We start from the raw sequence: 72089 nt of genomic DNA on the forward strand, positions 1-72089 counted from the left end.
CTCTTGATCAGTAGATGTGGACCTTATTATTCTGTCATAGTCCTCATTATAATTTCCATCAGACTGAGCAAGGTTCTCAACCAATTCCCATCCTTCTTCCACATTCTTGTTGAGGAAGTTGCCATTTGAAGCTGTATCAAGAAGCATTCTTATTTTGGGAAGCACTCCTCTATACAAAGTGCTGAGCAAAGACTCATTGCTGAATCCATGGTGGGGACACTGAGTTTGGAATCCTTTAAATCTCTCTCATGCCTCACAAAAACTTTCATTATTTCTCTGTGCAAAACCTGAGATTCATTCCTCAACCTAGCAGTCCTTGCATTTGAGAAGAACTTGGCCAGAAAAGCTTTCTTGCATGCATCCCATGTGGTTATTGCTCCAAGGGAAAATGGGAATAACCTTAACTTGAAGTCATCTTCACTCACTCCATTGATTTTTGTGAGTCCACATATCCTGTCAAACTCATAGAGGTGATCTAGAGGATCCTCCATTGGCAACCCATGAAATTTGTTGGCTTGTATCATGGAAATCAATCCACTCTTGATTTCATAATTATTATTGGCAACTGTAGGAGGCACAATACCAGCTCTTTGGTTGTGTGTGTTAGGTGCATCCCCAACACCAATGTTCCTTGCCCTTGGAGCTTGTTGATCTGGTTGCTCCATTAGCACTTGGTGTTCTTGTTCCTGATTGATTCTTGTTCTCTGCTATCTTAGGTCCCTTGGTGGTCGGTTGATGTGATCAAGGAGTCTCTGAAGATTGTGATGACCCTTGAATCTTGTTTGCATCAACAGACTCGAGTACAAACTTGGACAGGCACTCGGTCGAGCGCAGGCTCGAGTGGATGGTCGAGTCAACTGGGAGGTGATGTCTATTTGTATCCGGCTTCTGACTCGATCACGAACTCGAGCACTCACTCGGTCGAGTGGCGGTCGAGTTGAAGGTCGAGTTGGTACCTGAAACTCAATCACAAACAAGCAGTAGAAGAATCGAGATCAGTAGCGAACAAGGGGATAAAGGAACTTAATCTTAGACTAATATAGACCCTAATTGTCACAAATAAACACTCAAATGGGCAACAGCGCCAAATTGAAACTAGTATTTTTCTTGGTGTGTGAAATGGAATGTGAATGAATGATATGATGATGAACAATGGTGAAAGCAAGGTGTTTCAATTCCCCTTATGCAATTGTAGTATAAGAGGTGTCAATCCAATCTGAGAGTTTGCAAGCAATCAAGATATGCATAAATGTCTAAGTCAAGCCAAATGTAAAGGATGTTTGTCACTAACAATCCTATTGCAGAATGTAAAATGCAGAAAGTAAAAACTACTAAGATAGATGCTAAATGTAAAAAGAACAGACTAATCAAAGCTATGATGAACCAAGAACAGAAATAGAACTATGATAATGCAAGTAATGAACTAATGCAAGACAAGTAATGAACAGGACACTAAGTGAATGCAGCAGAAATGCAACTAAAATGAAACAGGAAACAAGACAGGACAACTACAAAGCATAAACAAGAATTCTGGGGATGAACTCGAGCAAGCACGTGATCAAGAGTAGATCGAGTGCAGGGTCGAGCTGGACAAATCCGGAAAACAGAGCAATGCAAGAAAAACAGAGCAATACAAAAGCAAATCAAACAACGAACAAACAACAGGATTTAAGCTAGGAAATCAATAAACAAGGAAGGTCTTGAGGAGGGATTCATGGGATGGACTAATGATTGAGGTCTTCTAACTTGGCCAACAAATCTCAAACAACTTGAGCTAATCTCTAGACAATAATTTCTAAGAACATGTTTAATCCACTCTCATGGCAAAAAACAATCAAACTCATATATTTCTAGACTTGTTCTCACAAAGTAAAGAACCTATACAAGCAAGGATTAAGCAATATGTCAAAAATCAAACAAGACTTCTAATCTCTTAGCAAGCCTAATGATAGTCTCTAGATCTAGCCTTATCTATGCTCCTTAGACATTGGCGTGATGCTAAGATGCTTGAGATCAGATCCTACCCTCTCGGTTATAGGACCAGCATTAAGAACATCTAGCCTAGAAGAGATCTACAACAATTAAGCTTGACCAAATCAAACAAACCTCAAACACAACCCAACCTAACCCATCCTCAAGATCCTAAGCAACTACTCACAAGAACACATAATGAACAACAAAGTAATAAACCCAGAAAATACCGAAACTTGCATCAATAGAAAGATAAAGGAAAGATCTACAATATTGAAGAAGGAATCAAACACGAATTCTTAATATCTTGAAAGTTATGGAACCAACAAAATTCAAGAATCTTATGTTTTTCTCCTTCAAGGAGGTACAAGATCTAAAAATAAAAGTGCAGAAGGAATAATTCCCAAAAGGATAAAAACTAGGTTTTTGACAATCTAAAAAGCTAGACTCTGGGTGGCTGCAGGGTACAAGGCCTTTAAATAGAAAAAGTAGTGGAAGCCCTAAAAATGCTAAAAGACAAAACAGCCAGGCGGCTCGGCCAACTCGAACCGGTGCTCGGTCGAGTGACCGGTCGAGTTGGGTTTTCTTGTGCTCCTTCCACTCGGTCGAGTCACTCTCAGCACACGGTCGAGTGCCTAGTCGAGTGGGCAGTCGAGTTGGACTCCGGACCTTGGTTCTCCAGCCTTAACTCCTTTGCTTTCTCCTCATTATTGCTTCACTTCTCCTCAGCATTGCTTCCATGCTCCTTAGGCTCCAAAATCACCTGTTTATGCAAGAAAAGATGCAAATGCAATGAAACTACACTCTAATGTAAGAACAATCCTAAAACTATGCAATAATGCTCAAAAAGGATAGCAAAGGATGCAAAAGATGTGAATATATTAATGGAAAACAGGGTAAAATATGTGAACATCAAAATTCATGATTTTGAGGATATTCACATGCCATGCATTGAAGAGGTGACTTCTAGTTTGGATACTCCATTGCTCATTGATGAATGCTATGATTTGATATGTGAGTCTCAATGTCTAGACATTTTAAGAGCAGAAAAACTTGCTAGGGATTATCATGAAATATGTTTTGATATTGAATATCATTGTGCTTTGAATGTTCATGATCTCGAGTTTGAGTTTTCAATGCCTGATGTATCTAGCTCTCTTCTTGAAGAATCTTACCTAGAGTGTTTTCTTGATATTGATACAATTTTGCATGAAACAAAAGACCCTGAGGTTTATTATATGAATGAGGATATTGTGTTTTATGAAATTAATGGTGATGAAGTTGATTATTTTGTGAAAACTTCGTTGAACCTGAAATTGACTTTATTTTCCCATGAAATGCATTTGATCCTCATGAGCATCCAACCATCAAGGAATATTTCAAAGTATATGCTACATTTGTAGTAAACTTCCTTGATATGGATTTTATCGTTTTGCAATGGATAATTGTGTGTTACTTGACACATATTGTTTATTTCATAAACAAGAGAAAGACTAAAGGTCCATTGGCTCAGCCTTTTGATACTCATGATTAACATTTTGTGTTGAGTGGTCAAGCTATAGACCTTAAACAAGCGCTTATGGGAGGCAACCCATGGGGTTTGTGCTGGCTTATCCTTTGTTTTTTATTTGTCTTAGGATTTTGGTTTTGTTTTTAGGATTTATTACTGTGAAATCACGTTTGGTGTTAAGTATTTTCAGGAACAGGTTACAAACGCAGAAGATGCAAAATTTTCTTTTTGTTATAGGAGCTTCAGATCGATCGATCCTCCTTACAGATCGGTCAATCCCGTTGGTTTGCTGTGGGTATCTCCATTCTGAGACCGATCGATCCCCACCATTGCCAACACAACTCACACAACAGCTGAAAATCACCGGTTTTTGTTTCTTTTCCTTTCTTTTTCTTTTTCATGTTTTCTTATTTTCTTTGTTAGAGATGCTTTTTCCTTGGTATTGCTTTCACACCGGGACAGTGTGAAGTAAGTCCGGGGGAGGGATGTCTCCAAGTTACTAATGTCGTTTTCTTTGGATTTTTCTTTTGCTTTGAGTCTTTTTATTTTCTAAAAAAAAATAACAAAACAATTTGGGAAACTATGATCATTTCTACGAGTCTTTGCCTTGAACTAACACTCTTATGATTGATTTAGTACTTTTGATTTGAGAATGAAGCTTGGAAAGAACATGAGCATAATCAATCACGCCCCAAAAGACCCTCACTAGCGAGAACTAGAAGTTGATCCTGCGTTGTCTCTAGCTTTGAAAGGACTTAACCGGATTTAACTTCTTGCCTTGGAACTTGGTATACATCGAACAAGACTCCTCCCTTAAGCAATACAAGACATGCATCTCCTCACAAAGTATGCTTCCCCTCTCTCTTTTCTTCAATACTCAATAAAAAAACAGAAAAAGAGAAAAGGATAGAAGAAGAAGAGGATTTAGGTAATAAAGAAGTGAACCGAGGGTTGTGCGTAAACCCGTGCATCCTTCGGAATTCATGGAAACCTGTCCAAAGAAAAGAGCAAAGGATCGATAAAAAAAATACAATGATACCCTAGAAAATTAGGGAAAAATCGATCATTTGGAAGTGAGAAAAGAGAGAGGGAAGGAAGCATATGTAGGAAGTCTTGGGCATTAAAAGGTTGAAGGAGTCATAAGTTTGGTTATCGATATTCCCTCGGTGAGACCACACATTTTTCACTAATCTGATTTAGAGAGGCAACAATGGGGATGCTGAAGGTTCTTTAAGGTTGTGGAGTTTGGAGTAGGGAGTGTTGATCCTAATCATGGGAAGAGTACAAAAAGTAGTTCTTAATTTAATTTGATGAAGAGTGCAAAGAAGAGGTTTCCAAGAATATGTGAGTTTCCACTTTCAAACCTTTTCTCTGATCCTGAGTTTTTGTCTGTTCTTGCATGAGGACAAGCAAAGACTCAAGTCCGGGGGAATTGATATGTCTGTATTTTATAGATTTTAACCATATTTTTTAGGTTTGTTTTGAGTCTTTTATTAGTCAAAGTGTGCTTTTAGAGTCTTTTTGGTCTTTTATGAGTTTGTACAGGTTCTAGGTTGCTTTTGAAGGAAATTGAGTGTTTTGGGGAGGAAAATCGGTATTTTCATACCCCAGCAAAGGGGGTATGTTGAATTCATACACCAGTTATAACACTGAGTAAATCCATACACAAAGTTTAATAAAATTCAAATTGGCTGCACCAACTCGACAAACGGTGTAAGAACATGCACAAGCCGTGACGGTGTTATCTGACCGTTAACAGCTGCTTAAGTGGATGCCACGTAATAAACAAAGTCGTATTGAGATACGAAAGAAAGAGCTTCTTTTGTCCAAAAAGACGTCGTTTCCATTGTCTTCTTCCTTTTTTCTTCTTTCACGAGTCGAGAGAAAGTATGTTCAATTGATTTGGGGATTTTTAAAACATTTAGGCTTTTTGGGCGAAATCGATTAAGATGTCTTCATCATCAGCTTCTTCAGGTGAGTAATTGAGAACATAATGTGTTTAGAAGAGAATCATTCTTGCCGGAGAAGAGAATCATTTCGACGGTACTACACCGGCCACTGGACGAGATAGTCGGAGAAGAGAATCATTCTTGCCGGAGAAGAGAATCAAAGTTTCAAAAGGTGGACGAGATAGTCGTTGTGGCCGGTGTAGTACCGTCGGTCATAATACTAGAAGTTGTCCGGCTCTGGGAGTTGTTGGTAGAAGGTGGAAGAAGAAGAAAACTAGTGAAGAACCAAGCCAAGGACAAAGCCAAGAACCAAGCCAAGAACCAAGCCAAGGACAAAGCCAAGGACTTAGTCAAGCACCAACCCAAGGACCAAGCCATGGAATGGAATGAATGAACTGAATAGAAGGAAGAGACGAATGGAAGTTAGTTTTTTGTTTTTGTCCGATGAGATTAAAAGTTTTTGTGGTAATCTCATGGTAGTTTATGGTTGTAGTTCGGTGAATTTCAAGTTTTTGTTGTACTCAAAACATGGCTTCTATTTTTCATCTAATCAAAACTTATTGAAGTTTTATGTTAATCTTAACATAGTTAACAACAAAAACACTTAACAACTCCATGATTACATGCTTAATCACAACAAAAACACTTAACAACACATTACACAAATATTACATAGTAGACAAAAGCCACAACTAAACAACCACAAACAATCATGTTCTTGAAGCTTCTTAGCTCTTGAATCTCTTTCTCACAAGAACCTTTGAGCTCTACAATATCTTTTTCACATCTTTCTGCGATTTCTTTGATAGCTTCTACCTCATCTAATCCCTTTGCTAAGCTTCCCACTTCTCTTTCTATTTTGTCAACTACACTTTCAACCTCTTCCATCTCCTCAACCATGCTTATGTCGGTCCACTTAAACAAATGATTCAGATTCTAATACAAAAATACACATTATGAGAAGGTTATGAGAACAATTTTCATATGACCAACTATATTGATTACCTCGTCGGATCCATTAGGATAACAATGAAAGAGTCTTCCAGGATTTTTCATTGTGTTTGAAGTTCTCATTACAGAGAATCGACCACATCTACATTTTCGTGGGATTCCTCTTCCAATGACATTGACTCTATCGCTCAGTCCTTCACCAAATAACGGATTCACCAATTCACAATCAAATAATATTTCTATCAAAATACACAAAGACAAGGAAACTAAACACATTATGTTCTCAATTACTAACCTGAAGAAGCTGATGATGAAGACATCTGAATCGATTTTGCCCAAAAAGCCTAATTGTTTTAAAAATCCCCAAATCAATTGAACAAACTTTCTCTCGACTCGTGAAAGAAGAAAAAAGGAAGAAGACAATGGAAACGACGTCGTTTTGGACAAAAGAAGCTCTTTCTTTCGTATCTCAATACGACGTCGTTTATTACGTGGCATCCACGTAAGCAGCTGTTAACGGTCAGATAACACCGTCACGGCTTGTGCATGTTCTTACACCGTTTGTCGAGTTGGTGCAGCCAATTTGAATTTTACTAAACTTTGTGTATGGATTTACTCAGTGTTATAGCTGGTGTATGAAAATACCGATTTTTCGTTTTGGGGATGAAATCAAGCATTTGGAGCCATTTTGGTGAAGACTGATCGGACTAGCAAACAGATGAAGCAAACAAAGAAAAAAAACATACTGGATCGGCTGATCCATCGACCGATCCCGTACGCGAAGCAACTTTTACTTTTTCGTTTTAAACCGAGTTTTAGGGTTTTATTTTAGTATTTAAGCAAGAGGCACGACCTCTAAAAAGAAAAACTTTTATTCTACGCAGCTTTTGAGCAATTGTAACTTTGGGAGAAGATCTCTAATCCTCTTTAACACTCTGGAGAAGATTTCTAAACCCTATTTTCTATTCTTTTGCAATTCAATTATGCTTTCTTCATCTTTGATTTTGCTGTTTCTTTTTCTTCATGTTTGAGTAGTTTCTCTATTGGGTTTCGGTTTTCAAAGGGGTTTATGATTCTCTAACAATGGTGTCTTAGATTGGGGATTAATTTATTTTGTTCTTCATCTATTGTTGTTCTTAAAACCTAAACTAGTTTAGCTACCTAGTTTATGATCTTAGGTTTAATTCATCGTGGCACCAAAAGTGTTGTTGAGTTGCTCAAAAAGAACTTAGGTGAGCAAGGTGGACCTTAGCCAACGAAAGTTGAAGTTGAGGCATCTTGTGAACTAATCAAACCTGAACTTATTAATGCTTGCTTGATTTGCTGGATTCAAACGGAAGTTTAGGATTTAGTAAATTCATTGCTTAGATAGTTATCGCTGCGGAAGTAGGATAGCTTTACAAACGTGATTTGAGGTCAAGAATTGTGTTTAATGCATCCCTATCTAATCATCTAAAATCGTGATCATAATCCCTAATGATTCCCTGCACCCAATGCTTTTATTTATTGATTTTAAACACTCTTTTATTTACTGCTTTGTTAGTGACTTTCAAACACAAACTTCTTTTGTCTTAGCTATATTTGATCTTGATAATTTCATAGTGCAATAGATTGGTCTCTGTGGATTCGATCCTGAAGTGTTACAACGATACCACTAAATCGTGGTGGAGTACACATTGGGTTTTAATTGACCTTTTGGTCAAAGTGCGAGGACGACGCAGATTGACCTAAGAGCATCGGTCGATGCCATGTGGAGGCGTTGGTCGATGCAATTAGGGTTTTCACGTGATATCGAGTATGCGTCGGTCGATGAAATGGGAGCATCGGTCGATGCAAGTGTCTTGCATCGGTCGATGCATATCATACGTAGGTCGATGCAGTCCCCCGGTGATGTCGGTTGATGGAAGCCTTGTGTCAGTCGATGCAGAGTCTGGTTTGTTTGTTGCATGTGGTTTGATGGTTAGAGTGTCTCTATTGCTTGTGTGTATAGCCCAGTAGATGGGAGGATTGCCTTACTGAGTGTTTATAAAATACTCATGCATTGCAATTTGTGTTTGTGGTGCAGGTAAAGGCAAAGTGTGATCGTGGAATCAAGGCAATGAATAGGAGGATGTTCTAGGGACTCGATTGGTTGTTGTCTGGCATTGCTAGGTTGCTAGATTTGGGTCATTAGAAACATTGCTACGTTGCTGGTTCTATGTTTCTTGTTGGTTGAATATTGGTTATTGTTTATGTTATAATATTGGTTTATTATTGGATATTTATTGGATATTGGTATTTGTTATTCCGCTGTTGGTTGTGATTGTCGTTAGGTGGCTAGTGGATATGGGACCACTAGTTGTAGTTTATTTATCATATATTATTTTTTTAAAAATGGGTCAGGTCGTTTCAGTTTGGTATCAGAGCCCTTACGATTTTAGGTTTGGGATTGCATGTCTGATTGATTATGTGAGTTAGTCAATTGTGTGTGGCATGGAGTCCTAGAACATCTTCTTCGAGCCTACAGTGTGATTCCACGGTGAGTTTATGATTTTTGTGTTATGTTACTTGCGTGCTTAGCCTTCTGTTCATGGTAGTGCAGATGGTTAGAGAGGGTGTTGTTGCTGGTCTTATTCGTGGACGCGGACGTGGTTGTGGACGTGGTCGTGGTCGTGGTAGGGGTAGAGTACCAGCAATTAGTGAGACTGCGGACCAGAGTATGACAGCAGAGGGTGTCGGCGAGTCGCAGGGTGTCAGGGGGATTCCATGAGTGTGGCCGGAGGGGGCGGTGTTGATGCTCCAGTAGCCGCTGATGTTAGGGCCCCAGGTGTGGGAGTCCCAGTGGGTGGAGTCCCAGGTGTCGACCTTGCGGGTTTGCTGACACAGTTGTAGCGCGGTTACAAGCTGTGGTGCCGGCTCAGGCACCAGTAGTACCACCAATGGCAGCGGAGGTGCAGCAGCCAGTGGCTGCGGATGTAGGGGTTCATGCTGAGGGAGATGAGCCATATTGGTACTGAGCGATTATCGGGAGGTACTGATCCTACTGTTGCTGATGCGTGGAGGACGAGTGTGGAACGTAACTTCCATACTCTGAGATGTCCAGAGGAGTTTTGGGTAGATATTGGGGTCCACCATTTGACTAGTGATGCACAGTTGTGGTGGAGTGGTGTGGCTGCCAGGAGAGTGCAGAGGGAGATGACTTGGGCTGACTTCGTCTTGGAGTTTAACCGCAAGTATTTCCCTAGAGAGGCACTAGATAGGTTGGTGGTGCAGTTCCTTCAGCTAGCTCAGGGGACTCGGTCAGTGCGGGAGCTTGACTTGGAGTTCAGTCGACTTCTGAGGTATAGGGGTGGGGATATGGAGTCTGAGCAGGCTCATATCCGGAGGTTTTTGAGGGCCCTACGTAATGATTTGAGGGTTCACTGTAGAGGGCGGAGTTATGCTACACGTGCAGAGCTGGTTGAGACTACAATGTTTAAACCAACTATCTACCTGATATTTGATTTTCGGGTTCAAAGCCCGGCAGCAGAAATCACTTGTATTTCAAAAAAAATTCTTATATTGTTTCTTTTAATATTAAATATTATTATTTTCATATTCTTTTGTATTTGTGTTTTACTACACCATATATACAAGTCTAACACAAGATCTATTGTAGCGCAATAATTAAACCAACTATCTTATTGGTATTTGATTTCCAGGTTCAAAGCCTGACTGCAGTAATTATTGTTTCTTTTAATATTAAATATTAATATTTTCATATTCTTATGTATTTGAATTTTAAACATCCAGTGAATAAATATCTCTATTAGAGAGATAAGTAAAAAAAAGTCTCTACCTTGAAAAAAATAATCATAGTGATGTGTTCAAAGTTTTCTGCGAAACCTCTTTGATGAATATAACATTGTTTTCAATACAGAGTAGGATGATACTGTAGGTTCGCACCGAGAAAAACGTAGTGAATATATAAAACTAGAAATCGAAACATTTTCCAAAGTAAATTTTTCTTAGGTTATTTACAGGAATAAAAAATAAAAAATAAGATAAAATGTTAGCAATGAGACTATACAAAGCAAGATCCCCAAGTCCAAAATCTGTTCTTCTACACCATATATACAAGACTAACAAACGATCTGTTGTAGCGCAATTGTTAAACCAACTATCTGATTGATATTTGATTTCCTGGTTAAAAGCCCGGCAGCAGATTTTTTTTTTACTTCAAATTCTTTTCTAGTTTTTTTCTTTTAATATTAAATATTATTATTTGAAAATTGTTTGTGTTTTTTTTTTATGTTATTAAATAATTCTATTTGAGAGATAAGAAGAAGAAAGTCTCTACCTAGAAGAAAATAATCATTGTGATGTGTTCATAGTTTTCAGCGAAACCTCTTTGATGAATATAACATTGTTTCCAATACAGAGTAGGATGATACTGTAGGTTCGCAACGAGAAAAACGTAGTGAATATGTAAACCTTGAAACCGTAAAATTTTTCAAAGTAAATTTTTCTTAGGTTATTTACAGGAATAATAAATATAAAATAAGATAAAATGTTAGCACTGTGACTATACAACACAAGATCCCCAAGTCCAAAATATGTTCTTCTACACCATATATACAAGTCTAACAAAAGATCTGCTGTATCGCAATGTTTAAACCAACTATCTACCTGATATTTGATTTTTGGGTTCAAAGCCCGGCAGCAGAAATTATTTTAACTTCAAATTCTTTTCTAATTTTGTTTATTTTAATATTAAATATTATTATTTGAAAATTCTTTTGTATTTGTGTTTTATATTGATAAATATCTCTATTAGAGAGATAAGAAGAAAAAAAGTCTCTACCTAGCAGAAAATAATCATTTTGATTTGTTCAAAGTTTTATGCGAAACCTCTTTGATGAATATAACATTGTTTCCAATACAGAGTAGGATGATACTGTAGGTTCGCACCGAGAAAAACGTAGTGAATATGTAAACCTTGAAACCGTAAAATTTTCCAAAGTAATTTTTTCTTAGGTTATTAACAGGAATAGGAAATAAAACTAAGATAAACTGTTAGCAGTGTGACTATACAACACAAGATCCCCAAGTCCAAAATATGTTCTTCTACACCATATATACAAGTATAACAAAAGATCTGCTGTATCGCAATGTTTAATCCAACTATCTACCTGATATTTGATTTTTGGGTTCAAAGCCCGACAGCAGAAATTATTTTTACTTCAAATTCTTTAATATTAAATATTATTATTTGAAAATTCTTTTGTATTTGTGTTTTATGTTAATAAATATCTCTATTAGAGAGATAAGTAAAAAAAATGTCTCTACCTAGAAGAAAATAATCATTGTGATGTGTTCAAAGTTTTCTGCGAAACCTCCTTGATGAATATAACATTGTTTCCACTATAGAGTAGGATGATACTGTAGGTTCCCACCGAGAAAAACGTAGTGAATATGTAAACTTGAAACCATAAAATGTTCCAAAATAAATTTTTCTTTCGTTATTTACAGGAATAGTAAGTAAAAAATAAGATAAAATGTAAGCAGTGTGACTATACAACGCAAGATCCCCAAATCCAAAATCTGTTCTTCTACACCATATGTACAAGTTTAACAAAAGGTCTGCTGTAGCGCAATGGTTAAACCAACTATCTTATTGATATTTGATTTTCGGGTTCAAAACCCAGCAGCAGAAATTATTTTTACTTCAAATTCTTTTCTAGTTTTCTTTATTTTAATATTAAATATTATTATTTGAAAATTCTTTTGTATTTGTGTTTTATGTTAATAAATATCTCTATTAGAGAGATAAGTAAAAAAAAAAAATCTCTACCTAGAAGAAAATAATCATTGTGATGTGTTCAAAGTTTTCTGCGAAACCTCCTTGATGAATATAACATTGTTTACACGACAGAATAGGATGATGCTGTAGTTTCGCACCGAGAAAAACGTAGGGAATATGTAAAACTTGAAACCGTAAAATTTTCCAAAGTAAATTTTTCTAATGTTATTTACAGGAATAGAAAATAAAAATAAGATAAAATGTTAGCAGTGTGACTATACAACACAAGATCCCCAGGTCCAAAATATGTTCTTCTACACCATATATACAAGTCTAACAAAAGATCTGCTGTATCGCAATGTTTAATCCAACTATCTACCTGATATTTGATTTTTGGGTTCAAAGCCCGGCAGCAGAAATTATTTTTACTTCAAATTCTTTTCTAGTTTTGTTTATTTTAATATTAAATATTATTATTTGAAAATTCTTTTGTATTTGTGTTTTATGTTAATAAATATCTCTATTAGAGAGATAAGTAAAAAAAAAAATCTCTACCTAGAAGAAAATAATCATTGTGATGTGTTCAAAGTTTTCTGCGAAACCTCCTTGATGAATATAACATTGTTTACACGACAGAATAGGATGATGCTGTAGTTTCGCACCGAGAAAAACGTAGGGAATATGTAAAACTTGAAACCGTAAAATTTTCCAAAGTAAATTTTTCTAATGTTATTTACAGGAATAGAAAATAAAAATAAGATAAAATGTTAGCAGTGTGACTATACAACACAAGATCCCCAGGTCCAAAATATGTTCTTCTACACCATATATACAAGTCTAACAAAAGATCTGCTGTATCGCAATGTTTAATCCAACTATCTACCTGATATTTGATTTTTGGGTTCAAAGCCCGGCAGCAGAAATTATTTTTACTTCAAATTCTTTTCTAGTTTTGTTTATTTTAATATTAAATATTATTATTTGAAAATTCTTTTGTATTTTTGTTTTATGTTAATAAATATCTCTATTAGAGAGATAAGTAAAAAAAATGTCTCTACCTAGAAGAAAATAATCATTGTGATGTGTTCAAAGTTTTCTGCGAAACCTCCGTGATGAATATAACATTGTTTCCACGACAGAGTAGGATGATGCTGTAGGTTCGCACCGAGATAAACGTAGTGAATATGTAAAACTTGAAACCGTATAATTTTCCAAAATAATTTTTGCTTAGGTTATTAACAGGAATAGTAAATAAAAAATAAGATAAACTGTTAGCAGTGTGACTATACAACACAAGATCCCCAAGTCCAAAATATGTTCTTCTACACCATATATACAAGTCTAACAAAAGATCTGCTGTATCGCAATGTTTAATCCAACTATCTACCTGATATTTGATTTTTGGGTTCAAAGCCCGGCAGCAGAAATTATTTTTACTTCAAATTCTTTTTTAGTTTTGTTTATTTTAATATTAAATATTATTATTTGAAAATTCTTTTGTATTTGTGTTTTATGTTAATAAATATCTCTATTAGAGAGATAAGTAAAAAAAAATGTTTCTACCTAGAAGAAAATAATCATTGTGATTTGTTCAAAGTTTTATGCGAAACCTCCTTGATGAATATAACATTGTTTCCACGACAGAGTAGGATGATGCTGTAGGTTCGCACCGAGATAAACGTAGTGAATATGTAAAACTTGAAACCGTAAAATTTTCCAAAGTAAATTTTTCTTAGGTTATTTGCAGGAATAGGAAATAAAACTAAGATAAACTGTTAGCAGTGTGACTATACAACACAAGATCCCCAAGTCCAAAATATGTTCTTCTACACCATATATACAAGTATAACAAAAGATCTGCTGTATCGCAATGTTTAATCCAACTATCTACCTGATATTTGATTTTTGGGTTCAAAGCCCGACAGCAGAAATTATTTTTACTTCAAATTCTTTAATATTAAATATTATTATTTGAAAATTCTTTTGTATTTGTGTTTTATGTTAATAAATATCTCTATTAGAGAGATAAGTAAAAAAAATGTCTCTACCTAGAAGAAAATAATCATTGTGATGTGTTCAAAGTTTTCTGCGAAACCTCCTTGATGAATATAACATTGTTTCCACTATAGAGTAGGATGATACTGTAGGTTCCCACCGAGAAAAACGTAGTGAATATGTAAACTTGAAACCATAAAATGTTCCAAAATAAATTTTTCTTTCGTTATTTACAGGAATAGTAAGTAAAAAATAAGATAAAATGTAAGCAGTGTGACTATACAACGCAAGATCCCCAAATCCAAAATCTGTTCTTCTACACCATATGTACAAGTTTAACAAAAGGTCTGCTGTAGCGCAATGGTTAAACCAACTATCTTATTGATATTTGATTTTCGGGTTCAAAACCCAGCAGCAGAAATTATTTTTACTTCAAATTCTTTTCTAGTTTTCTTTATTTTAATATTAAATATTATTATTTGAAAATTCTTTTGTATTTGTGTTTTATGTTAATAAATATCTCTATTAGAGAGATAAGTAAAAAAAAAAAATCTCTACCTAGAAGAAAATAATCATTGTGATGTGTTCAAAGTTTTCTGCGAAACCTCCTTGATGAATATAACATTGTTTACACGACAGAATAGGATGATGCTGTAGTTTCGCACCGAGAAAAACGTAGGGAATATGTAAAACTTGAAACCGTAAAATTTTCCAAAGTAAATTTTTCTAATGTTATTTACAGGAATAGAAAATAAAAATAAGATAAAATGTTAGCAGTGTGACTATACAACACAAGATCCCCAGGTCCAAAATATGTTCTTCTACACCATATATACAAGTCTAACAAAAGATCTGCTGTATCGCAATGTTTAATCCAACTATCTACCTGATATTTGATTTTTGGGTTCAAAGCCCGGCAGCAGAAATTATTTTTACTTCAAATTCTTTTCTAGTTTTGTTTATTTTAATATTAAATATTATTATTTGAAAATTCTTTTGTATTTGTGTTTTATGTTAATAAATATCTCTATTAGAGAGATAAGTAAAAAAAAAAAATCTCTACCTAGAAGAAAATAATCATTGTGATGTGTTCAAAGTTTTCTGCGAAACCTCCTTGATGAATATAACATTGTTTACACGACAGAATAGGATGATGCTGTAGTTTCGCACCGAGAAAAACGTAGGGAATATGTAAAACTTGAAACCGTAAAATTTTCCAAAGTAAATTTTTCTAATGTTATTTACAGGAATAGAAAATAAAAATAAGATAAAATGTTAGCAGTGTGACTATACAACACAAGATCCCCAGGTCCAAAATATGTTCTTCTACACCATATATACAAGTCTAACAAAAGATCTGCTGTATCGCAATGTTTAATCCAACTATCTACCTGATATTTGATTTTTGGGTTCAAAGCCCGGCAGCAGAAATTATTTTTACTTCAAATTCTTTTCTAGTTTTGTTTATTTTAATATTAAATATTATTATTTGAAAATTCTTTTGTATTTGTGTTTTATGTTAATAAATATCTCTATTAGAGAGATAAGTAAAAAAAATGTCTCTACCTAGAAGAAAATAATCATTGTGATGTGTTCAAAGTTTTCTGCGAAACCTCCGTGATGAATATAACATTGTTTCCACGACAGAGTAGGATGATGCTGTAGGTTCGCACCGAGATAAACGTAGTGAATATGTAAAACTTGAAACCGTATAATTTTCCAAAATAATTTTTGCTTAGGTTATTAACAGGAATAGTAAATAAAAAATAAGATAAACTGTTAGCAGTGTGACTATACAACACAAGATCCCCAAGTCCAAAATATGTTCTTCTACACCATATATACAAGTCTAACAAAAGATCTGCTGTATCGCAATGTTTAATCCAACTATCTACCTGATATTTGATTTTTGGGTTCAAAGCCCGGCAGCAGAAATTATTTTTACTTCAAATTCTTTTTTAGTTTTGTTTATTTTAATATTAAATATTATTATTTGAAAATTCTTTTGTATTTGTGTTTTATGTTAATAAATATCTCTATTAGAGAGATAAGTAAAAAAAAATGTTTCTACCTAGAAGAAAATAATCATTGTGATGTGTTCAAAGTTTTATGCGAAACCTCCTTGATGAATATAACATTGTTTCCACGACAGAGTAGGATGATGCTGTAGGTTCGCACCGAGATAAACGTAGTGAATATGTAAAACTTGAAACCGTAAAATTTTCCAAAGTAAATTTTTCTTAGGTTATTTGCAGGAATAGGAAATAAAACTAAGATAAACTGTTAGCAGTGTGACTATACAACACAAGATCCCCAAGTCCAAAATATGTTCTTCTACACCATATATACAAGTATAACAAAAGATCTGCTGTATCGCAATGTTTAATCCAACTATCTACCTGATATTTGATTTTTGGGTTCAAAGCCCGACAGCAGAAATTATTTTTACTTCAAATTCTTTAATATTAAATATTATTATTTGAAAATTCTTTTGTATTTGTGTTTTATGTTAATAAATATCTCTATTAGAGAGATAAGTAAAAAAAATGTCTCTACCTAGAAGAAAATAATCATTGTGATGTGTTCAAAGTTTTCTGCGAAACCTCCTTGATGAATATAACATTGTTTCCACTATAGAGTAGGATGATACTGTAGGTTCCCACCGAGAAAAACGTAGTGAATATGTAAACTTGAAACCATAAAATGTTCCAAAATAAATTTTTCTTTCGTTATTTACAGGAATAGTAAGTAAAAAATAAGATAAAATGTAAGCAGTGTGACTATACAACGCAAGATCCCCAAATCCAAAATCTGTTCTTCTACACCATATGTACAAGTTTAACAAAAGGTCTGCTGTAGCGCAATGGTTAAACCAACTATCTTATTGATATTTGACTTTCGGGTTCAAAACCCAGCAGCAGAAATTATTTTTACTTCAAATTCTTTTCTAGTTTTCTTTATTTTAATATTAAATATTATTATTTGAAAATTCTTTTGTATTTGTGTTTTATGTTAATAAATATCTCTATTAGAGAGATAAGTAAAAAAAAATGTCTCTACCTAGAAGAAAATAATCATTGTGATGTGTTCAAAGTTTTATGCGAAACCTCCTTGATGAATATAACATTGTTTCCACGACAGAGTAGGATGATGCTGTAGGTTCGCACCGAGATAAACGTAGTGAATATGTAAAACTTGAAACCGTAAAATTTTCCAAAGTAAATTTTTCTTAGGTTATTTGCAGGAATAGGAAATAAAACTAAGATAAACTGTTAGCAGTGTGACTATACAACACAAGATCCCCAAGTCCAAAATATGTTCTTCTACACCATATATACAAGTATAACAAAAGATCTGCTGTATCGCAATGTTTAATCCAACTATCTACCTGATATTTGATTTTTGGGTTCAAAGCCCGACAGCAGAAATTATTTTTACTTCAAATTCTTTAATATTAAATATTATTATTTGAAAATTCTTTTGTATTTGTGTTTTATGTTAATAAATATCTCTATTAGAGAGATAAGTAAAAAAAATGTCTCTACCTAGAAGAAAATAATCATTGTGATGTGTTCAAAGTTTTCTGCGAAACCTCCTTGATGAATATAACATTGTTTCCACTATAAAGTAGGATGATACTGTAGGTTCCCACCGAGAAAAACGTAGTGAATATGTAAACTTGAAACCATAAAATGTTCCAAAATAAATTTTTCTTTCGTTATTTACAGGAATAGTAAGTAAAAAATAAGATAAAATGTAAGCAGTGTGACTATACAACGCAAGATCCCCAAATCCAAAATCTGTTCTTCTACACCATATGTACAAGTTTAACAAAAGGTCTGCTGTAGCGCAATGGTTAAACCAACTATCTTATTGATATTTGATTTTCGGGTTCAAAACCCAGCAGCAGAAATTATTTTTACTTCAAATTCTTTTCTAGTTTTCTTTATTTTAATATTAAATATTATTATTTGAAAATTCTTTTGTATTTGTGTTTTATGTTAATAAATATCTCTATTAGAGAGATAAGTAAAAAAAAAAAATCTCTACCTAGAAGAAAATAATCATTGTGATGTGTTCAAAGTTTTCTGCGAAACCTCCTTGATGAATATAACATTGTTTACACGACAGAATAGGATGATGCTGTAGTTTTGCACCGAGAAAAACGTAGGGAATATGTAAAACTTGAAACCGTAAAATTTTCCAAAGTAAATTTTTCTAATGTTATTTACAGGAATAGAAAATAAAAATAAGATAAAATGTTAGCAGTGTGACTATACAACACAAGATCCCCAGGTCCAAAATATGTTCTTCTACACCATATATACAAGTCTAACAAAAGATCTGCTGTATCGCAATGTTTAATCCAACTATCTACCTGATATTTGATTTTTGGGTTCAAAGCCCGGCAGCAGAAATTATTTTTACTTCAAATTCTTTTCTAGTTTTGTTTATTTTAATATTAAATATTATTATTTGAAAATTCTTTTGTATTTGTGTTTTATGTTAATAAATATCTCTATTAGAGAGATAAGTAAAAAAAAATGTCTCTACCTAGAAGAAAATAATCATTGTGATGTGTTCAAAGTTTTCTGCGAAACCTCTTTGATGAATATAACATTGTTTCCAATACAGAGTAGGATGATACTGTAGGTTCGCACCGAGAAAAACGTAGTGAATATGTAAACCTTGAAACCGTAAAATTTTCCAAAGTAAATTTTTCTTAGGTTATTTACAGGAATAGTAATTATAAAATAAGTTAAAATGTTAGCAGCGTGACTATACAACACAAGATCCCCAAGTCCAAAATATGTTCTTCTACACCATATATACAAGTCTAACAAAAGATCTGCTGTATCGCAATGTTTAAACCAACTATCTACCTGATATTTGATTTTTGGGTTCAAAGCCCGGCAACAGAAATTATTTTAACTTCAAATTCTTTCCTAGTTTTGTTTATTTTAATATTAAATATTATTATTTGAAAATTCTTTTGTATATTTTTTTATGTTAATAAATATCTCTATTAGAGAGATAAGTAAAAAAAAATGTCTCTACCTAGAAGAAACTAATCATTGTGATGTGTTCAAAGTTTTCTGCGAAACCTCTTTGATGAATATAACATTGTTTCCACTATAGAGTAGGATGATAATGTACGTTCGCACCGAGAAAAACGTAGTGAGTATGTAAAACTTGAAACCATAAAATGTTCCAAAGTAAATTTTTTGTCAGGTTATTTACAGGAATAGAAAATAAAAAATAAGATAAAATATTAACAGTGTGACAATTGATGTTCATATATTTTACCCTGTTTTCCCTTAATATATTCACATCTTTTGCATCTTTTACTATCCATTTTGACCATTATTGCATAGCTTTAGGACTGTTCTTGTATTAGAGTTTAGTTGCATTGCATTTGCATCTTTTCATGCATAAACAGGTGATTTTGGAGCTTAAGGAGCATGGAAGCAATGCTGAGGAGAATTGAAGCAATCATGAGGAGAAAGCAAGAGAGCTAAGGCTGAAGAACCAAGGTCCGGAGTCCAACTCGACTGCCCACTCGACCAGACACTCGACCGTGTGCTGAGAGGGACTCAACCGAGTGGGAGGAGCACAAGAGGAGCCAACTCGACCGGTCACTCGACTGAATCATTAAAATCAGTTTCCAATACCCTTAACCAACCCTTCTTTCAAGCCATGTTTATTCTTGTGTGTGTGAGGCCTATTTTTGGGATTGAGCTTGGTAGAAAGTGTTAGGTTTGAACTGACAAGAATAATGCCTTGTGTAGTTCTAGTTTGCATTTTCCAAACTAGATAGGACTAGGTGATTTTATTGTTGGGTTTGGGATTTGGTTGCTTGAAAAAGAAAGAAAAGAAAAGAGGAAAAGAGAAAGAAAAGGTTAGAGTCTTTAGGAGGGGAATGTGTTTAAGTAAAATCAAAATCTAGTGAAAGAATGGGAAGTATGATATTGTTTAAAGATGGTTTCAGTCAAAGAAAAGAAAGAAAGAAAAAGAAGAGTATAGCAAAATGCTTTTATGTCTTAAGAATAAGAAGAAAAGAAAACCATAGCAAATAAGTAAGAATCTCCCATTCCACTAGAAAGATCAAATAAGAAACTTTTCCTAAGACTTTAAAATCAAAAGAGAAAAGGGTGAAAGAGAGAAGAGGTTAAAGGGTAGCACTAGGATCAATTGGGTTTAGATTGATAGGATAAACACTTTGGGTGCCTTTGGGTAGACAAGGTTTTGTTCTTGTATGTGTCTAAGTGTTCTTACCTTTAGCATTCTTCTAAAGCTCAATCCATTTTTATGAGAGAACCTTGATATTGATAAGCCCCACTCTACAGAGAGACCATCATTGTCTCTAAACCTTTTACTACCAAGCCAAATGAGTTTAAGCATTGCATAAAATTGATTCAGGTTCTTGATTAATGAATGTTAAAGGAAATGGTTGATTTGAATGCATGTGGACATCTAAGGCTCAAATCAGTAAAGGTTGTGATATGCTTGTCTAAAATCTTTAAGTACAGCTCATTCAACTTGCATCATAGTACTAGTAACTTGGACATTGATTCTAGATGGTCTATTTGCAAGCTTTAGGAGCTGAGATCCCACTTTCAAACCTCACCTACCTTCTTATGTCTTGTTCATTTGCTTGAGGGCAAGCAAAGACTAAGTTTGGGGGTGTTGATGTTCATATATTTTACCCTGTTTTCCTATATATTCACATCTTTTGCTATCCATTTTGACCATTATTGCATAGCTTTAGGACTGTTCTTGCATTAGAGTTTAGTTGCATTGCATTTGCATCTTTTCATGCATAAACAGGTGATTTTGGAGCTTAAGGAGCATGAAAGCAATGCTGAGGAGAAGTGAAGCAATCATGAGGAGAAAGCAAGAGAGCTAAGGCTGAAGAACCAAGGTCCGAAGTCCAACTCGACTGCCCACTCGACCAGACACTCGACCGTATGCTGAGACGGACTCGACCGAATGGGAGGAGCACAAGAGGAGCCAACTCGACCGGTCACTCGACCGAGCACCAGGTCGAGTTGGTCGAGCCGCCTGGCTATTTTGTCTTTTAGCGTTTTTAGGGCTTCCACTACTTTTTCTATATAAGGGCTTGTACCTGCAGCCACCAAAGAGCTCAGCTTTTTAGAGAGTCAAAAACCTAGTTTTTACCTTTTTGGGAATTATTCCTTTTGCACTTTTATTTTCTTAAGATCTTGTACTTCTTTTAAAAGGAGAAAAAAAAGACTAAATTCTTCAATATTGTTGGTTTCATAACTTTCAGAATATTGAGAATTTGAGTTTGATTCTTTCTTCAATATTGTAGATCTTTGCTTTATCTATCTAATCATGCAAGTTTCATCATTTTCTGGATTTATGACTTTGATGTTCATCATGTATGCTTGTGAGTAGTTGCTTAAGATCTTGAGGATGGGTTAGGCTGGGTTGTGTTTGAGGTTTGTTTGATTTGGTCAAGCTTGATTGTTGTAGATCTCTTCTAGGCTAGATATTCTTAATGCTGATCCTATATCTGAGAGGGTAGGATCTGATTTCAAGCCTCTTAGCATCACACCAATGTCTAAGGAGCATAGATAAGGCTAGATCTAGAGACTATCATTAGGCTTGCTAAGAGATTAGAAGTCTTGTTTGATTTTTGACATATTGCTTAATGCCTGCTTGTGTAGATTCTTTACTTTGTGAGAACAAGTCTAGAGATGCATGAGTTTCATTGTTTCTTGCCATGAGAGTGGATTAAACATGTCTTAGAAATATATGTCTAGAGATTAGCTCAAGTTGTTTGAGATTTGTTGACCAAGTTAGATGACCTCAATCATTAGTCCAGCCCATGAATCCCTCCTCAAGACATTTCTTGTTTATTGATTTCTTAGCTTAAATCCTGTTGTTTGATCGTTGTTTGATTCGTTTTGGTATTGCTCTGTTTTTCTTGTGTTGCTCTGTTTTGCGTATTTGTCCAGCTCGACCCTGCATTCGATCTACACTCGATCGAGTGCTTGCTCGAGTTTCAACCCAGAACTTGTGTTTATGATTTGTGTTTGTCCTGTTTCATTCTAGTTGCATTTCTGTTGCATTGATTTAGTATCTTGTTCATTACTTACCTTGCATTAGTTCAATACTTGCATTACTATAGTTTCTATTTCTGTTTTAGCTTCATAATTGTCATAATCATTATGTTCCATTTGCATTTAGCTCCTAGCTCTTGTAGTTTTACTTTCTGCACTTAACATTTCATAATAGGATTGTTAGTGACAAACATCCTTTACATCTGGCTTGACTTAGACTCATATGCACATCTTGATTGTTCACAAACACTCATATTGGATTGACACCTCTTATATTACAACAACATAAGGGGAATTGAAACACCCTGCCATCCATTCATTCATAAGTCATCATTCCATATATCATTCATCACCACACCACAAATATATGTGTTTCAATTTGGCGTCGTTGCCCATTTGAGTTTGTTTTGTGACATTTAGGATCATTATTAGTCTAAGATTAAGTTCGTTCATACACTTGTGATGTAACTCGAATCTTCTTTTGCTTGGCTGTCTTGAGTTTCAGGTACCCACTCGACCACCCACTCGACCACCACTCGACCAAGTAGTGATCGAGCACTTGATCGAGTCAGAAGCCGGATACAAATAGCCATCACTGCCCAGTCGACTCGACCACCCACTCGAGCCTGAGCTCGACCGTGTACCTGTTCGAGTCTGTACTCGAGTTTGTTGATGCACACAAGGTCAAAAGGCAAAGAAAATCTTCAAAGGCCTATTGACAACATCCAGAGGCTACAACAGGGTTTGAGACATAAGCAAAGAAGAGTAGTTCAGGAACAAGAACAACAAGTGCTAATGGAGCAACAAGATCAACAAGCTCCAAGGGCAAGGAACATTGGTGCTGGGGATGCACCTAACACACACAACCAAAGAGCTGGTATTGTGCCTCCTGCAGTTGCCAATAATAATTATGAAATCAAGAGTGGATTGATCTCCATGATACAAACCAACAAATTTCATGGGTTGCCAATGGAGGATCCTCTAGATCACCTTGATGAGTTTGACAGAATATGTGGACTCACAAAAATCATTGGAGTAAGTGAAGATGGCTTCAAGTTAAGGCTATTCCCATTTTCCCTTGGAGAAAAAGCTCATCTATGGGAGAAGACTCTTCCTACTGGAGCAATAACCACCTGGGATGCATGCAAGAAAGCTTTTTTGGCCAAGTTCTTCTCCAATGCAAGGACTGCTACGTTGAGGAATGAAATTTCTGGGTTTGCTCAAAGGAATAATGAGAGCTTTTGTGAAGCTTCGGAGAGGTTTAAAGGATTCCAGACTCAGTGTCCTCACCATGGCTTCAGCAATGAGTCCCTTCTACGCACTTTGTATAGAGGAGTGCTTCCCAAAATAAGAATGCTTCTTGATACAGCCTCCAATGGCAACTTCCTCAACAAGAATGTGGAAGAAGGATGGGAATTGGTTGAGAACCTTGCTCAGTCAGATGGTAATTATAATGAAGATTATGATAGAACCATAAGGATCCCCTCCACTGATCAAGAGGACAAATACAAGCAGGATTTAAAGATGGTCAATGAGAAGCTTGACAAGATTCTCCTAAGCCAGTCAAAAACCATTCACTTCATTGGTGAAGAAGAAGCTCCAGTCCAAGAAGGAGATAGGGAGTTTGCTGAGTTGTGTTATATGCAGAACCAAGGAAGAGGATACAAAGGCTACAACCAAGGTGGAGGATTCAAGCAGAACAACCTCTCTTATAGGAGCACCAATGTAGACAACCCTCAAGACCAAGTCTATCCACCTCCTCAGCCTCAACAACATAACAACTATGCACCCAAGCAGCAACAACAAGTGTTCCAGCCCCAATTGTGTCCCCCACCAGGTTTCAGACTAACCAAGGCCAGGAACAAGACCTAAGAGCAATGATACAACAGCTGTTGATTGGGCAAACAAATGGAAAGATTGAGGAAGCCAAACAGTTTGCTGAGTTGAACCAAAGGTTAACATCACAGTATAATGATCTCAATATGAAGTTTGAAGGTCTGAACTCAAGAGTGAAGCATATGGAGAGCAATATAGCATCTACTTCAGCTCCTAAGCCCAACCAACTCCCTGGAAAAGCAGTTCAAAAACCAAGGGAGTTTACTGCCAAGGCCATTCATATCTTTGAAGAAAAAGTCACTGAGGGCAGTGAAGTTCAAGTTGGGGAGGATTGGTCATTTCTTGAAGCTCAGAGTGAAGTTTGTGCAAAGCAGACTGAATCCGGTATTGCACTCGACCAGGTGCTCGAGCAAGCACTCGATCGAGTGAGTGTTCGAGTGGTCGATCGAGCTGAAGAGTCAGAAGCTGTCAAGCCTGCTAAGTACATCCCTCCTGCTTACAAACCGCCTCTACCATTCCCAGGACGTTTCAAGGCACATAAGCTTAAGGAATTAAGGGAAATCATTGAGAAAAAATAAATGTTGGCTTTGCAACAAGAGGAAGTGACAGCTTTGAAGGAAGAGGTTGTGATTGAGAAACAAGAAGAAGTGTTGGCCATACAAGAGATCATCATTGCTTACCAAGAAGAAGAGAGAGGACCTGCCTTGGAACAGTATGATCCATATCCTCTCTATAAGGATTTTTTGCTTGATTTATCAAAGAAGAAGGCTCAAGCTCAAGATGAGAAGGATCTTGAAGACCTTGGAGGAGTTATCATCCCAATTAAGCTTAAGGATCCAGGTCCATTCTACCTGCCTTGCACACTTAGTTATCTTCACTACAACCAGTGATTATGTGACTTGGGAGCATTTATCAGAGTGATGCCCTATTCTATAGCACAAAAGCTTGGGCACACTGACTTCAAGTCCACCAACCTTCATATATGCCTAGCTGATAGTTCAAACAGAGATGTGGTTGGCAAGTTGGAGAATATTCCTGTAAAGATAGGAAGAGCAAGGGTTCATACAGATTTTGTGGTATTGGAGATGGACAAGGAACCTGAAGATCCTTTCATCCTTGGAAGACCATTTTTAGCCACAGTTGGAGCTGTTATTGATGTTAAGGAAGGTCTTGTGACCTTGAACATTTCTGAGGGTATAGCTATGAAGTTTAACATCTATAACCCAACCAACCTTCCTACCATTGATGATCAACCTTTTACTATCAAGGACAAAGGACAATCTCTCTCTTCAAGAAGATTCTGTGGAAAAGCTTAAGAGGTCAGTTCAAGAGTTGACTGGTATGGTTAAGGATCTCCAAGTCAAGCTAAACTAGAGGTCTTTGAGGAAAGCAAGACCAAGGCTCAAAATCAAGAAGAAATATGGTTTGTGTGTTAAGGGTGAGGTGATCAAGGATCAGACTCACAGTGATCAAGAAGTGCCAGGGAGGATTTCATCACCTCCTTGGTATCTAAACAAAGCCTAAGAAGGCAACCAAAGTCAAGCTTAGTGACTTTAAACAAGCTCACTAGGGAGGAAGTCCCTAAGGTATCCCTGTACATAATGATTAGGATTTTGTTATTTTGATATTTGTTTTGGTGTTTTCATGGTCAGGGAAGCAAGGGAGTTTAATTAGAAGAAGAAAAGGAGACTCGCGGTCCAGCTCGACCCCCCCACTCGAGCATGTACTCGACCGATTCCCAGTCGATTCCCATCGTCGAACTGCCCCAATCTCCACCTCCAAGTCATCAACAAGACCCCAACTACACTTTTGACAGCATGCAAGAGGATGTGGACAGTTTCTTCTCCAATCCTTAAGGCACCACAATCACCTTCCCTTGTAAATACCATTGCATTTGATGTTGTGTTTTGTTTTTGATCTTGAATCCTCTTACAAATTTCTTTCACACAGAGGACTGTGTGATTTAAGTTTGGGGGAGGGTTTGAGATAGCATTTGATGTTGTGTTTTGTTTTCTTATTTCAAATTTTTAGCATCATCATGTTAGTATTTGCATAGCATCTAAGGCATAGAAAAACCCTAAAAATTTGAAATTTTTTGCAAAAATCTTTATAATAAAAGAGTGTTCATGTAGTTTGCATTGCATAATAGCATCTTGTTTAGCATGTTTCATGTAGGATTGTATAATATTTGCATTAGGGATCTATGATGAGTTTTGCCTTGTTAGCTTGTTTAATTCACTAGACTAGGATCAATGCCCAAGTTAATAGTACTTTGATGCTAGTTGAGTGGTTAGAAGCATAAGATTGAACCAAGCCTTGAATTCCTGCATTGTATTTGTTCTAAATTGAAGCATGTTGTGATTTGACACCATTTCCTACTTATAAGAACTTAATATTGACTGTTAAATATCAAAGTGTGCATTGCTTTAAACTCATGGATATCATATACATATTTGGATCATCTTTCTCCTTTTTACCACTGTTGTTGATCCAAATAGCTGATTGAATCATTAAAATCAGTTTCCAATACCCTTAACCAACCCTTCTTTCAAGCCATGTTTATTCTTGTGTGTGTGAGGCCTATTTTTGGGATTGAGCTTGGTAGAAAGTGTTAGGTTTGAACTGACAAGAATAATGCCTTGTGTAGTTCTAGTTTGCATTTTCCAAACTAGATAGGACTAGGTGATTTTATTGTTGGGTTTGGGATTTGGTTGCTTGAAAAAGAAAGAAAAGAAAAGAGGAAAAGAGAAAGAAAAGGTTAGAGTCTTTAGGAGGGGAATGTGTTTAAGTAAAATCAAAATCTAGTGAAAGAATGGGAAGTATGATATTGTTTAAAGATGGTTTCAGTCAAAGAAAAGAAAGAAAGAAAAAGAAGAGTATAGCAAAATGCTTTTATGTCTTAAGAATAAGAAGAAAAGAAAACCATAGCAAATAAGTAAGAATCTCCCATTCCACTAGAAAGATCAAATAAGAAACTTTTCCTAAGACTTTAAAATCAAAAGAGAAAAGGGTGAAAGAGAGAAGAGGTTAAAGGGTAGCACTAGGATCAATTGGGTTTAGATTGATAGGATAAACACTTTGGGTGCCTTTGGGTAGACAAGGTTTTGTTCTTGTATGTGTCTAAGTGTTCTTACCTTTAGCATTCTTCTAAAGCTCAATCCATTTTTATGAGAGAACCTTGATATTGATAAGCCCCACTCTACAGAGAGACCATCATTGTCTCTAAACCTTTTACTACCAAGCCAAATGAGTTTAAGCATTGCATAAAATTGATTCAGGTTCTTGATTAATGAATGTTAAAGGAAATGGTTGATTTGAATGCATGTGGACATCTAAGGCTCAAATCAGTAAAGGTTGTGATATGCTTGTCTAAAATCTTTAAGTACAGCTCATTCAACTTGCATCATAGTACTAGTAACTTGGACATTGATTCTAGATGGTCTATTTGCAAGCTTTAGGAGCTGAGATCCCACTTTCAAACCTCACCTACCTTCTTATGTCTTGTTCATTTGCTTGAGGGCAAGCAAAGACTAAGTTTGGGGGTGTTGATGTTCATATATTTTACCCTGTTTTCCTATATATTCACATCTTTTGCTATCCATTTTGACCATTATTGCATAGCTTTAGGACTGTTCTTGCATTAGAGTTTAGTTGCATTGCATTTGCATCTTTTCATGCATAAACAGGTGATTTTGGAGCTTAAGGAGCATGAAAGCAATGCTGAGGAGAAGTGAAGCAATCATGAGGAGAAAGCAAGAGAGCTAAGGCTGAAGAACCAAGGTCCGAAGTCCAACTCGACTGCCCACTCGACCAGACACTCGACCGTATGCTGAGACGGACTCGACCGAATGGGAGGAGCACAAGAGGAGCCAACTCGACCGGTCACTCGACCGAGCACCAGGTCGAGTTGGTCGAGCCGCCTGGCTATTTTGTCTTTTAGCGTTTTTAGGGCTTCCACTACTTTTTCTATATAAGGGCTTGTACCTGCAGCCACCAAAGAGCTCAGCTTTTTAGAGAGTCAAAAACCTAGTTTTTACCTTTTTGGGAATTATTCCTTTTGCACTTTTATTTTCTTAAGATCTTGTACTTCTTTTAAAAGGAGAAAAAAAAGACTAAATTCTTCAATATTGTTGGTTTCATAACTTTCAGAATATTGAGAATTTGAGTTTGATTCTTTCTTCAATATTGTAGATCTTTGCTTTATCTATCTAATCATGCAAGTTTCATCATTTTCTGGATTTATGACTTTGATGTTCATCATGTATGCTTGTGAGTAGTTGCTTAAGATCTTGAGGATGGGTTAGGCTGGGTTGTGTTTGAGGTTTGTTTGATTTGGTCAAGCTTGATTGTTGTAGATCTCTTCTAGGCTAGATATTCTTAATGCTGATCCTATATCTGAGAGGGTAGGATCTGATTTCAAGCCTCTTAGCATCACACCAATGTCTAAGGAGCATAGATAAGGCTAGATCTAGAGACTATCATTAGGCTTGCTAAGAGATTAGAAGTCTTGTTTGATTTTTGACATATTGCTTAATGCCTGCTTGTGTAGATTCTTTACTTTGTGAGAACAAGTCTAGAGATGCATGAGTTTCATTGTTTCTTGCCATGAGAGTGGATTAAACATGTCTTAGAAATATATGTCTAGAGATTAGCTCAAGTTGTTTGAGATTTGTTGACCAAGTTAGATGACCTCAATCATTAGTCCAGCCCATGAATCCCTCCTCAAGACATTTCTTGTTTATTGATTTCTTAGCTTAAATCCTGTTGTTTGATCGTTGTTTGATTCGTTTTGGTATTGCTCTGTTTTTCTTGTGTTGCTCTGTTTTGCGTATTTGTCCAGCTTGACCCTGCACTCGATCTACACTCGATCGAGTGCTTGCTCGAGTTTCAACCCAGAACTTGTGTTTATGATTTGTGTTTGTCCTGTTTCATTCTAGTTGCATTTCTGTTGCATTGATTTAGTATCTTGTTCATTACTTACCTTGCATTAGTTCAATACTTGTATTACTATGGTTTCTATTTCTGTTTTAGCTTCATAATTGTCATAATCATTCTGTTCCATTTGCATTTAGCTCCTAGCTCTTGTAGTTTTACTTTCTGCACTTTACAATTCATAATAGGATTGTTAGTGACAAACATCCTTTACATCTGGCTTGACTTAGACTCATATGCACATCTTGATTGTTCACAAACACTCAGATTGGATTGACACCTCTTATATTACAACAACATAAGGGGAATTGAAAAACTCTGCCATCCATTCATTCATAAGTCATCATTCCATACATCATTCATCACCACACCACAAATATATGTGTTTCAATTTGGCGTCGTTGCCCATTTGAGTTTGTTGTAGTGCAATGGTTAAACCAACTAACTGATTGATATTTGATTTTCGGGTTCAAAGCCTGGCAGGAGAAATTATTTTTATTTCATATTATATTCTAGTTTTGTTTATTTTAATATTAAATATTATTATTTGAAAATTCTTTTGTATTTTTTGTTTTATGTTAATAAATATCTCTATTAGAGAGATAAGTAAAAAAAAAAAAGTCTCTACTTAGAAGAAAATAATCTTTGTGAAGTGTTCAAAGTTTTCTGTGAAACCTCCTTGATGAATATAACATTGTTTCCACTATAGAGTAGGATGATACTATAGGTTCGCACAGAGAAAAACGTAGCGAATATGTAAAACTTGAAACCGTAAAATTTTCCAATGTAAATTTTTCTTAGGTTATTTACAGGAACAGAAAATAAAGAATAAGATAAAATGTTAGTAGTGTGACTATACAACGCAAGATCTCCAAGTCCAAAATCTGTTCCCCTACACCATATATACTAGTTTAACAAAAGCTTTGTTGTAGCACAATGGTTAAACCAACTATCTAATTGATATTTGATTTCCGAGTTCAAATCCCGGCAGCAGAAATTTTTTTTACTTCAAATTCTTTTCTAGTTTTGTTTCTTTTAATATTAAATATTATTATTTGAAAATTCTTTGTATTTGCGTTTTATGTTAATAAATATCTCTATTAGAGAGATAAGAAAAAAAAAAAAGTCTCTACCTAGAAAAAAATAATCATTGTGATGTGTTCAAAGTTTTCTGCGAAACCTCGTTGATGAATATAACATTGTTTCCACTATAGAGTAGGATGATACTGTATGTTCGCACCGAGAAAAACCTAGTGAATATGTAAAACTTGAAACCGTAAAATGTTCCAAAGTAACTTTTTCTTAGGTTATTTACAGGATTAGAAAATAAAAAGTAAAATAAAATGTTAGCAATGTGACTATACAACGCAAGATCCCCAAGTCCAAAATCTGTTCTCCTACACCATATATACAAGTTTAACAAAAGATTTGCTGTAGCACAATGGTTAAACCAACTATCTGATTGATATTTGATTTCCGGTTCAAATCCCAGCAGCAGAATTATTTTTTACTTCAAATTTTTTCTAGTTTTGTTTCTTTTAATATTAAATATTATTATTTGAAAATTCTTTGTATTTTTGTTTTATGTTAATAAATATCTTTATTAGAGAGATAAGAAAAAAAACGTCTCTACCTAGAAGAAAATAATCATTGTGATGTGTTCAAAGTTTTCTGCGAAACCTTCTTGATGAATATAACATTGTTTCCACTATAGAGTAGGATGATACTGAAGGTTCGCACCAAGAAAAACGTAGTGAATATGTAAAACTTGAAACCGTAAAATGGTCCAAAGTATCTTTTTCTTTGGTTATTTAGAGGAATAGAAAATAAAAAGTAAGATAAAATGTTAGCAATGTGACTATACAACGCAAGATCCCCAAGTCCAAAATCTGTTCTTCTACACCATATATACAAGTCTAACAAAAGATCTGTTGTATCGCAATGTTTAAACCAACTGTCTACCTAATATTTGATTTTAGGGTTCAAAGCCCGGCAGCAGAAATCACTTTTCTTTTAAATTTTTTTATAATATTATTTCTTTTAATATTAAATATTATTATTTTCATATTCTTTTGTATTTGTGTTTTACTACACCATATATACAAGTCTAACACAAGATCTATTGTAGCGCAATAGTTAAACCAACTATCTTATTGGTATTTGATTTCTGGGTTCAAAGCCTAACAGCAGTAATTATTGTTTCTTTTAATATTACATATTAATATTTTCATGGTGTAATGTTAAAATGTTAGGAGGGATAGAAAATAAAAAATAAGATAAAATGTTAGCAGTGTGACTATACAACGCAAGATTCCCAAGTCCAAAATCTGTTCTTCTACACCATATATACAAGTTTAACAAAAGTTTTGCTGTAGCACAATGGTTAAACCAACTATCTAATTGATATTTGATTTTCGGGTTCAAATCCCGGCAGCAGAAATTTTTTTTTACTTCAAATTCTTTTCTAGTTTTGTTTCTTTTAATATTAAATATTATTAATTGAAAATTCTTTGTATTTGTGTTTTATATTAATAAATATCTCTATTAGAGAGATAAGAAAAAAAAAAGTCTCTACCTAGAAGAAAATAATCACTGTGATGTGTTCAAAGTTTTCTCGGAAACCTCCTTGATGAATATAACATTGTTTTCACTACAGAGTAGGAAGATACTATAGGTTCGCACTGAGAAAAACTTAGTGAATATGTAAACCTTGAAACTGTAAAATTTTCCAAAGTAAATTTTTCTTAGGTTATTTACAGAAATAGAAAATAAAGAATAAAATAAAATGTTAGCAGTGTGACTACACAACACAACATCCCCAAGTCCAAAATCTGTTCTTTTACAACATATATACAAGTCTAACACAAAAGATCTGCTGTAGTGCAATGGTTAAACCAACTAACTGATTGATATTTGATTTCCGGGTTTAAAGCCTGGCAGGAGAAATTATTTTTATTTCATATTATATTCTAGTTTTGTTTATTTTAATATTAAATATTATTATTTGAAAATTCTTTTGTATTTTTTGTTTTATGTTAATAAATATCTCTATTAGAGAGATAAGTAAAAAAAAAAAAGTCTCTACTTAGAAGAAAATAATCTTTGTGAAGTGTTCAAAGTTTTCTGTGAAACCTCCTTGATGAATATAACATTGTTTCCACTATAGAGTAGGATGATACTATAGGTTCGCACAGAGAAAAACGTAGCGAATATGTAAAACTTGAAACCGTAAAATTTTCCAAAGTAAATTTTTCTTAGGTTATTTACAGGAATAGAAAATAAAGAATAACATAAAATGTTAGTAGTGTGACTATACAACGCAAGTTCTCCAAGTCCAAAATCTGTTCTCCTACACCATATATACAAGTTTAACAAAAGTTTTGTTGTAGCACAATGGTTAAACCAACTATCTAATTGATATTTGATTTCCGAGTTCAAATCCCGGCAGCAGAACTTTTTTTTATTTAAAATTATTTTTTTCTAGTTTTGTTTCTTTTAATATTAAATATTATTATTTGAAAATTCTTTGTATTTGTGTTTTAAGTTAATAAATATCTCTATTACAGAGATAAGTAAAAAAAAAAAGTCTCTACCTAGAAGAAAATAATCATTGTGATGTGTTCAAAGTTTTCTGCAAAACCTCCTTGAATAATATAACATTGTTTCCACTATAGAGTAGGATGATACTGTAGGTTCGCACCGAGAAAAATGTAGTGAATATGTAAAACTTGAAACCGTAAAATGTTCTAAAGTAAATTTTTCTTAGGTTATTTACATGAATAGTAAATAAAAAGTAAGATAAAATGTTAGCAGTGTGACTATACAACGCAAGATCCCCAAGTCCAAAATCTGTTCTCCTCCACCATATATACATGTTTAACAAAAGATTTGATGTAGCACAATGGTTAAACCAACTATCTAATTGATATTTGATTTTCGGGTTCAAATCCCGGCAGCAGAAATTTTTTTTACTTCAAATTCTTTTCTAGTTTTGTTTCTTTTAATATTAAATATTATTATTTGAAAATTCTTTGTATTTGTGTTTTATGTTAATAAATATCTCTATTAGAGAGATAAGAAGAAAAAAAAAGTCTCTACCTAGAAAAAAATAATCATTGTGATGTGTTCAAAGTTTTCTGCGAAACCTCGTTGATGAAATAACATTGTTTCCACTATAGAGTAGGATGATACTGTATGTTCGCACCGAGAAAAACGTAGTGAATATGTAAAACTTGAAACCGTAAAATGTTCCAAAGTAACTTTTTCTTAGGTTATTTACAGGATTAAAAAATAAAAAGTAAAATAAAATGTTAGCAATGTGACTATACAACGCAAGATCCCCAAGTCCAAAATCTGTTCTCCTACACCATATATACAAATTTAACAAAAGATTTGTTGTAGCACAATGGTTAAACCAACTATCTGATTGATATTTGATTTCCGGTTCGAATCCTAGCAGCAGAATTTTTTTTTACTTCAAATTTTTTCTAGTTTTGTTTCTTTTAATATTAAATATTATTATTTGAAAATTCTTTGTATTTGTGTTTTATGTTAATAAATATCTTTATTAGAGAGATAAGAAAAAAAACGTCTCTACCTAGAAGAAAATAATCATTGTGATGTGTTCAAAGTTTTCTGCGAAACCTCCTTGATGAATATAACATTGTTTCCAATATAGAGTAGGATGATACTGAAGGTTCGCACCGAGAAAAACGTAGTGAATATGTAAAACTTGAAACCGTAAAATGTTCCAAAGTATCTTTTTCTTAGGTTATTTAGAGGAATAGAAAGTAAAAAGTAAGATAAAATGTTAGCAATGTGACTATACAACGCAAGATCCCCAAGTCCAAAATCTGTTCTCCTAGACCATATATACAAGTCTAACAAAAGATTTGCTGTAGCGCAATGGTTAAACCAACTATCTGATTGATATTTGATTTCCGGGTTCAAAGCTTGGCAGGAGAAATTATTTTTACTTCATATTATTTTCTAGTTTTGTTTATTTTAATATTAAATATTATTATTTGAAAATTCTTTTGTATTTATTGTTTTATGTTAATAAATATCTCTATTAGAGAGATAAGTAAAAAAAAAAGTCTCTACATAGAAGAAAATAATCTTTGTGATGTGTTCAAAGTTTTCTTGGAAACCTTCTTGATGAATATAACATTGTTTCCACTACAGAGTAGGATGATACTATAGGTTCGCACCGAGAAAAACGTAATGAATTTGTAAACCTTGAAACCGCAAAATTTTCCAAAGTAAATTTTTCTTAGGTTATTTACAGGAATAAAAAATAAAGAATAAGATAAAATGTTAGTAGTGTGATTATACAACGGAAAATCCCCAAGTCCAAAATCTGTTCTCCTACACTATATATACAAGTTTTACAAAAGATTTGCTGTAGCACAATTGTTAAACCAACTATCTGATTGATATTTGATTTCCGGGTTCAAAGCCTGGCAGGAGAAATTATTTTTACTTCATATTATTTTCTAATTTTGTTTATTTTAATATTACATATTATTATTTGAAAATTCTTTTGTATTTTTTGTTTTATGTTAATAAATATCTCTATTAGAGAGATAAGTAAAAAAAAAAGTCTCTACATAGAAGAAAATAATCTTTGTGATGTGTTCAAAGTTTTCTTGGAAACCTTCTTGATGAATATAACATTGTTTCCACTACAGAGTAGGATGATACTATAGGTTCGCACCGAGAAAAACGTAATGAATTTGTAAACCTTGAAACCGCAAAATTTTCCAAAGTAATTTTTTCTTAGGTTATTTACAGGAATAAAAAATAAAGAATAAGATAAAATGTTAGTAGTGTGATTATACAACGGAAAATCCCCAAGTCCAAAATCTGTTCTCCTACACTATATATACAAGTTTTACAAAAGATTTGCTGTAGCACAATTGTTAAACCAACTATCTGATTGATATTTGATTTCCGGTTCAAATCCTAACAGCAGAAATTTTTTTACTTCATATTATATTCTAGTTTTGTTTATTTTAATATTAAATATTATTATTTGAAAATTCTTTTGTATTTTTTTGTTTTATGTTAATAAATATCTCTATTAGAGAGATAAGTAAAAAAAAAGTCTCTACTTAGAAGAAAATAATCTTTGTGATGTGTTCAATGTTTTCTGCGAAACCTCCTTTGATGAATATAACATTGTTTCCACTATAGAGTAGGATGATACTGTAGGTTCGCACCGAGAAAAACGTAGTGAATATGTAAAACTTGAAACCGTAAAATGTTCCAAAGTAACTTGTATTTCTCGGAAACCTCCTTGATGAATATAACATTGTTTCCAATATAGAGTAGGATGATACTGAAGGTTCGCACCGAGAAAAACGTAGTGAATATGTAAAACTTGAAACCGTAAAATTTTCCAAAGTATCTTTTTCTTAGGTTATTTAGAGGAATAAAAAGTAAAAAGTAAGATAAAATGTTAGCAATGTGACTATACAACGCAAGATCCCCAAGTCCAAAATCTGTTCTCCTACACCATATATACAAGTCTAACAAAAGATTTGCTGTAGCGCAATGGTTAAACCAACTATCTGATTGATATTTGATTTTCGGGTTCAAAGCTTGGCAGGAGAAATTATTTTTACTTCATATTATTTTCTAGTTTTGTTTATTTTAATATTAAATATTATTATTTGAAAATTCTTTTGTATTTTTTGTTTTATGTTAATAAATATCTCTATTAGAGAGATAAGTAAAAAAAAAAGTCTCTACATAGAAGAAAATAATCTTTGTGGTGTGTTCAAAGTTTTCTTGGAAACCTTCTTGATGAATATAACATTGTTTCCACTACAGAGTAGGATGATACTATAGGTTCGCACCGAGAAAAACGTAATGAATTTGTAAACCTTGAAACCGCAAAATTTTCCAAAGTAAATTTTTCTTAGGTTATTTACAGGAATAAAAAATAAAGAATAAGATAAAATTTTAATAGTGTGATTATACAACGGAAAATCCCCAAGTCCAAAATCTGTTCTCCTACACTATATATACAAGTTTTACAAAAGATTTGCTGTAGCACAATTATTAAACCAACTATCTGATTGATATTTGATTTCCGGTTCAAATCCTAACAGCAGAAATTTTTTTACTTCAAATTTTTTCTAGTTTTGTTTATTTTAATATTAAATATTATTATTTGAAAATTCTTTGTATTTGTGTTTTATGTTAATAAATATCTCTATTAGAGAGATAAGAAAAAAAAAGTCTCTACCTAGAAGAAAATAATTGTGATGTGTTCAAAGTTTTCTGCGAAACCTCCTTTGATGAATATAACATTGTTTCCACTATAGAGTAGGATGATACTGTAGGTTCGCACCGAGAAAAACGTAGTGAATATGTAAAACTTGAAACCGTAAAATGTTCCAAAGTAACTTTTTCTTAGGTTATTTAGAGGAATAGAAAATAAAAAGTAAGATAAAATGTTAGCAATGTGACTTTACAACGCAAGATCCCCAAGTGCAAAACCTGTTCTCCTACACCATATATACAAGTTTAACAAAAGATTTGCTGTAGCACAATGGTTAAACCAACTATCTAATTGATATTTGATTTTCGGGTTCAAATCCCGGCAGCAGAAATTCTTTTTTACTTCAAATTATTTTCTAGTTTTGTTTCTTTTAATATTAAATATTATTAATTGAAAATTCTTTGTATTTGTGTTTTATATTAATAAATATCTCTATTGGAGAGATAAGAAAAAAATAGTCTCTACCTAGAAGAAAATAATCAGTGTGATGTGTTCAAAGTTTTCTGCGAAACCTCCTTGATGAATATAACAATGTTTCCACTATAGAGTAGGATGATACTGTAGGTTCGCCAGTGGCTGCGGATGTGCGGGTTCACTCTCATTATGCCAGTATGCTGAGGGAGATGAACAACATCGGTACTGAGCGGTTTTCGGGTGGTCTGATCCTACTATTGTAGATGCATGGAGGACGAGAGTGGAACGTAACTTTCAGTCTCTTAGATGTCCTAAGGATTTTTGGGTAGACATAGGGGTCCACCACTTAATTGGCGGTGCTCAGTTGTGGTGGAGATCAGTGGCTGCTAGGAGAGTGCAGAGGGAGATTTCTTGGGCTGACTTCGTCAAGGAGTTCAACCGCAAGTATTTTCCTAGAGAGGCATTGGACCGATTGGAGGTACAGTTTCTATAGTTATCTCAGGGGACTTGGTCGGTGCGGGAGCTGGACTTGGAGTTTAGTCGGCTTCTAATGTATTGTGGTCGGGTGATGGAGCCGGAGGTGGCTCAGATTAGGAGGTTCATGAGGGCGCTTCGTGAGGACTTGAGGCTCCACTGCAGAGGGAGGAGTTATGCTACGAGGGCGGAGCTAGTGGAGACTGCAGCTAAGATAGAGGATGACTTGAGGGGGAAGACTGTGGTGGTTAGCCCTACTGTTTAGACAGAGGAGACATTGGAGCCGATCGTTTCGAGCAAGGGTAACAAGTCATAACAAAGGCATAAGAGGAAGCGGGAGGAGACGTCGGTGACAAACCAAGGCGGTCAGAGATGCTACGGGTGCGGGAGCATGGATCACAGGTTGGAAGGCTGCCCCAAGAGAAGCGGGACGCAAGAGAACATTCGAGTGTGCTTTTATTGCAAGGAGGTGGGACATATCAGGCCACATTGTCCAAGGTTGCAGCGGTTGACAGTGAGAGGGGTGCAGCCGAGGGAGGGGTCGGGCGCCAATCCCGAAGTTTAGTTACTTTCTGTTTTCATTGGTTTTGTTAAGCTTTTGCGTTTTGGAATTGTAGACGTTTGTTGCATTTGAAAATTTAATAAGATGATTAGAACTTATGAAATTTTGATGCGTAATGGATGAATGTTTATGTGATTTGTAAATGGAGAGAAATTCCTGATATAGAAGTTTCTATAAGTGGAAAGTTTCCAAAAGAGAAAAGTTCTAAAAATGGAAAGTTTTAGAGGAGATAGAAGTTGCCATTTTTAGCGGTTGCGAGCCTTCGAGTGGCTTGTATGGCCTTTTTGGCGGGCTGTTTAGCCAATTGTGTGGCCGATGTGCTTACTGGTGTTGTTGAAGAGGATTTAATAAGATGATTAGTTCCTATGGAATCCTGAGGTATACTAGGTTGAAGGATTATTCGATTTCTATAAATGGAAAGTTTCCATGAATAGAACGTTTCTAAAAATGTGAAGTTCTACGAATAGTTAGGACTTGTCTATTTTTGGAAAGGGGATGTGAAACACCGGAGTTGCGGCTTGCAAAGCATTTGATGCGGTGAATCAGAATATGCGAACGTATGGTACTTGTTTGTTTTATTATGCTCGTATTGATGATTTGCTGTGGATAATTGCCAAGCGGAAAAAGCTATTTATGGAGATTGTAGTTGCAAACAAATAAAACGTTCTATGAATAGTTAGAACTTGTCTGTTTTTGAAAAGGGCGTGTGTAAACACTCGAATGGTTAAGAGTAGTGGTCATGATGGTGTTGATATTCCAGTGAGGGAATATGGGGGTTGGTAGGACATTTTGATGTTTTACGTAAACCACGGAAGGTGGTTCCGGTCAGGAGATGCTTATAGATATTAGGACTTGTTTGCTCATGAGGAGATGATTAGTTCTCCTGGGGGAGATGATTAGTTCTCCGGAAGAGATGATTAGTTCTCCTAAGGGGATGAAAAGTTTCCCTAGTGCACCGTGGGCTTGACGGGTTGCAACCCTGAGAGCGGCAGAGGAGATGATTAGTTCTCCTAGGGGATGATTAGTTCCCCGGAGGGGATGAGTAGTTCCCCTAGTACCGAGATCTCGAGGGTGACAATCCGAGAGTGAGACGGTATGGCTCAAGGACGACGGTCTGAGAGTGCTGGCGGTGTAGTTCGAAGGTTTCGACCAGAGAACGTATGAGTGAGATAGCAAAAAAAGTCTAGGATGTGGGTATGAGCATAGTGGCTGGATGTAGACCTCGGAAGTCGGGATTGATCTCGTCTTTTTTGCGTTGTGATGACTAGTGGAGTCAAGGTTGTGTGGACCGTTGAGTCACGTGGATGTGCGGGCTCTTGTGACAGTTGCACAGAAAACTTTGGGCTGACAGTGTTCAGTCTGGTCGGATATTGTGCAGGCCGTGGTGACGGTTGCACGGGGGTTCTTGGTGGAGGGACAATTTTGCGGGATTCGAGTACGAATCCTTATTGGTGGGGGAGAATGTAACGCCCGCGAACCAATTTCTGGAATTTTGGTTAGGGTGTCGATCGACACCACATGTGGTGTCGGTTGACACCATTTGCTGACGGTTCGATTGGTTCGATTTTAATCGTCCGTTTTGCGTGGTTGGTTTAAGAGAAGCCCTAAACTCGAGTTTAAAAGGGGAACTCGACTTATTTCGTCCTTTTAGCCGTTTTTGGACAGAGAAACAGAGAGAAGAAGGAGAAAACGTTTTTGAGAGAGATTTGTGAGATCCTTTGTTGTTCTTGAGAGATCTATTGCTGTGGAGTGAAGATCTTGTGTTAGGAACGAAGGAGAAGGCTTCTAAGTGTTGGATTCGTCGTTGTTGAGTGGGAATCTTCTTGCAAAAGAGGTGAGTGCTTGACCATGGCTGATCTAAGCCTGAGATCTCTGTTGTTTTGGCTATTTCTTTGTGTTTGTGGTGTTTTGCTTGTGTGGGTTGGTTGTTTTCACGTTCCCATAGGTTCCCGAGAAGTTTGGAAGAGTTTGGGCAGGTTTGGAAGCGGTTTGGAACGGAGGTTCGTCGTTCGGCTTCGTGCAGATCGATTCTGCGAAGGTGGTGTCGATCGACACCAGTTGGTGTCGGTCGACACCATGTTAGTTGAGTGTCGGTCGACACCGACCTAGTGTCGGCCGACACCAGTGACGCGTTAGCGTCGGTCGACACCGACTTAGTGTCGGTCAACACCGACTTAGTGTCGGTCAACACCAGACTTAACCGAGTCTTGTTTTCCTGGTTTGTTGTGTTGTTTGTGTTTTGGTTGTTGGCTTTAATAATAGAATCTCAGTTGCTTGTGTGTATTGTCCAGTAGATGGGAGGATGGCCTCACAGAGTGTTTATTAAATACTCATGCATCTCAATTTGTGTTTGCGGTGCAGGTAAAGGCAAGTGTGAACGTGGAATCAAGGCGATGACGAGGAGGATGATCTAGGGTCTCATTTGTGTGTTGTTGGTTATTTATGGTTATGTGTTGGAACCTTGGTTAGAGTTATGATAGGTTGTTGGATAGAATGGTTAGGAATGTTATTGTATTAAGGATATGTTGGTTTGGTATTGTTTGTATGTTTCCGCTGTGTAAGATGGTTATGGCTGGTTTAAATGATGTTTTGTGGTTTGGGTTGATTTAATTAAGTAGTATGGATGCTTAATTATATATATAGTATTTAAAACCTGTTGTAGCGCAATAGTTAAACCAACTATCTTATTAGAATTTGATTTTCGGGTTCAAAGCATGACACCAATAATTAGTGTTTCTTTTAAAATTAAATATTAATATTTTCATATTTTTTATATTTGTATTTTAAACATACAGTGAATTAATATCTCTATTAGAGAGATAAGAAAAAAAGTCTCTACCTAAAAGAACATAATTATTGTGATGTGTTCAAAGTTTTGTGCGAGACCTCCTTGACGAATGTAACATTGTTTCCACTACAGAGAAGGATGATATTGTAGGTTCGCACTGAGAAAAACCTAGTGAATATTTAAAACGTGAAACCGAACCATTTTGTTAAAGTAAATTTTTCTTAGGTTATTTACAAGAATAGAAAATAAAAAATAAGATAAAATGTTAGCATTTTAACTAAACAACACAAGATCCCTAAGTGCAAAATCTGTTCTTCTACAACCATATATACAAGTCTAACAAAAGATCTCCTGTAGCGCAATGTTTAAACAAACTATCTATCGGATATTTGATTTTCGGGTTCAAAGCACGGCAGCAGAAGTTTCTTTTATTTCAAATTTTTTTGTAATATTGTTTCTTTTAATATTAGATATTATTACTTTCATATTCTTGTGTATTTGTCTTTTACTACACCATATATACAAGTCTAACACAAAACCTGTTGTAGCGCAATAGTTAAACCATCTATCTTATTAGAACTTGATTTTCGTATTCAAAGCCTGACACCAGTAATTAGTGTTTCTTTTAATATTAAATATTAATATTTTCATATTTTTTTATATTTGTATTTTAAACATAAAGTTAATTAATATCTCTATTAGAGAGATAAGAAAAAAAAGTCTCTACCTAAAAGAACATAATCATTGTGATGTGTTCAAAGTTTTGTGCGAGACCTCCTTGACGAATGTAACATTGTTTCCACTACAGAGTAGGATGATATTGTAGGTTCGCACCAAGAAAAACGTAGTGAATATTTAAAACGTCAAACATAAGCATTTTGTTAATTAAATTTTTCTTAGGTTATTTACAGGAATAGAAAACAAAAAATAAGATAAAATGTTAGCAGTGAGACTATACAACGAAAGATCCCCAAGTCCAAAATCTGTTCTTCTACACCATATATACAAGCCTAACAAACGAACTGCTGTAGCGCAATGATTAAACAACCTATCTGATTGAAATTTAATTACCAGGTTCAAAGCCCGGCAGCAGAAATTATTTTTACTTCAAATTCTTTTCTAGTTTTATTTCTGTTAATATTAAATATAATTATTTGAAAATTCTTTTGTATTTGTGTTTTATGTTAATAAATATCACTATTGTGATGTGTTCAAAGTTTTGTGCGAGACCTCCTTGACGATCGTAACATTGTTTCTACTACAGAGTAGGATGATACTATAGGTTCGCACTAAGAAAAACGTAGTGAATATTTAAAACTTGAAACCGAAGCATTTTTCAAAGTAAATTTTTCTTAGGGTATTTACAGGAATAGAAAATGAAAAATTAGATAAAATGTTAGCAGTGTGACTATACAAAGAAAGATCCCCAAGTCCAAAATCTGTTCTTCTACACCATATATACAAGTCTAAGAAAACATCTGCTGTAGCGCAATGGTTAAACCAACTATCTGATTGATATTTGATTTCTAGGTTCAAAGCCCGGCAGCAGAAATTATTTTTACTTCAAATTTTTTTCTAGTTTTGTTCCTTTAAATATTATTATTTGAAAATTCTTTTGTATTTGTGTTTTAAACAAAAAGTTAATAAATATCTCTATTAGAGAGATAAGAAAAGAAAAAAAGTCTCTACCTAGAAGAACATAATCATTGTGATATGTTCAAAGTTTTTCTGTGAGACCTCCTTGATGAATGTAACATTGCTTCAACTACAGAGTAGGATAATACATTAGGTTCGTACCGAGAAAAACGTAGTGAATATGTAAAACTTGAAACTGTAAAAAATTTCAAAGTAAATTTTTCTTAGGTTTATACACAGGAATAGAAAGTAAAAAATAAGATAAAATGTTAGCATTTTAACTAAACAACACAAGATCCCCAAGTCCAAAATCTGTTCTTCTACACCATATATACAGGTCTAACAAAAGATCTGCTTTAGCGCAATGATTAAACCAACTATCTACCTGATATTTGATTTTTGGGTTCAAAGCCCGGCAGAAGAAATCACTTTTATTTTAATTTTTTTTTCTATTATTATTTGTTTTAATATTAAATATTATTATTTTCATATTCTTTTGTATTTGTGTTTTACTACACCATATATACAAGTCTAACACAAGATCTATTGTAGCGCAATAGTTATACCAACTATCTTGTTGGTATTTGACTTCCGGGTTCAAAGCTTGACAACAGTAATTATTGTTTCTTTTAATAATACATATTAATATTTTCATATTCTTTTGTATTTGAATTTTAAACATACAGTGAATAAATATCTCTATTAGAGAGATAAGAAAAAAAGTCTCTACCTAAAAGAACATAATCATTGTGATGTGTTTAAAGTTTTGTGCGCGACCTCCTTGACGAATGTAACATTGTTTCCACTACAGAGTAAGATGATACTATACGTTCGCACCAAGAAAAACGTAGTGAATATTTAAAACGTGAAACCGAATCATTTTGTTATAGTAAATTTTTCTTAGGTTAATTATAGGAATAGAAAATAAAAAATAAGATAAAATATTAGCAGTGAGACTATACAACGAAATATCCCCAAGTCCAAAATCTGTTCTTCTACACCATATATACAAGTCTAACAAACGATCTGCTGTAGTGCAATGGTTAAACTAACCATTTGATTGATATTTGATTTCTGGGTTCAAAGCCCGGTAGCAGAAATTATTTTTACTTCAAATTCTTTTCTAGTTTTGTTTCTTTTAATATTAAATATTATTATTTGAAAATTCTTTTGTATTTGTGTTTTATGTTAATAAATATCTCTATTGTGATGTGTTCAAAGTTTTGTGCGAGACCTCCTTGACGAATGTAACATTTTTTCCACTACCGAGTAGGATGATACTGTAGGTACGCACCGAGAAAAACGTAGTGAATATATAAAACTTGAAATCGAAACATTTTCCAAAGTAAATTTTTCTTAGGTTATTTACAGGAATAGAAAATAAAAAATAAGATAAACTGTTAGTAGTGAGACTATACGACGCAAGATCCCCAAGTCCAAAATATGTTCTTATATACCATATATACAAGTCTAACGAACGATCTGCCGTAGCGCAATGGTTAAACCAACTATTTGATTAATATTTGACTTCTAGGTTCAAAGCCCGACATATTTTTCTGTGAGACCTCTTTGATGAATGTAACATTGCTTCCACTACAGAGTAGGATTATACATTAGGTTCGTACCGAGAAAAACGTAGTGAATATTTAAAACTTGAAATCAAAACATTTTCCAAAGTAATTTTTTCTAAGGTTATTTAGAGGAATAGAAAATAAAAAAATAAGATAAAATGTTAGTAGTGAGACTATACAACGCAAGATCCCCAAGTCCAAAATTTGTTCTTCTACACCATATATACAAGTCTAACGAACGATCTGCTGTAGCGCAATGGTTAAACCAACTATCTGATTGATATTTGATTTCCGGGTTCAAAGCTCGGCAGCAGAAATTAATTTTACTTCAAATTCTTTTCTAGTTTTATTTCTTTTAATAGTAAATATTATTATTTGAAAATTCTTTTGTATTTGTGTTTTATGTTAATAAATATCTCTATTGTGATGTGTTCAAAGTTTTGTGCGAGACCTCCTTGATGACTGTAACATTTTTTCCACTACATAGTAGGATGATATTGTAGGTTCGCACCGAGAAAAACGTAGTGAATATTTAAAAATTGAAACAGAAGCATTTTTCAAAGTAAATTTTTCTTAGGATATTTACAGGAATAGAAAATAAAAAATTAGATAAAATGTTAGCAGTGAGACTATACAAAGAAAGATCCCCAAGTCCAAAATCTGTTCTTCTACACCATATATACAAGTCAACAAAACATCTGCTGTAGCGCAATGCTGAAACCAACTATCTAATTGATATTGGATTTCTGGGTTCAAAGTTCGGGAGCAAAAATTATTTTTACTTCAAATTCTTATCTAGTTTTGTTTCTTTAAATATTTAATATTAATATTTGAAAATTCTTTTGTATTTGTGTTTTAAACAAAAAGTTAATAAATATCTCTATTAGAGAGATAAGAAAAGAAAAAAGTTTCTACCTAGAAGAACATAATTATTGTGATATGTTCAAAGTTTTTCTGTGAGACCTCCTTGATGAATATAACATTGTTTCCACTACAGAGTAGGATTATACATTAGGTTCATACCGAGAATAACGTAGTGAATATGTAAAACTTGAAACTGTAAAATTTTTCAAAGTAATTTTAATTTTTTGTTAGGTTTATTTACAGGAATAGAAAATAAAAAATAAGATAGAATGTTAGCATTTTAACTAAACTACACAAGATCCCTAAGTCCAAAATCTGTTCTTCTACAACCATATATACAAGTCTAACAAAAAATCTGCTGTAGCACAATGTTTAAACCAATTATCTACCGGATATTTGATTTTTAGGTTCAAAGCTCGGCAGCAGAAATTTCTTTTATTTCACATTTTTTTCTAATATTGTTTCTTTTAATATTAGATATTATTACTTTCAAATTCTTTTGTATTTGTGTTTTACTACACCATATAAACAAGTCTAACACAAGATCTATTGTAGGGCAATAGTTAAACCAACTATCTTATTAGAATTTGATTTTCAGGTTTAAAGCCTGACACCAGTAATTAGTGTTTCTTTTAATATTAAATATTAATATTTTCATATGTTTTTTATATTTGAATTTTAAACATACAGTGAATTAATATCTATATTAGAGAGATAAGAAAAAAAAATTCTCAACCTAAAAGAACATAATCATTATGATGTGTTCAAATTTTTGTGTGAGACCTCCTTGACGAATGTAACATTGTTTCCACTTCAGAGTAAGATGATACTGTAGGTTCGCACCGAGAAAAACGTAATGAATATTTAAAACATGAAACCGAAGCATTTTGTTAAAGTAAATTTTTCTTAGATTATTTACAAGAACAGAAAATAAAAAATAAGATAAAATGTTAGCAGTGAGAGTATACAACGAAAGATCCCAAAGTCCAAAATCTGTTCTTCTACACCATATATACAAATCTAACAAACTATCTGTTGTAGCGCAATGGTTAAGCCAACTATCTGATTGATATTTGATTTCTGGGTTCAAAGCCCGGCAGATGAAATTATTTTTACTTCAAATTCTTTTCTAGTTTTGTTTCTTTTAATATTAAGTATTTGAAAATTCTTTTGTATTTGTGTTTTATGTTAAGAAATATCTCTATTGTGATGTGTTCAAAGTTTTGTGCGAGACCTCCTTGACGAATGTAACATTATTTCCATTACAGAGTAGGATGATACTATAGGTTCGCACCGAGAAAAACATAGGGAATATTTAAAACTAGAAGTCGAAACATTTTCCAAAGTAAATTTTTCTTGGGTTATGAAACGATCCGACCCGTTTTTTTTTTTTTTTTTTTATAAATACTATATAGATAATTAGCATCCATACTACTTAATTAAATCAACCCAAACCACAAAATATCATTTAAACCACCAATAAACATCTTACACAGCGGAAACGTACAAACAATACCAAACCAACATATCCTTAATACAATAACATTCCTAACCAGTCTATCCAACAACCTATCATAACTCTAACCAAGGTTCCAACACATAACCATAAATAACCATCAACACACAAATGAGACCCTAGATCATCCTCCTCCTCATCGCCTTGATTCCACGTTCACACTTGCCTTTACCTGCACCGCAAACACAAATTGAGATGCATGAGTATTTAATAAACACTCAGTGAGGCCATCCTCCCATCTACTGGATTATACACACAAGCAACTGAGTTTCTATTATTGAAGCCAACAATCAAAACACAAACAACACAACAAACCAGGAAAACAAGACTTGGTTAAGTCTGGTGTCGACCAACACTAAATCGGTGTCGACCGACGCTAACGCGTCACTGGTGTCGACCGACACTAGGTCGGTGTCGACCAACACTCAAACAACATGGTGTCGATCGACACCACTTTCGCAGAATCGATCTGCACGAACCGAATGACGAACCTCCGTTCCAAACCGCTTCCAAACTTCTCAGGAACCTATGGGAACATGAAAACAACCAACCCACACAAGAAAAACACCACAAACACAAAGAAACAGCCAAAACAACAGAGATCTCAGGCTTAAATCAGCCATGGTCAAGCACTTACCTCTTTTGTAGGAAGATTCTCAGTCAACAACGACGAATCCAACACTTAGAAGCCTTCTCCTTCGTTCCTAAGACAAGATCTTCACTCCACAGCAATAGATCACACAAGAACAACAAAGGATCTCACAAATCTCTCTCAAAAACGTTTTCTCCTTCTTCTCTCTGCTTCTCTGTCCAAAAACGGCTAAAAGGACGAAATAAGTCGAGTTCCCCTTTTAAACTCGAGTTTAGGGCTTCTCTTAAACCAACCACGTAAACCAGACGATTAAAATCAAACCAATCGAACCGTCAGCAAACGGTGTCGACCAACACCACATGTGGTGTCGATCGACACCCTAACCAAAATTCCAGAAATTGGTTCGCGGGCGTTACAATTCTCACCCATCAATAAGGATTCGTCCTCGAATCCCGCAACATCGTCCCTCCACCAAGAACCCCCGTGCAACTGTCACCACGGCCTGCACAATATCCGACCAGACTGAACACTGTCAGCCCAAAGTTTTATGTGCATCTGCCGCAACAGCCCGCACATCCACGTGACTCAACGGTCCACACAGCCCTGACTCCACTAGTCATCACAACGCAAAAAAGGACGAGATCAATCCCGACCTCCAAGGTCTACATCCAGCCACTATGCTCATACCCACATCCTAGACATTGTTTGCTCTCTCACCCATACGTTCTCAGGTCGCAACCTTCAAACTACACCACCTACACTCTCAGACCGTCGTCCTCGAGCCATACCGTCTCACTCTCGGATCGTCACCCTCGAGATCTTGGTACCAGGGGAACTACTCATCCCCTCCGGGGAACTAATCATCCCCTTGGAGAACTAATCATCTCCTCTGCCGCTCTCAGGGTCGCAACCCGTCAAGCCCGCGGTGCACTAGGGAAACTAATCATCCCCTCAGGAGAACTAATCATCTCCTCAGGAGAACTAATCATCTCCCCCAGGAGAACTAATCATCTCCTCATGAGCAAACAAGTCCTAATGTCTATAACCATCTCCTGACCGGAACCACCTTCCGTGGTTTGCGTAAAACATCACAATGTCCTACCAACCCCCATATTCCCTCACTGGAATATCAACAACATCAAGACCACTAATCTGGCCAACTCTAACACATCTTAACCATTCGGGTGTTTACACACGCCCTTTTCAAAAACAGACAAGTTCTAATTATTCATAGAACGTTTTATTTGTTTGCTACTACAATCTCCATAAATAGCCTTTTCCGCTTGGCAATTATCCACAGTAAATCATCAATACGAGCGTAATAAAACAAACAAGTACCATACGTTCGCATATTCTAATTCACCGCATCAAATGCTTTGCAAGCCGCAACTCCGGTGTTTCACATCCCCTTTCCAAAAATAGACAAGTCCTAACTATTCATAGAACTTCACATTTTTAGAAACTTTCTATTCATGGAAACTTTCCATTTATAGAAATCGAATAATCCATCAACCCAGTATACCTCAGGATTCCATAGGAACTAATCATCTTATTAAATCTCTTCAACAACACCAGTAAGCACATCGGCCACACAATTGGCTAAACATCCCGCCAAAAAGGCCACACAAGCCCCTCTAAGGCTCGCAACCGCTAAAAATGGCAACTTCTATCTCCCCTAAAACTTTCCATTTTTAGAACTTTCCTCTTTTGGAAACTTTCCACTTATAAAAACTTCTATATCAGGAATTTCTCTCCATTTACAAATTACATAAACATTCATCCATTACGCATCAAAATTTCTAAAGAACTAATCATCTTATTAAATTCTCAAATGCAACAAACGTCTACAATTCCAAAACGCAAAAGCTTAACAAAACCAATGAAAACATAAAGAAACTAAACTCCGGGATTGGCGCCCGACCCCTCCCTCGACTGCACCCCTCTCATTGTCAACCGCTGCAACCTTGGACAATGTGGCCTGATATGTCCCACCTCCTTGCAATAAAAGCACACTCGAAAGTTCTCTTGCGTCCCGCTTCTCTTGGGGCAGCTTGCCAACCTGTGATCCATGCCCCCGCACCCATAGCATCTCTGACCGCCTTGGTTTGTCACCGACGTCTCCTCCCGCTTCCTCTTATGCCTTTGTTCTGACTTGTTACCCTTGCTCGGAACGCTTGACTCCAATGTCTCCTCTGTCTGAACGGTAGGGCTAACCACCACAGTCTTACCCCTCAAGTCATCCTCTTTCTCAGCTGCAGTCTCCACTAGCTCCGCCCTCGTAGCATAACTCCTCCCTCTGCAGTGGACCCTCAAATCCTCACGAAACACCCTCATGAACCTCCTAATCTGAGCCACCTCAGACTCCATCGCCCGACCACCATACATTAGAAGCCGACTAAACTCCAAGTCCAGCTCCCGCACTGACCGAGTCTCTTGAGATAACTGTAGAAATTGTACCTCCAATCGGTCCAATGCCTCTCTAGGAAAATACTTGCGGTTGAACTCCTCGACGAAGTCAGCCCAAGACATCTCCCTCTGCACTCTCCTAGCAGCCACTGATCTCCACCACAACTGAGCAGAGCCAATCAAGTGGTGGACCCCTATGTCCACCCAAATATCCTCAGGACATCTGAGAGACTGAAAGTTATGTTCCACTCTCGTCCTCCATGCATCTGCAACAGTAGGATCAGTACCACCCGAAAACCTCTCAGTACCGATGTTGTTCATCTCTTTCAGCATACTGACATAATGAGAATGACCCCGCACATCCGTACCCACTGGTTGCCGCTCCTCCGCCACCACTGGTGGCAACCGCTATAACAACTGTGCCAGCAAACCTGCAAGGTCGACACCCAGGACTCCAACCACTGGGACACCCACACCCGGGGCCCTAACATCACCGGCTACTGGGGCATCAACACCGCCCCCTCTGGCCACACTCATGGAATCTCCCCGGACACCATGCGACTCGCCAACACGCTCTGCTGTCACACTGTGGTCTGCAGTCTCACTAACAACTGGAACTCTATCCCTACCACGACCACGACCACGTCCGCGCCCTCGACCATGACCAGAAACAGCACCCTCTCTAACCATCTCTCTGCACTGACAGAACAGAAGGCTAAGCACACAATTCAAAACCACAAACAGAGCACACACACATCTTACCGTGGAATCTCATTGAAGGCTCGAAGAGGATGATGCTAGGACTCCATACAACAAGCAAATTGACTAACTAATCATAATCAATTTCATCACCCTACATCAAGTATCAAACATAGAGATCAATTCAACCAATTAAATCCCTAAACCGCTCCACAACATCCTAGAACCGTATACGCTCTGATACCAAATTGAAACGACCTGACCCGTTTTTTTTTTTTTTTAATACTATATATATAATTAAGCATCCATACTACTTCATTAAATCAACCCAAACCACAAAATATCATTTAAACCACCAATAAACATCTTACACAGCGGAAACGTACAAACAATACCAAACCAACATATCCTTAATACAATAACATTCCTAACCAGTCTATCCAACAACCTATCATAACTCTAACCAAGGTTCCAACACATAACCATAAATAACCATCAACACACAAATGAGACCCTAGATCATCCTCCTCCTCATCGCCTTGATTCCACGTTCACACTTGCCTTTACCTGCACCGCAAACACAAATTGAGATGCATGAGTATTTAATAAACACTCAGTGAGGCCATCCTCCCATCTACTGGTCTATACACACAAGAAACTGAGATTCAATTATTAAATCCAACAACCAAATCACAAACAACACAACAAACCAGGAAAACAAGACTCGGTTAAGTCTGGTGTCGACCGACACTAAGTCGGTGTCGACCGACACTAAGTCGGTGTCGACCGACGCTAACGCGTCACTGGTGTCGACCGACACTAGGTCGGTGTCGACCAACACTCAACCAACATGGTGTCGATCAACACAGCCATGGTCAAGCACTCACCTCTTTTGCAGGAAGATTCTCACTCAACAACGACGAATCCAACACTTAGAAGCCTTCTCCTTCGTTCCTAACACAAGATCTTCACTCCACAGCAATAGATCACTCAAGAACAACAAAGGATCTCACAAATCTCTCTCAAAAACGTTTTCTCCTTCTTCTATCTGCTTCTCTGTCCAAAAACGGCTAAATGGACGAAATAAGTCGAGTTCCCCTTTTAAACTCGAGTTTAGGGCTTCTCTTAAACCAACCACGCAAACCGGACGATTAAAATCGAACCAATCAAACCGTCAGCAAACGGTGTCGACCGACACCACATGTGGTGTCGATCGACACCCTAACCAAAATTCCAGAAATTGGTTCGCGGGTGTTACAGGTTATTTACAGGAATAGAAAATAAAAAAAATAAGATAAAATGTTAGCAGTGAGACTATACAACGCAAGATCCCCAAGTCCAAAATCTGTTTTTCTACACCATATATACAAGTCTAACGAACGATCTGCTGTAGCGCAATGGTTAAACCAACTATCTGATTAATATATTTGATTTTCGGGTTAAAAGCTCAGCAGCAGAAATTATTTTTACTTCAATTTTTTTTCTAGTTTTATTTCTTTTAATATTAAATATTATTATTTGAAAATTCCTTTGTATTTGTGTTTTATGTTATTAAATATCTCTATTGTGATGTGTTCAAAGTTTTGTGCGAGACCTCCTTGATGATCGTAACATTGTTTCCACTACAAAGTAGGATGATACTTTAGGTTCGCACCGAGAAAAACGTAGTGAATATTTAAAACTTAAATACAATTTTCTTAGAGTATTTACAGGAATAGAAATTAAAAAAATTAGATAAAAGGTTAGCAGTGTGACTATACAAAGAAAGATCCCCAAGTCCAAAATCTGTTCTTCTACACCATATATACAAGTCTAACAAAAGATCTGTTGTAGTGAAATGGTTAAACCAACTATCTGATTGATATTTGATTTTTGGGTTCAAAGCCCGATAACAGAAATTATTTTTAGTTCAAATTCTTTTCTAGTTTTGTTTCTTTAAATATTAAATATTATTATTTGAAAATTCTTTTGTATTTGTGTTTTTAACAAAAAGTTAATAAATATCTCTATCGGAGATATAAGAAAAGAAAAAAAGTCTCTACCAAGAAGAACATAATCATTATGATATGTTCGAAGTTTTTCTGTGAGACCTCCTTGATGAATGTAACATTGTTTCCATTACAGAGTAGGATTATACATTAGGTTCGTACCGTGAGAAACATAGTGAATATGTAAAACTTGATACTGTAAAATTTTTCAAAGTAAATTTTTCTTAGTTTTATTTACAGAAATAGAAAATAAAAAATAAAATAAAATGTTAGCATTTAAACTAAACAACACAAAATCCCTAAGTCCAAAATCTGTTCTTCTACCACCATATATACAAGTCTAACCAAAGATCTGCTGTAGCGCAATGTTTAAACCAACTATCTACCAGATATTTGATTTCCGGGTTCAAAGCTCGGTAGCAGAAATTTTTTTTATTTCAAATTTTTTTCTAATATTGTTTCTTTTAATATTAGATATTATTACTTTCATATTCTTTTGTATTTGTGTTTTTCTACACCATATATACAAGTCTAACACAAGACCTGTTGTAGCGCAATAGTTAAACCAACTATCTTATTAGAATTTGATTTTCAGGTTCAAAGCCTGACACCAGTAATTAGTCTTTCTTTTAATATTAAATATTAAAATTTTCATACTTTTTTATATTTGAATTTTAAACATACAGTGAATTAATATCTGTATTAGAGAGATAAGAAAAAAAAGTCTCTACCTAAAAGAACATAATCATTGTGATGTGTTCAAAGTTTTGTGCGAGACCTCCTTGATGATCGTAACATTGTTTCCACTACAGAGTAGGATGATACTGTAGGTTCGCACCGAGAAAAACGTAGTGAATATTTAAAACTTAAAACGGAAGCATTTTTCAAAGTAATTTTTTTCTTAGGGTATTTACAGGAATATAAAATAAAAAAATTAGATAAAATGTTAGCAGTGTGACTATACAAAGAAAGATCCACCTCTAGTAACTTGTCTCTTAGGGAAACTTCCACAAGATAGCTTATTACAAAGTTAGCTTTTCGCTTAGCAATTCTGCACAGCAAATCATCAATACGAGCGTAATAAAACAAACAAGTACCATACGTTCGCATATTCTGATTCACCGCATCGAATGCTTTGCAAGCCGCCAACTCAAACCACTTGCCTTGTTTCCCTCAACAAGCTTACCAAAACCTTGAATCTAGCAACCCTGTCCATCTCCAATGAACGTAAACCAAAATCGTCACAACGATTAGATTATCCTGCCATAAAGGCTTCTTGTGAACTTATGTATCAGGCGAACATGCATTTCCCGACTCAAACCTGATGCAACTCCCCTTCCCGGGACTCCACCACCACCGGCCTCACAATCCTGGTGCAACAGCCACACATTCATAATCGCTCTGGTCGTAAAACCCTGACCCATTGGTCAACACATCCAAAACCCGAGGTTAAACCAACCTTAATCTCTCGAGGTCTACATTCAATCGGTTTGTTTCTACTCACGTCCTAGGCATTGCTTGCTCCCAACTTTTCCACCCTTAGGTCGCAACCTTCGAGTCATACCGATCTCACTCTCAGACCAGCGTCTTCGAGTTATACTGTATCACTCTTGGACCACAATCCTCAAGATCTCGGTATCAGGGGAACTACTCATCCCCTCAGGGGAACATAATCCCCTCTGCCACTCTCGGAGCCCCCAGCCCCTCGAGCTATCGGTATTCAGGAGAATCACAATACCCTCAGGAGCAACAATCCTTTATGACTATAAACATCTCCCGACTAAAAGTACCTCATGTGGTCCGAGTATAACATTGCAATGTTACACCTGCCCACTCAACTTCTCATATCAACCTGGATATGAACACTTATCTGCCCCTCTAGGCTCGATACCTCTCGAGATGAATCTCGTACCGGTCATCTACAACTGCTCCATCCTCCTAACAAAAGATTGATAGTCCTCAACATTTGCAGCCCTCGGCTGCACCCCGCCACATGTGGTACAACTGGAGCCTGCACTGGTACCCCTCTCGTTAACTGCTCCCACAGCACGCCAACAGATCCGCCAAGCGATCATCTCGCCCTGGGCTCTACCTTCTGCAACCCCACACTTGGGTTCCCAGCACCCCCGGCACGCTCACCGGCTAAACCCCTCTGGTCACTATTGATATGCTGGCGATCCTACGACGTACCTCCTCGTGGAACTCTGGACCACACACTCGCTGGCCTTGGAAACCAGTCTGACCATGACCACGAGAATGCCCACGTCCACGACCAACAAATCAAACACCTTTAACCACCGCACTTCCAAGAACAGAGGCTAACAAGCAATCTTAACATAACACAAAATCACAAAAACATAAACTCACCGTGGAATCACACTGTAGGCTCGAAGATGATATTCTAGGACTCCATGCCACACAAATTGACTAACTCGCATAATCAATCAAAGCATGCAATGTCAACATCAACAACAGAAACCTAGTGAACCCAAACCTAGAACCATAAGGGCTCTGATACCAAACTGAAACGACCTGACCCACTTTTTTTTTTGTAAATAATAATAAAATAATAATAATAATAAATAAACTACAACTAGTGGTCCCATATCCACTAGCCACCTAACCACAATCACAACCAACAGCGGAAATATCCAATACCAATAAATAATAACCAATAATCTAATATAACAATAATCCAATAACTAATCATCAGAAAACATGAAACCAGCAACCTAGCAATGGTTCTAATGACCCATCTCTAGCAACCTAGCAATGCCAGACAACATCCAATTGAGTCCCTAGACCATCCTCCTCTTCATTGCCTTGATTCCACGATCACACTTTGCCTTTACCTGCACCACAAACACAAATAGCAATGCATAAGTATTTTATAAACACTCAGTAAGGCAATCCTCCCATCTACTGGGCTATACACACAAGCAATAGAGATATTCTAACCATCAAACAACAATCAACAACAAACAAGACTCTGCATCGACCGACACCAATAGGGAACAGCATCGACCAACACTGGGTATGCATCGGTCGACACAAGGTTCACTTGCATCGACCGATGCTTCCACTTGCATCGACCGACGCATGCTCGATATCACGCGGAAACCCTAATCGCATCGACCGACGCCTCCACATGGCATCGACCGATGCTCATAGGTAAATCTGCGCCGTCCTCGCACTAGCATCGAACGACGCACATAGTACATCGACTGATGCATCGTTTTCCCCGAAGCTTCTCGCCGGATCTTCGTTCCTGCAACCACAAGACTCGATCCCAAGCCACAAGAAAGCTTCCTAACGCCTCAAATAACATTCTAAGAGCCTAACAACACATAAACAAACAGATCAAAGGAATCTCCAGCTTAGATAAGCCATGGTCATGCACTTACCTTTGCCATAGAAGAAATCTGACCCAAACACAGGAAGAAAACGCTCCTAGGAAGCTCCTACAACGATCCCAGCTACATATCTCTACAGAAACAGCTTCTAACTTCAAGAAATCACCAAGAACACTCAAGAACACCAAGAACTCTTCTCTCTCTCTCTTTCGTTTCTCTCAAAAGCGGCCAAAGTTGACTAATGAGACAAAAGAAATGATTTAAAGGTTTTTCCTTTTCCCTTTGCCCAAAACGCAGCGTTTAACTTAATTCAAAACGCAGAAGCTGGACCTGCATCGACCGATGCTCCTCCAGCATCGACCGATGCCCATCCCAAACCGGAATTCTGGGTCGCGGATGTTACAAAAAATCCCTGATTGATATTTGATATTGGTTAAACCAAGTATCACTCCTAAGATTGATATATGTTTATAAATATCTATATTGTGATGTGTTCAAAGTTTTGTGCGAGACCTCCTTTACGAATGTAACATTGTTTCCACTACAGAGTAGGATGATACTGTAGATTCGCACCGAGAAAAATATTTAAAACTTGAAACCGAAGCATTTTCAAAAGTAATTTTTTCTTAGGGTGTTTACAGGAATAGAAAATAAAAAATTAGAGAAAATGTTAGCAGGGTGACTATACAACAAAAGATCCCCAAGTCCAAAATCTGTTCTTCTACACCATATATACAAGTCTAACAAAAGATATGCTTTAGCGCAATGTTTACCAACTATCTACCGGATATTTGATATCCGGGTTCAAAGCTCGGCAGCAGAAATTTTTTATTTCAAATTTTTTTCTAATATTGTTTCTTTTAATATCAGATATTATTACTTTCATATTCTTTTGTATTTGTGTTTTACTACACCATATATACAAGTCTAACACAAAACCTGTTGTAGTGCAATAGTTAAACCAACTATCTTATTGGAATATGATTTCTGGGTTCAAAGCCTGACAACAGTAATTATTGTTTCTTTTAATATGAAATATTAATATTTTCATATTTTTTTTTATATTTGTATTTTAAACATACAGTGAATAAATATCTCTATTAGAGAGATAAGAAAAAAAGTCTCTACCTAGAAGAACATAATCATTGTGATGTGTTCAAAGTTTTGTGCGAGACCTCCTTGACGAATGTAACATTATTTCCACTACAGAGTTGGATGATACTGTAGGTTCGCACCGAGAAAAATGTAGTGAATATTTAAAACTTGAAACCGAAGCATTTTCCAAAGTAATTTTTTCTTAGGTTATTTACAGAAATAGAAAAAAAAAAAAGATAAAATATTATAATTTTAACTAAACAACACAAGATCTCTAAGTCCAAAATCTGTTCTTCTACACCATATATACAAGTCTAACAAAAGATCTGCTGTAGCGCAATTTTTAAACCAACTATCTACCGGATATCAAATATCTGGGTTCAAAGCTCGGCAGCAGAAATTTCTTTTATTTCAAATATTTTTCTAATATTGTTTCTTTTAATATTAGATATTATTACTTTCATATTCTTTTGTATTTGTGTTTTACTACACCATATATACAAGTATAACACAAGACCTGTTGTAGCGCAATAGTTAAACCAACTATCTTATTTGAATTTGATTTCTGGGTTCAAAGCCTCACAGCAGTAATTATTGTTTCTTTTAATATTAAATATTAATATTTTCATATCTTTTTATATTTGTATTTTAAACATACAATGAATAAATATCTCTATTAGAGAGATAAGAAAAAAAATTCTCTACCTAGAAGAACATAATCATTGTGATGTGTTCAAAGTTTTGTGCGACACCTCCTTGACGAATGTAACATTGTTTTCACTACAGAGTAGGATGATATTGTAGGTTCGCACCAAGAAAAACGTAATGAATATTTAAAACTTGAAACCGAAGCATTTTCCAAAGTACGTTTTTCTTAGGTTATTTACAGGAATAGAAAAAAAAAAAGATACTGTAAAAGGTTAGCAGTTTGACTATACAACGAAAGGTCCCCAAGTCTAAAATATGTTCTTCTACACCATATATACAATTTTAACAAAAGATCTGCTTTACCGTAATGTTTAAACCAACTATCTACCGGATATTTGATATCCGGGTTCAAAGCTCGGCGGCAAAGATTTCTTTTATTTCAAAAGTTTTTCTAATATTGTTTCTTTTAATATTAGATATTATTACTTTCATATTCTTTTGTATTTGTGTTTTACTACACCATATATACAAGTCTAACACAAGATATATTGTAGCACAATAGTTATACCAACTATCTTATTGGTATTTGATTTTCGGGTTCAAAGCCTGACAACAGTAATTATTGTTTCTTTTAATATTACATATTAATATTTTCATATTCTTTTGTATTTGAATTTTAAACAGACAGTGAATAAATATCTCTATTAGAGAGATAAGAACAAAAAGTCTCTTCCTAGAAAAACACAATCATTGTGATGTGTTCAAAGTTTTGTGCGAGACCTCCTTGACGAATGTAACATTGTTTTCACTACAGAGTATGATGATATTGTAGGTTCGCACCAAGAAAGACGTAATGAATATTTAAAACTTGAAACCGAAGCATTTTCCAAAGTAAGTTTTTCTTAGGTTATTTACAGGAATAGAAAAAAAAAAAAAAAGATACTGTAAAATGTTAGCAGTTTGACTATACAACGAAAGGTCCCCAATTCTAAAATATGTTCTTCTACACTATATATACAATTTTAACAAAAGATCTGCTTTACCGTAATGTTTAAACCAACTATCTACCGGATATTTGATATCCGGGTTCAAAGCTCGGCAGCAAAGATTTCTTTTATTTCAAAAATTTTTCTAATATTGTTTCTTTTAATATTAGATATTTTTACTTTCATATTCTTTTGTATTTGTGTTTTACTACACCATATATACAAGTCTAACACAAGATATATTGTAGCGCAATAGTTATACCAACTATCTTATTGGTATTTGATTTCCGGGTTCAAAGCCTGACAACATTAATTATTGTTTCTTTTAATATTACATATTAATATTTGCATATTCTTTTGTATTTGAATTTTAAACAGACAGTGAATAAATATCTCTATTAGAGAGATAAGAAAGAAAAAAAAGTCTCTTCCTAGAAAAACATAATCATTGTGATGTGTTCAAAGTTTTGTGCGAGACCTCCTTGACGAATGTAACATTGTTTCCCCTACAGAGTAAGATGATATTGTAGGTTCGCATCGAGAAAAACGTAGTGAATATTTAAAACTTGAAACCAAAGAATTTTCCAAAGTAAATTTTTCTTAGGTTATTTACAGATATAGAAAATAAAAAATAAGATAAAATGTTAGAATTTTAACTAAACAACACAAGATCTCTAAGTCCAAAACCTGTTCTTCTACACCATATATACAAGTCTAACAAAAGATCTGCTGTAGCGCAATGTTTAAACCAACTATCTACCGAATATCAAATATCCGGGTTCAAAGCTCGGCAGCAGAAATTTCTTTTATTTCAAATTTTTTTCTAATATTGTTTCTTTTAATATTAGATATTTTTACTTTCATATTCTTTTGTATTTGTGTTTTAATACACCATATATACAAGTCTAACACAAGATATATTGTAGCGCAATAGTTATACCAACTATCTTATTGGTATTTGATTTCCGGGTTCAAACCTTACAACATTAATTATTGTTTCTTTTAATATTACATATTAATATTTGCATATTCTTTTGTATTTGAATTTTAAACAGACAGTGAATAAATATCTCTATTAGAGAGATAAGAAAGAAAAAAAAGTCTCTTCCTAGAAAAACATAATCATTGTGATGTGTTCAAAGTTTTGTGCGAGACCTCCTTGACGAATGTAACATTGTTTCCCCTACAGAGTAAGATGATATTGTAGGTTCGCACCGAGAAAAACGTAGTGAATATTTAAAACTTGAAACCGAAGAATTTTCCAAAGTAAATTTTTCTTAGGTTATATACAGATATAGAAAATAAAAAATAAGATAAAATGTTAGAATTTTAACTAAACAACACAAGATCTCTAAGTCCAAAACCTGTTCTTCTACACCATATATACAAGTCTAACAAAAGATCTGCTGTAGCGCAATGTTTAAACCAACTATCTACCGGATATCAAATATCTGGGTTCAAAGCTCAGCAGCAGAAATTTCTTTTTTTTCTAATATTGTTTCTTTTAATATTAGATATTTTTACTTTCATATTCTTTTGTATTTGTGTTTTACTACACCATATATACAAGTCTAACACAAGATATATTGTAGCGCAATAGTTATACCAACTATCTTATTGGTATTTGATTTCCGGGTTCAAAGCCTGACAACATTAATTATTGTTTCTTTTAATATTACATATTTATATTTCCATATTCTTTTGTATTTGAATTTTAAACAGACAGTGAATAAATATCTCTATTAGAGAGATAAGAAAGAAAAAAAAGTCTCTTCCTAGAAAAACATAATCATTGTGATGTGTTCAAAGTTTTGTGCGAGACCTCCTTGACGAATGTAACATTGTTTCCCCTACAGAGTAAGATGATATTGTAGGTTCGCACCGAGAAAAACGTAGTGAATATTTAAAACTTGAAACCGAAGAATTTTCCAAAGTAAATTTTTCTTAGGTTATATACAGATATAGAAAATAAAAAATAAGATAAAATGTTAGAATTTTAACTAAACAACACAAGATCTCTAAGTCCAAAACCTGTTCTTCTACACCATATATACAAGTCTAACAAAAGATCTGCTGTAGCGCAATGTTTAAACCAACTATCTACCGGATATCAAATATCTGGGTTCAAAGCTCAGCAGCAGAAATTTCTTTTTTTTCTAATATTGTTTCTTTTAATATTAGATATTTTTACTTTCATATTCTTTTGTATTTGTGTTTTACTACACCATATATACAAGTCTAACACAAGATATATTGTAGCGCAATAGTTATACCAACTATCTTATTGGTATTTGATTTCCGGGTTCAAAGCCTGACAACATTAATTATTGTTTCTTTTAATATTACATATTAATATTTGCATATTCTTTTGTATTTGAATTTTAAACAGACAGTGAATAAATATCTCTATTAGAGAGATAAGAAAGAAAAAAAAGTCTCTTCCTAGAAAAACATAATCATTGTGATGTGTTCAAAGTTTTGTGCGAGACCTCCTTGACGAATGTAACATTGTTTCCCCTACAGAGTAAGATGATATTGTAGGTTCGCATCGAGAAAAACGTAGTGAATATTTAAAACTTGAAACCAAAGAATTTTCCAAAGTAAATTTTTCTTAGGTTATTTACAGATATAGAAAATAAAAAATAAGATAAAATGTTAGAATTTTAACTAAACAACACAAGATCTCTAAGTCCAAAACCTGTTCTTCTACACCATATATACAAGTCTAACAAAAGATCTGCTGTAGCGCAATGTTTAAACCAACTATCTACCGAATATCAAATATCCGGGTTCAAAGCTCGGCAGCAGAAATTTCTTTTATTTCAAATTTTTTTCTAATATTGTTTCTTTTAATATTAGATATTTTTACTTTCATATTCTTTTGTATTTGTGTTTTAATACACCATATATACAAGTCTAACACAAGATATATTGTAGCGCAATAGTTATACCAACTATCTTATTGGTATTTGATTTCCGGGTTCAAACCTTACAACATTAATTATTGTTTCTTTTAATATTACATATTAATATTTGCATATTCTTTTGTATTTGAATTTTAAACAGACAGTGAATAAATATCTCTATTAGAGAGATAAGAAAGAAAAAAAAGTCTCTTCCTAGAAAAACATAATCATTGTGATGTGTTCAAAGTTTTGTGCGAGACCTCCTTGACGAATGTAACATTGTTTCCCCTACAGAGTAAGATGATATTGTAGGTTCGCACCGAGAAAAACGTAGTGAATATTTAAAACTTGAAACCGAAGAATTTTCCAAAGTAAATTTTTCTTAGGTTATATACAGATATAGAAAATAAAAAATAAGATAAAATGTTAGAATTTTAACTAAACAACACAAGATCTCTAAGTCCAAAACCTGTTCTTCTACACCATATATACAAGTCTAACAAAAGATCTGCTGTAGCGCAATGTTTAAACCAACTATCTACCGGATATCAAATATCTGGGTTCAAAGCTCAGCAGCAGAAATTTCTTTTTTTTCTAATATTGTTTCTTTTAATATTAGATATTTTTACTTTCATATTCTTTTGTATTTGTGTTTTACTACACCATATATACAAGTCTAACACAAGATATATTGTAGCGCAATAGTTATACCAACTATCTTATTGGTATTTGATTTCCGGGTTCAAAGCCTGACAACATTAATTATTGTTTCTTTTAATATTACATATTTATATTTCCATATTCTTTTGTATTTGAATTTTAAACAGACAGTGAATAAATATCTCTATTAGAGAGATAAGAAAGAAAAAAAAGTCTCTTCCTAGAAAAACATAATCATTGTGATGTGTTCAAAGTTTTGTGCGAGACCTCCTTGACGAATGTAACATTGTTTCCCCTACAGAGTAAGATGATATTGTAGGTTCGCACCGAGAAAAACGTAGTGAATATTTAAAACTTGAAACCGAAGAATTTTCCAAAGTAAATTTTTCTTAGGTTATTTACAGATATAGAAAATAAAAAATAAGATAAAATGTTAGAATTTTAACTAAACAACACAAGATCTCTAAGTCCAAAACCTGTTCTTCTACACCATATATACAAGTCTAACAAAAGATCTGCTGTAGCGCAATGTTTAAACCAACTATCTACCGGATATCAAATATCCGGGTTCAAAGCTCGGCAGCAGAAATTTTTTTATTTCAAATTTTTTTCTAATATTGTTTCTTTTAATATTAGATATTATTACTTTCATATTCTTTTGTATTTTTGTTTTACTACACCATATATACAAGTCTAACACAAGACCTGTTGTAGCGCAATAGTTAAACCAACTATATTATTGGAATTTGATTTCCAGGTTCAAAGCCTGACAGCAATAATTATTGTTTCTTTTAATATTAAATATTAATATTTGCATATTCTTTTGTATTTGAATTGTAAACAGACAGTGAATAAATATCTCTATTAGAGAGATAAGAAAGAAAAAAAAGTCTCTTCCAAGAAAAACATAATCATTGTGATGTGTTCAAAGTTTTGTGCGAGACCTCCTTGACGAATGTAACATTGTTTCCCCTACAGAGTAAGATGATATTGTAGGTTCGCACTGAGAAAAACGTAGTGAATATTTAAAACTTGAAACCGAAGAATTTTTCTTAGGTTATTTACAGATATAGAAAATAAAAAATAAGATAAAATGTTAGAATTTTAACTAAACAACACAAGATCTCTAAGTCCAAAACCTGTTCTTCTACACCATATATACAAGTCTAACAAAAGATCTGCTGTAGCGCAATGTTTAAACCAACTATCTACCGGATATCAAATATCCGGGTTCAAAGCTCGGCAGCAGAAATTTTTTTATTTCAAATTTTTTTCTAATATTGTTTCTTTTAATATTAGATATTATTACTTTCATATTCTTTTGTATTTTGTTTTACTACACCATATATACAAGTCTAACACAAGACCTGTTGTAGCGCAATAGTTAAACCAACTATATTATTGGAATTTGATTTCCAGGTTCAAAGCCTGACAGCAATAATTATTGTTTCTTTTAATATTAAATATTAATATTTGCATATTCTTTTGTATTTGAATTTTAAACAGACAGTGAATAAATATCTCTATTAGAGAGATAAGAAAGAAAAAAAAGTCTCTTCCTAGAAAAACATAATCATTGTGATGTGTTCAAAGTTTTGTGTGAGACCTCCTTGACGAATGTAACATTGTTTCCCCTACAGAGTAAGATGATATTGTAGGTTCGCACCGAGAAAAACGTAGTGAATATTTAAAACTTGAAACCGAAGAATTTTCCAAAGTAAATTTTTCTTAGGTTATTTACAGATATAGAAACAAAAAATAAGATAAAATGTTAGAATTTTAACTAAACAACACAAGATCTCTAAGTCCAAAACCTGTTCTTCTACACCATATATACAAGTCTAACAAAAGATCTGCTGTAGCGCAATGTTTAAACCAACTATCTACCGGATATCAAATATCCGGGTTCAAAGCACGGCAGCAGAAATTTTTTTATTTCAAATTTTTTTCTAATATTGTTTCTTTTAATATTAGATATTATTACTTTCATATTCTTTTGTATTTTTTTTTTACTACACCATATATACAAGTCTAACACAAGACCTGTTGTAGCGCAATAGTTAAACCAACTATCTTATTGGAATTTGATTTCCAGGTTCAAAGCCTGACAGCAATAATTATTGTTTCTTTTAATATTAAATATTAATATTTTCATTTATTTTTATATTTGTATTTTAAACATACAGTGAATAAATATCTCTATTAGAGAGATAAGAAGAAAAAGTCTCTACCTGGAAGAACATAATCATTGTGATGTGTTCAAAGTTTTGTGTGAGACCTCCTTGACGAATGTGACATTGTTTCCACTACAGAGTAGGATGATATTGTAGGTTCGCACCGAGAAAAATGTAATGAATATTTAAAACTTGAAACCGAAGCATTTTCCAAAGTACATTTTTCTTAGGTTATTTACAGGAATAGAAAATAAAATATAAGATAAAATGTTAGCAGTATGATTCTACAACGAAAAATCCCCAAGTCCAAAATCTGTTCTTCTACACCATATATACAAGTCTAACAAAATATCTGCTGTAGCGCAATGGTTAAACCAACTATCTGATTAATATTAGATATCCAGGTATAAAGCCTGACAGCAGAAATTATTTTTACTTCAAATTCTTTTCGAATTTTGTTTCTTTAAATATTAAATATTATTATTTGAAATTTTTTTTGTATGTGTGTTTTAAATTTAAATTTAATAAATATCTCTATTAGAGAGATAAGAAGAAAAAAAAGTCTCTACCTAGAAGAACAGAATCTTTGTGATGTGTTCAAAGTTTTATGTGACATTGTTTCTACTTCAGAGTAGGATTATACTTTCGGTTCTTACCAAGAAAAACGTAGTGAATATGTAAAACTTGAAACCGTAAAATTTTCCAAAGTAAATTTTTCTTAGGTTTATTTACAGGAATAAAAAAATAAAAAATAAGATAAAATGTTAGCAGTGAGACTATACAACGAAAGATCCCCAAGTCCAAAATATGTTCTTCTACACAATATATACAAGTCTAACAAAAGATCTGTTGTAGCGCCATGGTTAAACCAACTATCTAACTGATATTTGATTTCCGGATTCAAAACCCGGCAGCAGAAATTATTTTTATTTCAAATCCTTTTCTAATATTGTTTCTTTTAATATTAAATATTAATATTTTTATATTCTTTTGTGTTTGTGTTTTAAACATACAGTGAACAATATCTGTATTAGAGAGATAAGAAAGAAAAAAAGTCTCTACCTAGAAGAACAAAATCAATGCGATGTGTTCAAAATTTTGTGCGAGACCTCTTTGACGAATGTAACATTGTTTGCACTACATAGTAGGATGATACTGTAGGTTCGCACCTAGAAAAACGTAATGAATTTGTAAAACTTGAAACCGTAAAATTTTACAAAGTAAATATTTCTTATGTTATTTATAAGAATAGAAAATGTAAATAAGATAAAATATTAGCAGTTTTACTAAACAAAACAAGATACTTTTAATATTAAATATTAATATTTTTATATTCTTTTGTATTTGTGCTTTAAACATACAGTGAACAATATCTCTATTAGAGAGATAAGAAAAAAAAGTCTCTACCTAGAAGAACAAAATCAATGCGATGTGTTCAAAATTTTGTGCGAGACCTCTTTCACGAATGTAACATTGTTTTCACTACATAGTAGGATGATACTGTTGGTTCGCACCGAGAAAAACGTAGTGAATATGTAAAACTTGAAACCGTAAAATTTTACAAAGTAAATATTTCTTATGTTATTTACAAGACTAGAAAATATAAATAAGATAAAATGTTAGCAGTTTGAATAAACAAAACAAGATTCCCAAGTCCAAAATCTTTTCTTCTACACCATATATACAAGTCTAACAAAATATCTGCTGTAGCGAAACCGTAAAATTTTCCAAAGTAAATATTTCTTAGGTTATTTAAAAAAATAAAAAAAATATATAAAAATTAGCAGTTTGACTGTACAACACAGGATCCCCAAGGCTAAAATCTTTTCTTCTACACCTTCTAGAAAAGTCAAAATTCTAACACCAGATCCGATGTAGGGCAATGGTTAGACCAACTATCAATTTGATATTTGATTTCAGGTTTCAAAGCACGACAGCAGAAATTATTTTTATTTCAAATTCTTTTCTAAAATTATTTTTTTAAATATGAAATACTATTATTTTGATATTCTTTTGTAGTTATGTTTTAAACCGATTGATAATATATATCTCAACTAGAGAGATAAGAAAAATAAGTTTTTACATAGAAGAAAATAATCATTGTGATGTGTACAAAATTTTGTACAAAACCTCATTGGCAATGTAACATTTTTTCCACTACAAAGTAGGATGATATTGTAGTTTCTCACCGAGAAGAATGTCGTGAATATATAAAACTTGAAACCTTAAAAATTTTCAAAGTAAATAACTCTTAGGTTATTTACAAGAATGAGAAATATAAATCGGATAAAATGTTAGGAGTTTAACGATACAACACAAGATCCCCAAGTCCAAAATATTTTCTTCTACACCATATATACAAGTCTAACACAAGATCTGATGTAGTGCAATGGGCAAACCAACTATTTTATTGATATTTGAGTTTTCAGGTTCAAAGCCCAGTGCGGAAATTATTTTTATTTCAAATTCTTAAAAAAAAAACTTTTTTAATATTTAATATTGTTATTTAAATATTCTTTTAAATTTTATATTGTAGTTGTGTTTTAAACAGATAGTGAATAAATATCTCTGTTAGATAAGACTAATAAGTTTGTACGTAGAAGAAAATAATCTTTGTGATGTGTTTAAAGTTTTGTGCGAGACCTCATTAACGAATGTAACATTGTTTCCATTTCATAGTAAGATGATATTGTAGTTTCTCACTGAGAAAAATTGTGACACCCCGGTTTCAGGGACGTCTAGAGGGGTTTAAAAGAATTGATTTGGCCATATATGTCACCAAAGTGCAATTATTTTTTCGGCCAAGGTTCTGATAGAACTCTCTAGTTAATGGTGCTTGAGCTGGAATAGTTTCATATGGGTGACCTTCCAGAAAGTGATAGTCAAAACTGTGTAAGTGAGGACAAAACACAAGAAACGATCATGTGGTGATTTGTAGAGACGGTAAACAAGTTTTGAAAGCCTCACGGACGTAGCAAAACGACCGTCGGATATGGATGTGCTCACGGGCCTTGTGAGAAGTCATGAGGCCCATTAAGGAAGGTGGGCTTGTGGACTAGGAGTAGACATCGGGCCGACTACAAAATGGCGGTGAGGGCGTTACAGTTATACACATTCGTGAATCATTTACAACTTTGCATAAAATAGAGCTTCCTAGACAGACTAATCAAAAGTAAAGTGTGTAAACGTATAACAGAACATATGCAACCAAAAACCAGAGTTATTTTTTCGGTATATGAAGCTAAATCATAGCCAAATTTCTGAAAAAAATGAACAAAGAGAAAATATAAAATCCAGAACCCTAAATCTCAAAAAATTGAAACAAACAACAAATCTATAGCATAAAACCCTAAATCTCAAATAAATTTAAACAAACAACAAATCTAAAGCACATAACTCTAAATATTAGCTAAAATTGAAACAAACCCTAAATCTCGTCGCCGATGGAAAATTATTGCCATTGTGACGATTAAAAGCACAAAATAACAAAACCAACAATACGAAGAAAAAACTTGCCTCACGATATGAAATCGAACTGATCGATTGTGTCGCAGGAGGACGAACTTGTGGCCAGCGAGAGGGTTAATTGCTTCGACGACAACAAACTTGTGGCCAGTGAGAGGGTTAATTGCTTCGATGGTGTCGTCGGAGATATCTAGGTGAGTGACAAGATCGAGAAAAAAAACCTAAGTCGTTCTGTCTCCACTCTAAAGTTTATAAGTGTTTCAAGAAGAGAAAAAAACACTAAATGTTTGGCGCTTAATGAATATTTCACCAAAAGTTAGTTATGTTAGTAATTTTTGTTATTCTGCGTATCTTTTTCATATCATAGCGTTAATATATTCCTATTACTAGAAATCAAAAAATCAAATTTATCCTGTATAGCACTTTAGAAAACAATGCTATCATTGTGCTATCAATGTATAGTTTTTTTTTGTAGTGTTTATTAAGAGTAAACTTTATTTGGATATTTTTTTCAGAGTCGAAAGTCTGCGTAGGAATGTTGAGAATGGGTTTGTTCAAAAAAAAAAAGGAATGTTGAGAATAGAATCATCGACGGAAGTGTAGTCAATTTCTTTGAACACTCGAGCCTCTAGTGAGACACTGCTTTAGCATTGGGCTCTTTCTAGATACTAGTCGCCTTGATATATTAAATTTAAATTTCTTTATAATAATTATCTTAAAATAATTAATTAGATAATTTAAAATAAAATTAAAATCTAGTTTACTAAAACACAACGTATATTTTGTAAACTTAATTATCAATATTAATATATTTAACTCTAGTGTTTGCTTTCCATATATATGGAAAACCGAAATACCGGCATATATAAAGAAACAAAAAAGTTCAAATATATCAATATTGATTATTTATCTCAACTTACAAACAAAATAAAACATTTAGTGATGAATCTATAATATTAAAAGGAAAGCACTTTTTACTATATAGGCATAAAGTTGGATATTATTACATACAATGCCGTTACAAATAGAACAAACAAAAAACAGAAGAAGGGTAGATTGGTATTAAAAAAAAATGAAAAGACGCAGACCCTAACTAACCCGATCCGAAACTGATGGGTTTGAAAAATAATCGAAAAACGGAAAAAGAGGGACTGAGATAGGATCTCCGCGTTTTCGTCCATCTAGAATGTTTATATGACTCACGATCCAAACGTCTTGGGCTTATCTATACAACTCGGCCCACTTTTATATTACTGGACCATAAATTGGATCATTGTTTTCATTAGCTCATTAGTCCAGTTCATGCAATCACGTATTTTATTGGAACGTATATTATGGGAACGAACGGTATACGTAGAAAGTATCCAAACAGATACTGATTAGCAGAAATTTAGTCGATCAATGACTCACATGTAAACTAAACAAATTTTGAGAGGACTAATTACTCTCAAATAGGGCATATCAAATATCCGATAAACTAAACATATCAATTCACGTAATTAGTGCGCAGTTCAATACATGTCAACTTTCCAAATTCAAAATTTATTATAACGATTATGAGAAACCAGATCTTAGAAAATCTTTTATGTTCACATGTTTAATATTCCTCAATCAGTAGTGAAATTACGCAAATTTGGGAGTTATTAAACGGGAAGGGAAGCATTAAACATGGCAAAATCTTTGCTACTTACCTAATTTTCCTAGCATGGTCTACGACTATAAAAACCATATCACGTGATGTACTTGTTATCAAAGCAAAAACACAAAACAATCAAGAGTAGAATCTTTCCACAAAAAAATGGCAGCTAACAATGTTTTCACAAGCCTTGCTACCATTTACTAAATGGAAAAAGATCTATAATATTAAAAGGAAAGCACTTTTTACTATATAGGCATAAAGTTGGGTATTATTACATACAATGCCGTTACAAATAGAACAAACAAAAAACAGAAGAAGGGTAGATTGGTATTAAAAAAAAATGAAAAGACGCAGACCCTAACTAACCCGATCCGAAACTGATGGGTTTGAAAAATAATCGAAAAACGGAAAAAGAGGGACTGAGATAGGATCTCCGCGTTTTCGTCCATCTAGAATGTTTATATGACTCACGATCCAAACGTCTTGGGCTTATCTATACAACTCGGCCCACTTTTATATTACTGGACCATAAATTGGATCATTGTTTTCATTAGCTCATTAGTCCAGTTCATGCAATCACGTATTTTATTGGAACGTATATTATGGGAACGAACGGTATACGTAGAAAGTATCCAAACAGATACTGATTACCAGAAATTTAGTCGATCAATGACTCACATGTAAACTAAACAAATTTTGAGAGGACTAATTACTCTCAAATAGGGCATATCAAATATCCGATAAACTAAACATATCAATTCACGTAATTAGTGCGCAGTTCAATACATGTCAACTTTCCAAATTCAAAATTTATTATAACGATTATGAGAAACCAGATCTTAGAAAATCTTTTATGTTCACATGTTTAATATTCCTCAATCAGTAGTGAAATTACGCAAATTTGGGAGTTATTAAACGGGAAGGGAAGCATTAAACATGGCAAAATCTTTGCTACTTACCTAATTTTCCTAGCATGGTCTACGACTATAAAAACCATATCACGTGATGTACTTGTTATCAAAGCAAAAACACAAAACAATCAAGAGTAGAATCTTTCCACAAAAAAATGGCAGCTAACAATGTTTTCACAAGCCTTGCTACCATTTACTCCTTCAAGACGACTTGGAAGATCCAAGTCAAGATTGTGCATTATTTGAGGCAGTATATGTCTTTCTCCGGAGAAACCTTGGAGGTCATACTCGCTGATGTTGATGTGAGTATATTACAAGGATACTACTAATTCTATTTCTTTATGTTCATAAAACATATAATAATTGTTTATGTTTTCTTTTAATAGGGAATTCTAATTCATACAACTATAAAAAAAAACCAGGTCAACAAGTTTTTTCATATGATGCGGGAGAGTGCAGAATCATCGAAAAATTCCAGCTGACTAAAGCTATAGGAAAGTACAGGGCAACAAATCATGCATTTAAGATGTCTCTAACAGACAGCACAATCATTAGCTGTTCTCCTGCACTATCAGATGATTGGTATTTGGATTTGAAATTTTTTGAACAATCACTGCTGATGAAGGGTTTAGTGAGAACATCTTGATCGGTATGTATTTTGTAAACAGTTTTTAACATTTAACAGATTTACAATAACTGCTCCGTTCAATTTATATTTTTTGCATTGTAGATGTTGTTGGAAAGGTCGTTAACACTGGTGCTATGATAACTCATGATGTCAATGGAAAAATATCCAAGCGCCTTGATGTTGTTTTGAGAGACACTAGGTGATACAAACTATTTACATTTATCTATGTATAAACATATTTTAACTAGAAAAATAATGACGAATACAATCATAATGAAAAATGGTTCTAACTCATAAAACCTGTTTCTTTAACAGTGACAACCGGTTGATGTGTATCTTATGGGGGAGATTTGCGGATACCATGTGGTCGTATCTGTAAGTATCTTCTTCTTCGCAAGTTTGGGTTATAATTGGTTCTAATTTTCATTCACCTGAACAAACAAATGAAATCAGAGAGTGTTTTTTAAAAGGGAGTTGTAAAGAACACATGTAAGAACAATCAGATACATGATGTAATCTATTAAACAAATATGAAAGAAAATTAAACTATTACAATCCTATTTGATAAAATAACAACATTTTCCCCCATTTTCATTTGGCAAACTTGAAAACAAATTTACGGACATCGAAACAAAAATTGTAAACAAATCTAACTAATTTTCTGAAAAAAATCTGTACGAACATGAAAGATCCACATATAAACAAAGAATGTTACCCAAACTCAACAGATAAATGAATGAAAGTTAAATAAGAAAATTTGAATCTTACCTTACAAATTAAATGTTTGTTGTTCAGTTAGATCGCTCCTTAGCTAATCTATATTGTTTTCGGAATTTGCTTTAACTAGGAGATGGGTTCGATGATAAACACGATTGACTGAAAGATGCTGGGTAGGAAAAGAGCAACACCGATCAGTCGGTTTCTTCTGTAAAAGTTATAGGCTCCTACTGGTAACCATTAGAAGAACAAAAAGAAAAGGAATAAAAAGAACAATGCGGAATGGAATAAACAGTTTTTGAGGAATGAAAGGAAAATCTGCAGAGAATGAACAAAATAGTAAATGGTAACCAAACAATAAAAATGTTTTTAAAATATATTAAATATTAAATAAATTTAATTTCAATTGTAATACTAATATTATTCTAATGTATATATAATAAATTTTTCAAATAGAGCCTTAAGATTAGTTTAGCATAAAATTCCTATCAAAAATATTTTTTTTGTCAATACATTGTGAAAATATGAAAGTTTTTATATTACAAAATTGAAATTTTATTAATAAACATATTTTTTATTTATTTTAAAATAAAAAACGAATTTGAATATTTGTTCTTTTTTTTTGTTCCATTTGTTACTCATCAATTTTGGAGAGGAACATTTTTGTTCTATTGTTCCTTATTTTTTGAAGAATATAGATGAATGTAGGGGAAAAAAAATTACTTTCAAATGGTAAAAAAATTGTAGAATAGAGAGGAATGTGATATTCCTCCTCATTCTTTTCCTAAATTTTGGTTACCAATTGAAGCCATACCCGTTCATCTTCTCTATTTTTTCGTGCTAAGAACAAAAACAGCTTTCTCGTGGGCCATTTTATTTAAATCGAGGCCCATCTGTGATTGTACATCACAATATATGTGAAAGAACTAAAAACAAAACTGTAAAATTTGGGCCTAAAATAAATAAGAGCTGATCCATCACATTTCATCAAAATGGAATCGTGTAAACAAAACTAAAACCAATAATTCACACTATAAATCAATAGGCTTATATTGTCAAAAAAATAAACAAAATCAGTAGGCATATATAAAATATGCAACAATCACCTACAAACTACA

At 34.3% G+C, this 72089-nt stretch overlaps 1 protein-coding gene and 2 non-coding genes across 3 annotated transcripts; 1 reads left to right on the top strand and 2 right to left on the bottom strand.

Annotated features, from left to right (window-relative positions):
* Nucleotides 1–202: 202 nt before the first annotated feature.
* Nucleotides 203–308, top strand: LOC147925326 (small nucleolar RNA R71). Its single transcript, XR_015585535.1, has one exon. It is a non-coding gene; the product is annotated as a small nucleolar RNA R71 (small nucleolar RNA).
* A 5779-nt stretch (nt 309–6087) lies between these two features.
* LOC147925327 (uncharacterized protein At4g04775-like) lies at nt 6088–6701 on the bottom strand. The gene is made up of 3 exons (XM_087492579.1): nt 6677–6701; nt 6436–6575; nt 6088–6366 (listed from the first exon to the last, which is right to left on the bottom strand). Exons 1-3 carry the CDS (start codon nt 6699–6701, stop codon nt 6088–6090), a joined length of 444 nt encoding a protein of 147 aa, XP_087348705.1.
* Nucleotides 6702–23415: 16714 nt separating this feature from the next.
* Nucleotides 23416–23522, bottom strand: LOC147925328 (small nucleolar RNA R71). Its single transcript, XR_015585527.1, has one exon. It is a non-coding gene; the product is annotated as a small nucleolar RNA R71 (small nucleolar RNA).
* Nucleotides 23523–72089: the final 48567 nt, after the last annotated feature.

Source organism: Camelina sativa, chromosome 16 (genome assembly GCF_030686135.1).
Source record: "Camelina sativa cultivar CO46 ecotype springtype chromosome 16, ASM3068613v1".
Taxonomy (NCBI): domain Eukaryota; kingdom Viridiplantae; phylum Streptophyta; class Magnoliopsida; order Brassicales; family Brassicaceae; genus Camelina; species Camelina sativa.

Coding starts and splice junctions, on each gene's coding strand:
- LOC147925327 (XM_087492579.1), bottom strand. CDS start 6,701: ATGTCTTCATCATCAGCTTCTTCAG. Junction 6,576..6,676: donor TTCATCATCAGCTTCTTCAG/GTTAGTAATTGA, acceptor TATTTGGTGAAG/GACTGAGCGATAGAGTCAAT. Junction 6,367..6,435: donor ATCCTAATGGATCCGACGAG/GTAATCAATATA, acceptor TTTTTGTATTAG/AATCTGAATCATTTGTTTAA.